Source organism: Callorhinus ursinus, unplaced genomic scaffold (genome assembly GCF_003265705.2).
Source record: "Callorhinus ursinus isolate GAN/ISIS: 27379988/994484 unplaced genomic scaffold, GSC_fseal_2.0 scaffold34, whole genome shotgun sequence".
Classification (NCBI taxonomy): Eukaryota; Metazoa; Chordata; class Mammalia; order Carnivora; family Otariidae; genus Callorhinus; species Callorhinus ursinus.
The window spans coordinates 5,039,149-5,110,824 of record NW_027397096.1 but is presented as its reverse complement, the minus strand read 5'-3'; the positions used below and the strand labels follow the sequence as shown (position 1 = coordinate 5,110,824).

The following is a 71,676-nucleotide window of genomic DNA, read 5'->3' as shown; positions in this document are numbered from 1 at the left end:
GTATTCCTTCTATCATTTGCCACAATGCCAGTGAGATTTATGCACTTGTTGCATCTATCAATAATTCATAAAACACCCAGCGTCAGTCACAAAGTAAGAGCCCATCAGTAGATACAGAAGAAGAAAGCCAAGATGCTGAGGGCAGTAGGAAGCCCACAGGGTCTAGGAGATACAGAGAGTGACATCAGAGCCCGGTCCTAAAACAAAATCTTTAAAAACAACCACCACCACCCAGGCATGTACAGTACCATCCCATTTATCAAAACAAAGGGAAGAAAAACAAGCCCATATATGAGTATATTTGTCTAGGCAAAAGCTGGAAAGATACACACCAAAGGGTTAATTGTGGTTATCTCTGGGTAGTGGGATTATGGATGTTTAAAAATATTATTTTTGCTTATCTAAATTTTTAATTTTCTACCATCCACAAGAATTAGTTTAAGGGGGGGAAAAAGCATTTTTATTTTCAAGTGTGTAGCTTTTAAAATCAGGCTGGGCAACTTCTCAAATGCTCCACATTTTTGCATGATGTGAAAACGTTCCCAGTTACATTTCAAACCTCTGATGTGGCAGTTAGAGTCTGCTGCAGATGTGTAGAGGCAGAACTTAGGAGATAGGGTCATTTCTGACGAATTATTCACTAAGCCCCATAATGCTGAAGGCCCTCTTAAGTCCTCTCAAATTCTAACAGTTCCACTGTGGGATAAAACCTTAATCCAGTTGTCCTCGTCATCCTTCAGCCTCCAACCAAGTGGAAAGGATTGTGCTGCCTGTCGGTCTCAAAGTGTGGGCCAACAGAATCACTTGGGATGGTTATAAAAATGCAGAATCCTGAGCTGCATCCCGGATATACTGACCCAGAAGCTCTAGCGGTGGAGTCCAGAATATGATTTTTAAACAACCCAATTAGGTGATTCTGGGATGCACTCATCTTGGAGCACCAGTATGTTGTTGTTTCTGGCCAAATATGCTTAGCTCCTGCCCTGGACAGGCCTCCTAGGACCCCCACGTCTAATCAGCTGACCTCCACCTCAGCTCCACCTCTGCTCCCAGGACTAGCCATAACCTTAGACACAAGAGAACCTAACGGGTATTTAGCTGGTATTAACCTTATTTTGTTTCAAATAACTACATGTCCTTTGTTTTTCAGGTGGAGTCTCTCTTGGGAATCTGATCACTGCCCCTGAATCTTGGGGCTTCATGGTGTCCCCACTATTTGGGGACTCCTTATGCCTACCCTGTTATGCCCTACACTGGAGTCCTATTGTGTTGCATTGCCTGTCTCCTCAGAGACTCTGCTAATTTCATGACTGTCCTCCAGACTAAACCTTCTTTATCTGTGCTCATATACAGAGCTCCCCCGCCATTGACCCCTATTCATGGACTTTGTTCTGTACTGGTGACTGGGTTTATTTCTAGATGCACATCCCCATTCTGCTGACTGGATCCCAAAAGACGGTGCGAAGGAGACTGGCTATATTGACTTAGGTTTCTTTGGGGCTTATTTCTCCAAGTTCAACAATGCAGGTTGAACTCATCGAGTCTTACTGAATCTCTTGAAGTTGTCTCTAATTAGTCTTAGAAGAGGATTTACTGGAAAAAAAAAAAAAAGGAAGAAGAAGAAGAGGATTTTCTGGGTGTTGCTTTATCTGTACTTATCCTATCCTCATCTCTTATAAAATTTTGACTATTACATTCATTGAATTTATCCTCCAGAACAGAAATGATCAGTAGAAAACCAATGATTTATTACTCTAATGTCTATATCATATTGAAAACCCAAACAGTGTTTGTTTTGTTTTAAAAGTCAACTCAATCAATGCCTACTACTTCGGAATCAACAGCTTCTTTGAAATCATGGTAACACTTAAATGTGGTTACAACTCGGGCGCCTGGGTGGCTCAGTTGTTAAGCGTCTGCCTTCGGCTCAGGTCATGGTCCCGGGGTCCTGGGATCGAGTCCCACATCAGGCTCCCTGCCCAGCAGGAAGCCTGCTTCTCCCTCCCCCACTCCCCCTGCCTGTGTTTCCTCTCTCACTGTGTGTCTCTCTCTCTGTCAAAAACAAAACAAAACAAAAATCCTAAAAAAAATATGGGTACAACTCAAACGCAGAAATTTTGTTGATTGGAAAGCTTCATACATCTCCAATTTGCCCAAACAAAAATTACCAAGAGCAAAATTTAGGGTTTTTTTCCTACAGAAATACAGCATACTAGAATTACCAATACTAGAAAATTGTTAGAAACTTTTGAGTCCTGAGACATGGTAGATTGGGCTTTTCAAAGATGGCCACACAATATCTACCCCCTTCCACACTCTTCTACAATGTGACCATGCCCCTCCCCCTTCAAGAGGTATTGTCAAATTACCCTCCCCTTAATTCTGGGCTGGCCTTCGAGAGACTTCTGGAACAGTAGAATTTAGCAGAAGTGAAATTCTGAAAACTTGCAAAGACAGGTCATAAGAAGCTTTGCACTTCCACCTGGGGTCTCTTGAAATGTTCCCTCTGGGGAAAGGCAGCCACCATGTAAGCAACTTAACTCCCCTGAGACAGCCATGTAGTGAGGAAGCCCAAGCTAGCCTCACAAAGAGAGATGGTGATTCTGCCCAGCCCCTGGCTGTCCCAGCCATCCCAGCCCAGGCACCAGACATGAGAGGAAAGTAACAATCTTGATCATGAGGTAACAAGAAATCTAAGTGTATTTCAGACAGGTTTCCTGTTGCTCTTCTTCCTAGTTAGAGATTTGTGTCAAATGACACCACCACTGGCAACTGTGGCCTGAGTGAGAGTCCTGAGTCTCTGTGCACAGCACATTTTTTTCACTTTAAGAGTTTCGATATGTTTCTGGCCCCTTCCAAAGGCTCTATGCTGAGTGACTCCTGGTTGGCTTGGCAGCAGCTGTTTCCACACATCGAAGGCTGGGGCTCAGGGAGTTTGAGATGCTGATGAACAAAACAGACTGAAAGCTACTAGCCAACTTTCTGCAACAGGAATCCACCTTTGTGTTGGCCCTTCTCGGGGCTTCCTCTTTTTTACCATTAGCTACTTTGAATTCTTTTTTTTTTTTTTTAAGATTTATTTATTTATTTATTTATTTGAGAGAGACGAGAGAGAGAGGGGAGGGGTAGAGGGAGAGGGAGACAAGCAGACCGCCCCTCCTGGAACCAATGTTGGGCTTGATCTCGAGATCTTGAGATCATGACCTGAGCTTAAACCAAGAGTCAGAAGCTTAACCAACTGCGCCACCTGGCACCCCGCCATTTTGAATTCTGCTGAGACTAAAACCACAAAGTGGAGAAAGAGCCAATCGAACACCCAGAGGAGATCCCACTGGACTAATAAGGTTCCTGATACTCTAATTGAGATCATGCAGAAGCTGCCCCCTGAAAAATGCAACTTAGGTGGGACAACCTCCTGGAGGACAGCTTTAAGAAGCATTTAACTCTTGGGCGCCTGGGTGGCTCAGTTGGTTAAGCGACTGCCTTCGGCTCAGGTCATGATCCTGGAGTCCTGGGATCGAGTCCCGCATCGGGCTCCCTGCTCAGCAGGGAGTCTGCTTCTCCCTCTGACCCTCCCCCGTCTCATGCTGTCTCTCTCTATCTCATTCTCTCTGTCAAATAAATAAATAAAATAAAAAAAAAAAAAAAAAAAAAAAAGAAGCATTTAACTCTTGTCTTGAGCGCCTGGGTGGCTGAGATGGTTGAGCGTTTGCCTTTGGCTCAGGTCATGATCCCAGGGTCCTGGGATGGAGTCCCGCATCGGGCTCCCTGCTCAGTGGGAAGCCTGCTTCTCCCTCTGCCTCTCTCTCTCTCTCTCTCTCTCTGACTCTTATGAATAAATAAATAAAACATTAAAAAAATAAAATAAAACAAAACATTAAAAAAAAGAAGCATTTAACTCTTGAGGCTGCACCTTGAGGACTCACTAGGCAATGAAATAAAAAGAAAAAGAATGAGTTCCTCATTCAGAAGTAACTACGGAGAGATCACCTGACACTTCTCTTCCCGCTGGTCTAACACAGACAACGTTGTAAAGTAATATCCTCTTGCTGCCTACACTGCTGTCAATGGGGGAGGCTGGACCATTAAATTTGCGGGAGAGCGGGTGCTGGGACTCCTGTTAGTAGCTTCATCCTTTTCCATTTCTTCAGTTTTAGCCTTTAGGGACTTTTTGAGGTAGTTGGTAGGGGTAAGGATTACCTCAGGGTTACTTTTTGCTCAGTGTGAGCTGTTGTTGGAAGACCATCCACACCCTTTTTAATGCTATGCCAGGGCAGCAGAGAACATAGAAGAAAGCTCTTATTCAGCTTGTTTCTAGCTCCTAACAGCGTCTACTGGGAAGACTGCAGCAGTAGAGGCAGTCTCTAGGCAGCCGCTTCTTGGCTTGGGGACTCGGCTGCTTGGTAAATAACGCAAAAATGGAGCGGGGAAAGGGGCCGCCTCCTACAACTGCCTAAATCCAAATGATTTACTTAAAATCAACACCAAAGTTTGCTCCCCTTGGTGACTCCTCCTTGCCGTATACACTGAAACTTCTGTTCATCGTGGCAAGAGGACACTAGTGAGTGAGAACAGTCGCTGTGTCGCCCGGATTTTCCAAGCCTCTGTTAACAAAGCCCCTAAAGCCAGTACCGCATTTTAAAGGTGCCAGGGTAAATATTTAAACAGAATTACACAGCGCAATCGGCTAAAGAAGCGCATCTTGCATTTGAAAAGAAAGGTCAGCTTAGAAAGTCCAAAGCTTCAGAGCAGAAAAACAGGTCCCTTGTACCAGGCTGAAACAGCAGGCATATAAGGCACTGCTTCTGCAAAAGCAAGTAAGACCACATATTAAAAAGAAAACAATTTGCTGATTCGTGACATCCTGGATAAGAATTTTAAACCGAGTTGGTTTTAGTGAGTACAATGAAACAACTGAGGAACACACGCAGAAAGTGTTTGCTACTCTTCTGCCTCCCCCACCCGCCCCTCCATCCCAAGTAGGGAAAAATGGAAATTTTGGTTATGGTAGAATTTGCAGGTTTTCCATAAATGCTTACCATTCTTCTTCCCTCTCCCCATCCCCAACTAACTGGGACTACCATTTTGGCTCTTAGGGCCTAAAGAAAGCAGGGCAGGCCAGCTAGCCTAGGAGACCAGTTCTGGCCATTCATCCCCAAGGTGATCTTGGCATCTTCCTACTGAGACCCCACCTGCAAAGTGCTCTGACCTTGGAGATGTCGTGGAGAGACACGCAAAGCTTCTGCAGAATATTTTTTAAGATTATATGTCAATATTTGTGGGACATTCAGAAATTTTATCCGTAATACATTTTCTAGTTCACAGTGAAATTGTACCCTTTGCTATTTAATAATGCAACTAATTTGTCTCTTAAGTTTGGCTTTTTAAAAATTCATCTGCACTCTTAGAGGCATTGCAAATTTTTAAAAAATCACAAAAACACTACTAATTTTCAACATAACAAATAGGGGCAAATCAGTGCCTTTGAAAGGTGAGCTCTTTAAATCTCTGAGTCTACTATCAGTCTGCAGTTCATGTTTCTCCTACTCCATAAGCTGCACAGTACGTGGATAAGTGAAAACACTGGTTCTTTTTCTTTTCAGGTTTTATTTACTTGACACACACAGAGAGAGAGAGAGCAAGCAGGGGGAGCAGAAGAGGGAGAAGCAGACCTCCCCGCTAAGCAGGGAGTTCAATGTGGGACTTGATCCCAGAACCCTGGGATCATGACCTGAGCCAAAGGCAGATGCTTAACCGACTGAGCCACCCAGGTGCCCAGAAGACACTGGTTCTTAAGGCAGATCTTGCTGAAGTTAGAAGAGCTACACAGTAAAGAAGTGGTGGAAGGAATCTCTCCCCACCCCCAACACAGATGAATCCCCTATGATATTCATTATAAAAAGCAGAAAAGACTCAGAGATGGGCGGTCTACAGAATTACCGAGACAATGCATTATCATGAAAGATGAACTCACTGATGGGCGCCTGGGTGGCTCAGAGGGTTAAGCATCTGCCTTCGCCTCGGGTCATGATCCTGGAGTCCTGGGATCGAGTCCCGCGCCGGGCTACCTGCTCAGCAGTGAGTCTGCTTCTCCCTCTGACCCTCCCCCCTCTCATGCTCTCTCTCATTCTCTCACTCAAATAAATAAATAAAATCTTTAAAAAAAGAAAAATGGGGCATATCTGAGGATCCAGAGAAAAGATCGGTGAAAAGGGTTTGATAGTTCTTGTTTGTCAGCAGCAGAAACATTTAAATGCTATTTTTAAAACTTCCTGTAATTTAAGCATCTGCCTCTGCCTTGATGACACAATTGCTATAATTCTTTGTTGTTCAATTTTGCTACAAAGTACCAGACTGGGAGAATACCGTTTGACCAGTGAGATTGGTTTCCTTTACACAGTTGACAGTTTTGCTTATTCTTCGATTGATACGATCAACTTTGGCCACGTTCATTTTTATAAAGACATAATTTATTTCTGAAGAGTTTTCCTTTAGTGGAGATTTTTATGACTATCACATGGAGAAGACTGGGGAGAAACAGATCGTTTTGTGGAAAGAATGATAAATTTCATCTATGAATAGCTTAGGAAAAAAATTATATATGTGTGTATATATATATACATATATAGGAAATATAAATAGGAAAAATATATTAAAATATATAAATATATAAAAATATATAATTATATATTTTAGGAATATATAATATATAATAAAATATATAAATAAAATATATAATATATAAAAATAGATAAAATATATAATATATAAATAAATAAAATACATAATAAAAATATATATAATTTTTTTTGAGAGGGATGGGGGCAGAGGGAGAGGGAGAGAGAGAATCTTTTTTTTTTTTTTAAGCATATTTTTTTATTGTTATGTTAATCACCATATATTACATCATTAGTTTTTGATGCAGTGTTCCATGATTCATTGTTTGTTCATAACACCCAGTGCACCATGCAAAACGTGCCCTCCTCACTACCCATCACCAGGCTAACCCATCCCCCCACCCCCCTACCCTCTAGAACCCTCAGTTTGTTTTTCAGAGTCCATCATCTCTCATGGTTCGTCTCCCCCTCTGACATACTCCCCTTTTCTTCCTCTCCTGTTATCTTCTTCTTTTCCTTTTTTCTTAAAATATGTTGCGTTATTTGTTTCAGAAGTACAGATCTGTGATTCAACAGTCTTGCACAATTCACAGCGCTCACCGTAGCACATACCCTCCCCAATGTCTATCACCCAGCCACCCCATCCCTCCCACCCCCAACCACTCCAGTAACACTCAGTTTGTTTCCTGAGATTAAGAATTCCTCATATCAGTGAGGTCATGTGATACATGTCTTTCTCTGATTGACTTATTTCACTCAGCATAACACCCTCCAGTTCCATCCACGTCGTTGCAAATGGCAAGATCTCATTCCTTTTGATGGCTGCATAATATTCCATTGTGTATATATACCACATCTTCTTTATCCATTCATCTGTCGATGGGCATCTTGGCTCTTTCCACAGTTTGGCTATTGTGGACATTGCTGCTATAAACATTGGGGTACATGTACCCCTTCGGGTCCCTACATTTGTATCTTTGTGGTAAATACCCAGTAGTGCAATTGCTGGATCGAACGGTAGCTCTAATTTCAACTGTTTGAGGAACCTCCATACTGTTTTCCAGAGGGGTTGCACCAGCTTGCACTCCCACCAACAGTGTAGGAGGGTTCCCCTTTGGGAGAGAGAGAATCTTAAGCAGGCTCCATGCCCAGCACAGAACCTGACGTGGGGCTCAATCTCATGACGCTGAGATCATGACCTGAGTTGAAATCAAGAGTCAGACACTTAAACTGACTGAGCCACCCAGATGCCCCCCCAATGATAATTTTTTATATTTATAATTTATAATTAAAGTTTATGTATTGCCCAACCCTTTATATAACGCTCCATGAAAAAAGACCTATACTAAATGGAAATGGTTTACTTGTCTAAAAACATTAAAATATTTGGCTCCATCAGAGCACTTTCCTTTACACTAAAAATTGACCCTCTACTGAACAGTATGCCTTGTTCTTGCTTGTTGAACAATATAAAGGGGAATTTTTAGATTCCACTGTGATGATGAGAAAGTTAAGCCTATCTACTTTTAAAAAAGGGAAAAAAACAAAATTCAAGTAAGTGCCAAGAGGTTAAGAAAATAAAGCAGAGGGGCGCCTGGGTGGCTCAGTCGTTAAGCGTCTGCCTTCAGCTCAGGTCATGATCCCAGGGTCCTGGGATCGAACCCAGCATCGGGCTCCCTGCTCCGCGGGAAGCCTGCTTCTCCCTCTCCCACTCCCCCTGCTTGTGTTCCCTCTCTCGCTGTGTCTGTCAAATAAATAAATAAAATCTACAAAAAAAAAAAAAGGAAAGAAAAGAAAGCGGACTACAGAGATGATTCATATGGAAGCCTTTTGTTTGTTTTCTTTTAACTAAGATGTTGATTAGAAATGAAAGGGCTCTGAATTACAAGCCTAGGTCTGCAATATTCTATTGCTTTACAGTCTAGGGAATATAATTTCAGAAACCCTGGATTATCCAGCAGTTACACTTGGGCAGTAGAAAAAGGAGCTGGCCAAATATCCCTGATGTTGGACTTCTAGGTAATTTCCAGGGATTAAACATCATTCTTCTGTTTTCTCTTACAAATAATTCTTCCCAAAGTACACATAACCCCAGAAATGTTAGGTGACTTTTCCATTGTTCTCTCGGTAAGGGGGCAGGATAGGCACTTGAATCCTTAACTATTTATTTGTAGGAGAAGAAAAACATGTATATATTGGGGCACCTGGGTAGCTCAGTTGGTTAAGCACCTGATTTCGGCTCAGGTCATGATCAGGTCCTGGGATTGAGCCCCATGTCCAGCTCCTGGCTCAGCGGGGAGCCTGCTTCTCCCTCTGCCTCTCCCCCTGCTCCTCCTTCTGCCTCTCCCCCTGCTCGTGCTCTCTCTCTCTCTCAAATAAATAAGTAAAATCTTTAAAATATGTATATATATATATATATATATATATATATATATATATATATATATACATATGCCAATTTGAGAAGGAGCCGATTGTGGTTGCTTTGTAATGTATATGGCAACTCCGCTACACTGAACTACGTTTCCCAGAATTCCCTCCTCCTATGTTTCTGGCTAAGATGGCCCACAAGAGACATTCTTACACAGATTTGGGGCTTGGAAGTGAAGCAGCAGCCATTTTGTAGCTCATGTTATTGATGAGGGAGCAGAAGGCTAGCTGAAGACAAAGCATAAGCTGACACCCTGCAACCTCCTCTCACCCCCCCTCCTTGGGACGTTCTTCCAGGAATCTCCCAACCTTAACTGGACAATGGCAAAGGCCTCTGGTATCTTGTACGTATCTTGTAGGTAGGTCCTCTTTAGCATATGAAAGTTCTTTTGAAACCTCCCCTTTCCCTACTTTCCCCCAACTCCGGTATATAATCAACACTCCTCAAGACCCCGGTGCAGCAGCTCTTTCTGCCTACAGGTCCTATCCCTGCGCTTTAATAAAACCACGATTTTGCACCAAAGATGTCTCAAGAATTATTTCTTGGTCATCGGCTATGGACCTCACCCTACGGAACCTCACCCATATTTCAAAACCACATCATTAGTGCTTATCAACTGGCTTACCTCCCTGGCAAGGGACAGCCAAGTGGCAAGGCGAGGAAGCTACAGCTGCTCCACCTTCCCCTGAATCCTTCTCTGGCTTTTCCAACTCCTGAGCTAGATACGTGATGAAGGGGGACAGCTTCTCCTATTGGATCTATACCATCAAGGTCAGAGGCAGTGAGAAGTGACAAGGTTTCAGTCTGTCCTCCTGGGTTCTAGCTCACACCTGTAGGTTCCAGTTTATAATTGCTTCTCCCTACTTTACAACTATCTTCCCTTCCAGGCTGCCTTCTCTGAAGTCTTTAAGCTCCAGGATTAGGTATGAAGACAATGACTTTACAGAGACTGTCTAAACAGTTCCCGCAACTGGGTGAGATTAGATATGATATACAGGATATGATATGCTCGCAGGCACACACACAGCTCCTAGTGGGTTCTGCTTCTGTGATTGAATCCTGACTGTATTATATTGATTTTTCTAGTTGAGTAAATGCATTATCTTCCTTGTGTTTGCTCTTCCAAAAACTTTACCATTCAGGATGATGTATTATAGCTTGGTTATGTAAATTTTGTACTTTGAAGGCTGACAAACTCAATACCTGAATATTGAAGAACAATAAACTTGATCAGATGAACAGCTTGTTCACATCTCTAAGCTGTTCATAATTGCCTAACTTATAAAAATTGCTATGTGACAAATGAAATGAGATAATATACACATACTTCTTGGAAATATGGAGGTAAGTCTGGTGCTTTTGGCATAAGCCTTTTTTTTTTTTTAAAGCATTATTTGTCTCCCTAAACTAGTTGCATGGAATGTTCCATTGGTAACCAACCAATAAATGTTGGTTACAAGAAAGTTTTAATAAAAAGCAAAATCCATGCCACCTATGTTTCATAGAAATATGATGTGAGAATATTTTGCTAATTTAAGTCAAGGCAATGCTGAGAAGAGGTAAGTAGTTAGTCCTTAAACAATGCCCCGCCCCAAAGAAGTAGATGGATGACAGGTTTTTAAAATAGAGAAAAAAGACAAGGTTTGGAGGAAAACAACAAGAAAGGCCTAAGGAAAAGTTCTGGGTGAGTGGTTTTCCTTTGGCAGAGGAAAAACAAATTGTTTATTCGGCAGTGTTGCTAGTCCTATTTCAAAGCAATAAAATAGGTGTTACCTCATTAGTTTACTTATAACCATTTTAGATCTGCCTCTTCCTCCATGATTTGTAGCTTGTTCCTCAAATCATTTGGTAATTCCAGCTACACAAATTTCTAATGAATCCAATGAAGCCTGAGAGCTAAATGAAAAGTTTAATACCCTACCTTCATACAGTTTTTCCTTCTAGAGACATAAAGCATTTCACAGATACTTTCTCTTTTATTCACAATTTTTTTCTTTTAATTAAAAAAAATTTTAAAGATTTTATTTGGGGCACCTGGGTGGCTCAGTCACTGGACGTCTGCGTTCGGCTCAGGTCATGACCTGGGACCGAGCCCTTCTCCCTCTCCCTCTGCCCCTGCTTGTACTCGCTCTCTGTCAAATAAATAAATAAAATGTTTATTTATTTACTTGACAGAGAGAGAGAGAGCACAAGCAGGGGGAGCAGCATGCAGAGGGAGAAGCAGGCTCCCCGCTGAGCAGGGAGCCCTGATGTGGGGCCCCATCCCAGGACCCTGGGATCATGACCTGAGCTGAAGGCAGACATCTAACTGACTGAGCCACCCAGGCGCCCTTCACAAAGCATTTCTAAGACTGCAACCGAAGCCTGTGTACCCTAAGCCATGCGGACCGTCAGGAAGAAAGACAGATTCCAGACTTCAAGTTCTGATGTTTCACCCTCAACTCTGCCATTCTCTAGACCTAATGATGTACTTTCCAGATTGTAATCCCTTCTTTTTTTTTTTTTAAGATTTATTTATTTGAGAGAGCGAGAATGAGAGAGAGAGTACACGAGAGGGGTAAGGGCCAGAGGGAGAAGCAGGCTCCTCGCCGAGCAGGGAGCCCGATGTGGGACTCGGCAGGGAGCCCGATGTGGGACTCGATCCCGGGACTCCGGGATCATGACCTGAGCCAAAGGCAGTTGCTTAACCAACTGAGCCACCCAGGTGCCCGATTGTAATCCCTTCTGATGACTGTTGGTCTTCCTGATTTCGAATTCCCCACGGGATCTCTCAGAGTTTCCTCTAGGTTGGTTTTATTCCAGTCATCCATCCATTTGGGTACAATTCCTCAACCAATTACAAATTCAGTTAACACCTGTTATTCTTGACATCTCTTCAAGGAGTTTCCACTCTGGTTTTATGATCACATTTGTAGGTTCTTTTAGGACACCGGGCTGGAAATTGTCTGGGCCAGAAGACAAGGTCATCTATGGGACTATATACTCTCTTAATTCCTTCGCACTTACCTTGACCTTTGTTTTTGTTTTTTTGTTTTTTTTTTTATTTAAGTATAGTTGACACGCAACGTTACATTAGTTTCAGGAGTACAATATAGTGATTCAACAAATCTATATATTAGGCTGTGCTCCCCACAAGTGTAGCTACCATCTGTCACCATACAATACAGTATCAATGACTATATTCCCTATGCTGGACCTTTCTTCCTTTTGACTGATTCGTTCCATAAGTGGAAGTCTGTATCTCTCACTCCCCTTCACCCATTTTGTCCACCCTCCCACCCCATTCCCTTCTGGCGACTATTGGTGTGTTCTCTCTGTTTATGGGCCTGTGTCTGCTTTTTGTTTCTTTGTTTATTTATTTATCTTGTTTTTTAGATTCCACATATAAGTGAAATCATATGGTATTTGTCTTTCTCTGACTTATTTCACTTGGCATTATACTCTTTAGGTCTATCCATGTTGTTGCAAATGGCAAGGTCTCATTCTTTTTTGTGGCTGAGTATCTTGAGCTTTAACTCCTGTTTACAGATGTTTGTTGGAAATCACCGTTTCCAAGACAGCAAGTCAAGAGCTTGGCCAAGAAGAGATTTTGACTGTTGTCTTTGTCGCTGACTCAAGGACTTCCACTATTCCTTGCTCTGTGACTCTGAAAATAATTTTTGTGCTTTCAAATGGCATGTCAATAAAACCAGAATCTCTCCAATGGCAGATGAATTACCACTTTAAAAATATTGTAAGACATCGATATGGCAGAGCCCTAGCTTCTTATATGCCACAATCCTTATGTTTATTGACCAAGAAAAAGAAAGAAAAGAAAAGAAAAAAGAAACAAAGTGATTAGAATTCTGTGTGTGTGCGTGTGTGTGTGTGTAATAGGTCGTGTTGGGGGTGAAATGAATGGTAGATGAATTATCCAAAATCAATGATTGCATCAGACAAGCCATTGAGAAATAAGAGGGATATGTCACTTGCTGGCTCCTCATGTGATATGCGTCCATTAACTTTTAACTATATTTCAGTAAATAAAGTTGAGAGGCAGAACCCTTTTTCCCCATTAGAAAGTACTCCCCAGATGCTCTACAAAACTTACGCATTAAAAAGCATGATGCAGTGGACCATGGAGACGGCAGGCCGTGGCTTCGACGGTGTGAGGACCGCAGGGCGAGGGCAACCGCGGAGGTTGAATGAGGCAGAGCCTATGGATGACCTGCTCAAATGTGAAATGAAGATGATGATGTCCTCCACGGTACCAGGCTGCTGAAGGAGCTGCTGCCCAAAGGGAGCAAAAAGGACAGTGGGGCTGTAGCTTCTACCTGGCTGAGGGCACGACCCGCCCAAGGAACGTGAAAAGGCTCTCAGAAATATGCAAGGGCTGCTGTGGGCAGAGCAGCCAGGCTAAGGAGCTGGAGAAAGGAGAAAACTGTTTCTGCCCTTCCTCCTTTGTCATCTCCTGTTCTCCTACTCCCCACCACCCCTATCTCTTTTTGTTGTTGTTGTTAAGATTTATTTTATTTTACTTTTAAGATTTTATTTATTTATTTGAGAAAGAGAGAGAGTGAGAGAGCGCACGAGCAGGGGGAGAGGCAGATGGAGAGGGAGAGGCAGACTTCCCCGCTGAGCAGGGAGGGAGCCCGATGCGGGACTCGATCCCAGGACCCCGGGGCCACGACCCGAACCGAAGGCAGACGCCCAACCAACCGAGCCACCCAGGCGCCCCCCGCCCTCCTTATCTCTATCTCCCCATACTTTGCTCCTGCTCGGCATCCCCAAGTCCCTCTGAATTCCTGGTTATTAAAACCCCTCCCCCATGGTTAGGCTCTTTTACTTTCCCTTTTAATGACCTCCCTCCCAGTATTCCCTGCTCAGCGTCCCCTCACCTGCTCACCAAAGCCTTGAATCTTGATGGGATTCAAGAGATAGCCACGTCTCATGATTTATAAATTCTCTCTCTGCGTGGATTATGTTGATATATGGGGAAAAATCCGTCCTGTTTATGTTGATTCTCCAACAGCATTAATTTTGGACTTTCAATTTTTAAACCAATTTCTCAAATGTTGCCTTTGCTCAAAGAACGTAACTGTAGAACACAATATAAAATAAGGGCCAAATGGCCCTTAGGCAGGCATTTGTGCAGGGAAGAGTGAGGGAGAAGCTTACTCCGTGAATCCACTCGTGCCCCTGGGTGAGGGGTCAAGAGTACCATGCCAGCCCATGACTGGGCGAAAAGATGTAGTGATGATAATGTCTCGGGATCCTCTGATCTTTTGATCAGTATTACGTTTGAATTTGGTGGCAAAAATCAGCCTAGAATCCAGGTCTCAAAATTTATAATCTCATGATCTCAAGGAAGCACAAGAGTTTAAGAAATCAGGAAGAGGAGGATCCTGGGTGGCTCAGCCTGTTGAGTGACCAGCGACCGACTCTTGCTTTCGGCTCAGGTTCTGACCACAGGGTTGTGAGATCGAGCCCAGTGTTGGAGCCCGGGTGTTGGAACCCTGCATTGGAGCCCCACCTCAGTGCAGAGTCTGCTTGAGATTCTCTCTCTCCCTTTCCCTCTGCCCCTCGCTATAGTCGCTTTCTCTAAATAAATAAATGAAATCTTAAACAAACAAACAAAATAGGAAGAGTAGTTCAAATCCTGGCTCAGCCTCTTACTGTAAGTGTGTGAATTTGCCAAAGTTATTTAACGTCTTTAAAACTGTTTCTCAATCTGTGGAATAGGGATACACTTACTGGGAGGATTAAATGAGCTAACCTGGCAAGGGCCAAAGTCTGATGAAAGTTAGCCTTCTCCCTACTCTCTTAGCCCTTTGCTTGACAGCTGGAGCAAACCTGGGTTACACAACCCTTAGATTCCCAGATCACTTCGCAGGGAGGAAGATGGCCAAATCCTATCAGGGATTTAAGCTCCTAACTTATTTGCCCCTGGCTCAGTCTTACTTATCATCATGCTGGGATAATTCTCGAAACCTCTTTGGAACTCAGAACATTCTTCTGTGGGATGAAGAAATAACAATCCTAAAGACACAGATTAGATAAGAGCCAGTTAACATTTGTAAAATACAATGTTACCCAGGGATGAAAGAGCAGAATCCAAACACGTTTTACAGTAAATGTTACTGTTGAATAAAGCGGTGTTTCCTCAAATGTGGGTGTGAAATGCTGGTGATACACAAAATGATTTCAGGTGGGAGTCAGCTGCAGCACCAAATGACAAAAAATAGAAGAAATCATTCCCTTTTCAATTGTCTTTGACTACATCAAGAATTCTCATTTTGGGTCTTTAACATTTGCTTATTCCTCTCTTGAAAAAGAGAATTAAAAAAGAGAGAGAGAATAAACCTCAGGCTCCATGCCTTCCGCAAAGGGGGTAATTAAGCGGGGTTTAGAAATATTTCCAAAGTTTTTATTTTTATGTTTATCTCCTAATCATAGCAAACAATACTGGTTTCCCATTTATGATAATGGCAAACAAAATTTCTTTTTAAAATAAATTGGAGTTTGAAAATATATTACACATTAGAAATTTTTTAATTAAAAAGAACAAGCTGACAAAAATACGAAGTACTAATACAGATGGTATGTGGATTCAAACAAATTGAAAATGTAGTTTGCAAATGACTGAAACGTAGGAAACACTAGCCTTGTGGATTGGGAATCAGGATACTGGGATTCTAGTCCCACCTCTGGTAGCAATTTACTGTGTGACCTTGGTGAAGTTACTTTAACTTTTCTGAGCCTCGGCTTCTTCATCTGGAAATTAACAGGGCTTGCTTAGGTGGGCTCTAAGCATCCTTGTGGTTCTAATAGCCTGTAATTTGAAGCACATAATTAGGGCATTGTCTGTTCTTTTGGCTAAGAATCAATTGCTCTGTCTTCCTCCTCTGTTTTCACTCCATACTCCTCCTTCAGGCATTTTGATATCTAATCCAGAAGAAATGTGGATCTCCGTTTGATTAACATTCATAAATTTAACTAATGCGTATTTTTTTTTTAAGATTTTATTTATTTATTTGACAGAGAGAGAGACAGCGAGAGCAGGAACACAAGCAGGGGGAGTGGGAGAGGGAGAAGCAGGCTTCCTGCGGAGCAAGGAGCCCGATGTGGGACTCGATCCCAGGACCCTGGGATCATGACCTGAGCCGAAGGCAGACGCTTAACGACTGAGCCACCCAGGCACCCTAACTAATGCGTATGTTATTCCACAAATGCAAAAGAAAGAAAGGAATTCTTTGCCATAGAAAAAATACTGGATTTTGAGGGAGATGACATTCATTCTGGTCCTTGCTTTGCCATTTCCTGACAATGTGATCTTAGGTAACCTTAAGTTCTCTTTAGCACTAAAATTCTATGAAATGCAAATGAGCCTATAAAAAGGAAACAGATCAGCTGAGAATTCACTTCCTTTCCTTTCCAACTGAGATATGTAACACCTCACAGTAATATATATTTTTTAATTTCACTTTTTTTTAAGATTTATTTATTTATTTATTTATTTATTTGACAGAGAGAGAATGAGAGATAGAGAGCACGAGAGGGAAGAGGGTCAGAGGGAGAAGCAGACTCCCTGCCGAGCGGGGAGCCCGATGCGGGACTCGATCCCAGGACCCCAGGATCATGACCTGAGCCGAAGGCAGTCGCTTAACCAACTGAGCCACCCAGGCGCCCCACGGTAATATTTTAATAGAGACAAAGCTAAATGGAGATCTTCATTTTAATTCTCATTTTGATATTACCGTGGTATTTGGTACATAGCAGGCAATCAACAAACATTTAATGAATAAATAAAGAGTGGCATCCATGAACATGAGGCCAAGAAGAATCACATTTCATCACGTAATAATTTAATTCAAAGGGAGTTAATTGAGCGGCCCCTGGGTGTCTCAGTCGGTTAAACAGTTAAACGGCTGCCTTTGGCTCAGGTCATGATCCCAGGATTCTGGGATCGAACCCCACCGTCAGGCTCCTTGCTCAGCTGGGAGCCTGCTCTTCCCTCTCCCTGGGCTCCTCTCCCCTGCTCGTGCTCTCCCTCCCTCTCTCTCTCTCAAATAAATAAAATCTTCAACAACAATAACAACAAAGGGTGTTAATTGAGCACCTACCATTTGGTAGCCACATTTGCCAGGCATTATATCTTGTATCTCCCATAAAGAGCAAGATGAAAAAGATATGACCCCTGTCTTCCATTAACCTAGGACCCTTTTGGGGGAGATGGCATCTATACAAATAACTACATTCTGCTAAAAGAGCTAAAGTGCAATAGAAAAAGGCGCTGGGTTCTTATGGGCATAACTATGTCTCACCCTCTTTCCACTATCTAGTTGTCTGAATGTGAGAAAATCATTCCTACAATCGGACGTCAGTTTCACCGCCAGTACAATGAAGTTACACCGCATGATCTCTTAAGGTCCCCTGCAGCTAAGAGTCTGAAAATTATTCTATGCCTCTGAAAAATGAGCTTTTTTTTTTTAAAGATTTATTTATTCATATATGAGAGAGTGCATGCACACACAAGCAGGGGGAGGGGCAAAAGCAGAGGGACAAGCCGACTCGGGGCTGAGCGGGGAGCCTGACGCAGGGCTCCATCTCATGACCCTGAGATCATGACCTGAGCAGACACCAAGAGTCAGATGTTCAACCGATTGAAGCACTCAGGCGCCCCAGTTCTTTTTTTTTCCTCCAATTTTATTTATTTAAGTAATCTCTACACCCAACATGGGGCTCGAACTCACAACCCCGAGATCAAGAGTCACATGCTCCACTGAATGAGCCATCCAGGTGCCCTGAAAAATTAGTTTAAATGCTTACTCTTGAAGACCCCTAACTATATATTGGAGATGATCTCTTCAATACACTTATTTTTTCCATGTAAAACTAATAAGCAAAGTCACACAATACGTTTTTTTACTGGTTTCCATCGACAATCGCTTCAACCTTTCATTTCACCTACTGGCAAACTTTCTAATTTGATTTCTCTTTATTTTTGTAAAGGCACTAATAGGAACATTTGCTTTCTAAATTAATCTCAAATAGGGGGCGCCTGGCTGGCTCAGTCGGTGGTGCATGTGAATCTCAATCTTGGGGTTGTGGGACTGGAGCCCCACTTTGGGTGTGGAGATTACTCAAAAAATAAATAAAGTATTTTTAAAAATTAATCAATCTCGAATAATCTATGAGGCAGGTAGATGAAAGATACAACGTGATTCCATTCAACAAACATTTATTGAATATCAACTATGTGCCAAGTCCTAAAAATGATTCTAAGATACAGAGAGAGGTCATGCCCTAAGGAACTTACAAGCAAATAGAGAAAATGAAACATTTCCACTATATCACGAGTATTCATTTCATAGAAAGGAAAAAACAAATTTGGAAAGTAAAACAGTGTGGCAGATAAAAAGCAGCGATGTGGCAGTGTGTTGGAAATCAGTCAGAAGTTCTTCTGCCTACAAAACGCTCTGACCTATTAACCAGCAAGTCAAGGCATCAATAGGAAGGTCATTCAAATCCATTACACGAGGGCAAGACTGGCAGCCAGGGGCCTGAAGCTCCAGGGGAGATAGCCTGTGAGCTGTCCGCAGGACTCTCTGGGGCCCATGGAAAAAGACACATACATCCCAGCTGATGCCAGGAGAAACAGCTGACTAAAAATTAGGCTGCTCCGAAAGCCAGGCAACTGGAGATAGGAAGACTCAGGAAGAATTTCCCAAGTAAGAAACAAAAGAACAGAGAGGAGGGCAAGTAAGAGAAACCCTTGCATTTTGTGCAGTTGGTGAAGGATGATTTTCTTCCCCGTCATAATCTTTAGAGGATGGTCACAGGCAGAAACAATCAGAAATATGAAAATGCAAAGCTCTATTAGAGGAAGAGAAAAATGACTGATATGGGGAAAATCTCCATCCTAGCATGGAATATTCCATTTTATACAGATTTCTCCTGACGGTCAAGGACTGAGCTAAAAGGACACACAGCTTGCGTGCTAAGTGTCGGGTGCCGGGTTGGCTCAGCAACAAGAAGCAGGGAATCCTACAGAACACTGGAGCCAGGGGCCTCCTGCTTGTTCTTTTAGATATAATACAATAATTTCCTATAAGCTGCCAGGAGCTTTCTGGCTCAGACACAGATGTAGAAACATCTAGATGGCTGTACATTTTCCACACCTTTGAGCCATTCTGAGTATAGCCGTAAACTAAGATCAAATTATTCATCTTTGAAAACCTGATGCTAATGTTCTGTGCATACCACACTGTCAAACAGCCCGCAAAAAAATGTGAAATCAGGAAGAAAAGTGAAAAATAAGATAGCAGGGTAGAACTGGGAACACCAAGAGACATTTCATCCCCACCAACACTACCACAGCCAAAAGGAATTGCCTCCAGGACTTTCCCCTGGGTCCTATTATTTTTCCAGCATGTTCCACAGTTACGGAGGTATCTATTACTGTTTATTAATGTACATGTTTATGTGTATAAATTATGCTTGTCTAGCTAAATCCAGAGTAAATTCCATACTCTCAGTCTAGAATCCCAGATTTAACTCCACAGATCCCATGATGTGAAACTCCTAACCTAGCACCCAAGCCCTAAATAAACTTGGATGAATTCTTAGGCTTAGCCTGGGAGAGTTGTAGTAACCATAGTAGTAGAGAGGTCCAAAAAGCAAAAACAAGCAAATGAGCAACTTGCCTATTACTTAAACAACGCTGGCTTTCCAAACTGCTATTAATTTTTTTTGTTTGTTTGGTCTTGATCATTACAGAGTCAAAAAACTATGGTAATCTTTTTTATCTTTGAGATTTAACCACACTAGGGAACAATAAATATTTGGCATTTTGATTTTTTTTTTCCTGGTGGTCGTGGTAAGCTTCAAACCCCTGTTGTACAATTTATTAGTTCATTTTTTTTTTAATCTTAGTTATGTTCGGTTGTTGCTTTAAGTAAATATTGCTTCCTTTTAGTTATAGGAAGGGGACACTTACTTTTACTCTCACCAAGATATAGGTTCTGAAATAAGATCCTGCAGGAATCCTTCCCAATTTAAGAGGTTTACCTGTAACTGGAGATCTTTTTTTTTTAATTTTATTTATTTATTTGACAGAGAGAGACACAGTGAGAGAGGGAACACAAGCAGGGGGAATGGGAGAGGGAGAAGCAGGCTCTCCGCTGAGCAGGGAGCCTGATGTGGGGCTCGATCCCAGGACCCTGGGATCAGGACCTGAGCGAAAAGCAGACGCTTAATGACTGAGCCACCCAGGTGCCCCCGGAGATCTTTGTAGATGCATAGCAGCAATCCATTTGAATTACTCCAACTTGGGATGACTATGTGTTCTCCAAAAACAGTTCACAATTGTGAACTCGACGCATTCATGACATCAAGGGAAATATACCTACAATGACCATATGAGTAATGAAAAGTTAATCACAGAAGAAGGCCACCTTTCTGTGCTATTATGTATTCTGGCAGAGGAAGGGTAAAAGTTCACCTCCCAGAAGTTAAGTTTACCTACAATGACATGGTGAAAAGTTTTGTTTTGTTTTTTAAAGATTTTATTTTTAAGTAATCTCTACACCCAACATGGGACTCGAATTCACAACCCTGAGATCAAAAGTCACACACGCCACAGACTAAGCCAGACAGGTGCTCCTGGTGAAAAGTTTTTTTTATTAATATGGAAAAATATCTTATAATAGGAAATAAAAAGGGGCGCCGGGGTGGCTCAGTCGTTAAGTGTCTGCCTTCGGCTCAGGTCGTGATCCCAGGGTCCTGAGATGGAGCCTACGTCAGGCTTGTGTTCCCTCCCTCGCTGTCTCTCTATCAAATAGGTAAATAAAATCTTAAAAAAAAAATAGGAAAGAAAAAAGGCAAGACACAAAATTTTATATTTATCTACTCCTCAATTCTAATTATTTACATATTCATGTAAAAAATAAATACATATTTATTCTCTTTGACTATAATAATTATTGCTCCCCATCTCTATGCTTATGTATCTGCCTTTCAGTATAAGAAGGTGGTATAGAAAAAACACACCCTTGAAGATGTAAAACTACATGAAAATAACAGACTGTTAATACAACTTTTTGCTGAGGGGCAGCTGGGTGGCTCAGTCGTTAAGCATCTGCCTTCAGCTCAGTTCATGATCCCGGGGTCCTGGGATCGAGCCCCACATCGGGCTCCCTGCTCGGCAGGAAGCCTGCTTCTCCCTCTCCCACTCCCCCTGCTTGTGTTCCCTCTCTCACTGTGTCTCTCTCTGTCAAATAAACAAATAAAATGTTAAAAAAAAAATACAACCCTTTGCTGAGATGTGAGAAAATGGAATAAGGGAGGCTACAAAATTTTTAAAAATTATATGTCGAGATAGTAAATGCTGGTTCAAAAATTTCAAAAAGAAATAATATCCACATAGCAAAAAATACGAGTCAATCAGCCTCAGTAGATAACCACATAGCAGCAATACTTTCTAAATAACTCAAGAATAAGATTCAGGAGAATGGGCTTTTAGTGGTTGGGTCAGCTTTGTTTTGGAAACGAATCCTTTCCAGAACTTCCATTTATTATTTTGATTACACATATATTTAATGCCATTTTAATGGCTCTTTGCCAATCCCTTATTTTTTCAGAGATTTTGATCTTTCAATTTTGCAGTTAGCTGGGATTACTATACACAAAAACAGTATCTAACACATATCTCACACTTAGTATCTGACACTGTGTCAGATACATTCACTTAATCCTCAAAACTGTGAAGTAGATATTATTATTATCCCCATCTTATAGATGAGAAGACTAAGGCATAGGGAGGCTAAATAATTTGCCCAAGGATGCACAGCTAGTAAAATTTTTAAAGGACTAGAAGGAAATACACCAAGCTATTGATGGTGGTTTCTCAGGGGATAGGTTTGTAAAGGATTGTTAAGAGAGATGACACGACGAGATAAAATCTTGAGCTCAGACAGAGACAGCTGAGCTCGAACAGAGAGGACAGATTCCGGATCAGTTTGAGAAAATATGGGCAGAATTTGTGGATTGAGTCCAGGTAGGATTGAGGGAGAGGTGAAGGAGTCTAAGTAAGAATGGTTCCGCCTCTGGTTTGGTGACTGGGTGGACATGTTTACTAGGATAAGGAATATAGAGGAAAGAGCAACTTTGGGAGAGAAGATAATGTGCTGTTTTGATGTGTTGAGCTTTTTTTTTTCTTTTCTTTTTTTTTTTTTTTTTAAAGATTTTATTTATTTATTCATGAGAGACAGAGAGAGAGAGAGAAGCAGAGGGAGAAGCAGGCTCCCCACTGAGCAGGGAGCCCGATGCGGGACTCGATCCCAGGACCCTGGGATCATGACCTGAGCCGAAGGCAGACACTTAACCATCTGAGCCACCCAGGCGCCCGATGTGTTGAGCTTTATTGTAAGTATCGGAATAATCCCATTTTAAGCTCAAGAGAGAGGTCAGGTAGGTCTGCATTTAGTTGGTAGTTAAACCCAAAAGAGAAGTTGCCATAACCCAGGGAGAGTGTGGAAGAAGAAAAAGGCTGTGGGCCAAGGACAGTACTCGGAAGAACCTTCAACTATACGGGATATGCAGGGGATAAGATGGCCATTCAGATTTGACATTAAAATAACAAAGATATGAAATGCCAGATACGGATTTGCTTTTCAAGCTTGGTTTCATTTATGAGGTAGCATGGAAGTAGGGCAGGGCAGTCAGACAAGTTTGGGTTCAAATCTAGCACTTGGCCTCTAAGTAGCTCCGTGACTGTTGTCAAGTTCCTAAGTCTAAAATGTGAATGATTAATATGCTACTCATACTGTTGTGGGTATTAAATGAGTTAATCCACAAAAGCACTTATATGGAACGGTGCCTAGCATGTAGCGTGGATCCAATAAATATTAGATATTATCACCGAGTACACAAATCATAAAATTGTTTTTCATTCCACTGTTGTAGTTCGGTTGAGAAAATGGGTCAGGAAGTTTGCTGGAGAGCAGGAATAACTACAGTGGAATTAAACAATTGTGTTTAAACAATTAAACAAAAGCCACCATAGGAATTCAGGCACTCAAGAACTGGTATTTTCCATGAATTTGTAGGGTATAGTATAAGTGGACAGAGGTAATAAAGGTTGGTTAAAACAATGAAAAGGGACTGATAGAAATGTTGATACATGAGCTACAAGACCGCATTAAAATTGTTTTGTTCTATTCTAAATACTCAACAACTAGCACCCCCCGTGCTTGGCACAGAGTAAGCCGTCAAAAAATATGTTGACTGAAAATAAAAGAGAGGGGTTGATTTCTTTTACCTGCTATTAAACATTTCACTATTGGAATAATTAACATGCAAAGAAAAGGAGACATGCCCGACGTGTTGTCATTTGAGAACTCTCAGAAGAGTTTGACTAATGCAACTCCTCTCCCAGCAGTACCTGCCACATACTTGAAATTCCCAGCCTTGGATGTCCTCCACTGGAACACGGATTAGGGTCCACAGAAGGGCCCCTTAAAATGCAAGTATGTCATCTGTGATCGGGAACCAACGTGGCTCTGGCAGACAGACACTTTCATCAGCCCTGTGTGAACCCGGAGGCCTCGGTCTGAGCTGATCCCGCGGAGTCGGCCTCGGCAGACGCCCGGGCAGCGCCGACCACCCGGCTTGCGGGGCGGCCCGGAGGCAGGAGCAGCCAGCACAAAGGCAGCGCAGGGAGGATCTCCGGCGGGGTGGGCCGCCCGCACGCCCGGGCACCTCGAGCCTTGCAAACACCCGCAGCCCAGGTCAGGATGACCGCCGCCATAAGGCTGGGGCATAGCGACCGGTGTTCATTCTCAACTCATTTTTTGCATCAAGCACGTAAGGGCTGGGGAGGTGGCCAAATCGGGGTAAAATCTGAAATGTCTTTTTTGTTCTTTTTGGTTCAGCCAGTTTAAATTCCACGCCATCTTTTAAGCGGTGGGCCAATATGTATTATACAATTCTCCGTCTGCCTTTTCGAAGGCACCTGAACTTAGAAATACAGACCACGCTGCGGTCCCGGGGGGTGGGGACGGGGGGCGGGCGGGGACAAGTCCGAGCTAGGAGCACACTTCGTACTCAACGTTCCGTCCTCGGCTGGGTTGGGGAGGCAGCCCCGGTTCCGCCTCCGCCTCGGCACTCTTCCTGCCCCAGCGGGTCCTGTACTCGCAGAAACGCCCGCGCGCACCCGGCGGGGGGCGGGGGGGGCGGGGCGCCAAGCCCAGGCCGTCACGTCCCGAGCGTCGAGGGGGCGGGGCCTCGGGCGATGGCGTCACGAGACCCCGCCCGCGCCGCCCTGCTCTCTCCCGCGCCGCCCGCCATTTTGTCTCCAGTGTCTGGTTTGCGGTCGTCGGCGTTGGAGGAAGCGTCGTGGTCCGTAGGCTTGAGGCAGGGAACGGGGTCTATTGTCTGTGTTTGACTCCGTAGTTTGGTCCGAGGCCTTCCGCGTCTTTCCCGGGGCAGTCGGCAGAGGCTCCCGCCACCGCCCCCGCCCCTCCCCTCCTTCCCCCGGTCCGGGAGGGACCGAACCCGCGTCACGCCCCTCAGCGCTCGCCGATCCCTTCTCTGTCGTTGCGTCCGCATCGCGTCCCCGGAATCAGACGGTGCCCCATAGATGGCCAGCTTTCCCCCGAGGGTCAACGAGAAAGAGATCGGTGAGGAATGGGACGGTGGGTGAGGGGTGCTGGTGAGCTCGCCGGGGCTGCGGAGAGGCAGGGAGTCCCCGGAGGAGGAAGCGTCTGAGTCTTAAGTGAAGAAGGGTGAGCCGGGGCCAAGCCCTGGAGGGAAGAGGAAGGAAGCGGCCCCTCCGGGGGGTGTCGCCCAGGGCTAAATGGGGTCGACATTGATGCAGCACCTACTGCGCGCCCGGCTCGGCGGGAGGCAGTGGGCAGATACTCGGGTCCAGGGGAACCTGGGCGCCCAGGGCCGTCCTCATCGTGCGGCCGGGGGTGGACACCCACCCTCGGGGGACCCCAATTTCCTCTAAAGAGGCCCGTGCACGGCCGTCCTGGGATTCTCTGGGGCGTCGAGTGGATAGGCGAGTGCTGGGCAAGTCCTGGGCTCTCTGATTTTACGACGGGAAAAGTAAACTTAAGTGTTCGGAGTGTAATGAAAGGGGAGGGGGTCCTCATGTATATCAACCAGTCTTAAAGGAGAAATGCGACCGAAGAGGTGCCATCAGCCTGGAAAAAGCAAAAAATGGTGTGGCGTTAAGGCAGCGGTTCAGGGGAGGAGGCTCAATTATCTTTTCTACACAGAGGAGCGGGGAGGAGCAGAATGGTTGGGTGGGGTGATAGAAGAAAAGCTTTTGTATGAAAGAGCACTCTTGGAAAAGGCTGTCTAGAAGCTGGTCTAGAGGCTAGCCCCTGCTACAACGAAGTCAGGGCAGTAGATCCGGGAGGTTTGCGTGAAGACCGCCTCGGGGGCTCCGTTGAGAGCACCTCACATTTAAATTCCCTCTTACGGGAAAATAACCGGAACAGTTCCGGGGAAGTTAGAGCTGTGCATTGATGGGTAGGCTTAGTAAACATTGAACTTAAGTCATATTATACATCTTATATATGTACAGTTTCCATTTAAAAAATAAAACAGTTTTAGCACCCCTCCAACAAAAAGTCCAACGCTAAACTTACTGTGTTAATTAAATGAAAATTGGAGGTGGCTTCTGAGCAAAGACCCTCTGCATTTCCCCGTTCTTTATGTATGCCTTTAAATACATGGAGGAGGTATTTCTAGAGAGAGGGAGAAGCTGAAGTAGCCTAAAGGCCCTCCATCCTATATGTGGGTTCAGTTTTTATATCTAGAGACAGCTCTCAGAATTCTGGACTTTTGTTCTGAAGGATAAGGTTGAATGACAGGTTAGGAGGGGACTTTAACCCTGGTTCTAATAACTATTTTAAGTATACAGAGAAAACAAAATTCATGCCTAATTTTATTTTGGTATTTTAAGACTATTAAGTAGGTCCTAAAGTGGAACATGGAACCCAAAAGTTCTTATTCCTAGTCCAGTGGGCTTTTTTCCTCCTCTCCTATACAATAGTATCACAGATAAGTGATCTGCCTTTCATTTATCTGTTTTACTTCATCTTGATGAACTATTCTGAAAACTTTCCAGTCCTGTCTTCTAAGGGCTGGATAGAGCTACTGAGCACACCTGCATAAGGTAGAAGAACCATCCACTAAGTAGTAGCCTTTTCAGTTTAAAAAAAAAATTGTTTTTTAAGATTTTATTTATTTATTTGACAGAGACAGAGATAGCAAGAGCAGGAACACAAGCAGCGGGAGTGGGAGAGGGAGAGCAGGCTTCCCTCCGAGGAGGGAGCCCGATGTGGGACTCGATCCCAGGACCCTGGGATCATGACCTGAGCGGAAGGCAGACGCTTGACTGAGCCACCCAGGCGCCCTTCAGTTAAAATTTTTCATATTTAGTTAGGTGTCAGTGTTATTTCCTGGCTGTAGTATAAAATTATTAGCCAAGTCCCAAATATCTAAATTTTGTCCTTTCCTAAGCTTTAGGAAAAAACAAAACAAAAAACCCAAAACCCAGTTTTTGTTTCTTTGTTTCTTTCTTTACTTTGGAAGTACCATTTGGATACAGAGCGAAACAGTAACATCTCTATGTAGCTTTTTATCTTTCAGTAAGGACTTAACTTTTCCCCTCTTTTCTTGGGTATTAATTACAGCTCTCTCTTTCTCCAGTACTGAAAGAGGAGAGGCAAGATTCTTTGACTGATTAAAGAAGTCCTGTGAGACAGGGAGTACTGCCTGGAGCCACGGCCCTCTTTCACAAGGCACTATACCAGATCCTCCCTTTCTCGTTATGAAATTGCGGAGAGGAATGTGAAGAAGGAGCTAAATCTGGTTCACTTGGTTCAGCCGTTAACTCAGTGTGTTACTACTGTACAGATAATGTAGTGTATTTTATGGCCGAGTTCCCATGGCAGGCAGCTTTTCCCTTATACAAGGTCATTAAATCATATATTAAACAGCTGCAGGTAATAAAGGTTTAACTTAAAAAAAATTTTTTTTAAGGGGCGCCTGAGTGGCTCAGTTGGTTAAGCGACTGCTTTCGGCTCAGGTCATGATCCCGGCGTCCTGGGATTGAGTCCCACGTGGGGCTCCCCCTGTTCTGCGGGGAGCCTGCTTCTCTGCCTGCCATTCCTCCTGCTTGTGCTCTCTCTCTGTCAAATAAATAAATGAAATCTTTAAAAAAATAAAATTAAAAAAATTTTTTTTCAAAACACTTCATTATAACCTTGCGCTACTTGATAATACTGTACCAGTAAGTATCAAAATGAGTGTTTGAATCATTTGATGCAAAGATCATTTGGGAAAATAGAATCATTTGATAGACCTGTTAACAAGGAAACACCAAGCTAATTATTAATAACTTGAGACAGCATAGCATCTATTTGGTCATTTTAAAATACTGACCCCAGGGGCGCCTGGGTGGCTCAGTCGTTAAGCGTCTGCCTTGGGGTCCGGTCATGATCCTGGGGTCTTAGGATCAAGCCGCGAGTCAGGCTCCCTGCTCGCCGGGAAGCCTGTTTCTCCCTCTCCCACTCCTTCTGCTTGTGCTCCTGCTCTTGTTGTCTCTCTCTCTCAAAATCTTTTAAAAAGGGCGCCTGGGTGGCTCAGTCGGTTAAGCGACTGCCTTCAGCTCAGGTCATGATCCCAGGGTCCTGGCATCGAGTCCCACATCGGGCTCACTGCTTAGCAGGAAGCTTGCTTCTCCCTCTCCCACTCCTCCTGCTTGTGCTCTCTATCTCTCTGACAAATAAATAAATAAAATCTTTAAAAAAAACTTTTAAAAAATAAAATAATGACCCCATTTGTTGAATTTCTGTATGTTTAAGAATAAATTAGCTTAGGGGCGCCTGAGTGGCTCAGTCATTAAGCACCTGCTTTCGGCTCAGGTCATGATCCCAGGATTCTGGGGTCGAGCCCCTGGGCTCCCTGCTCAGCCGGAAGCCTGCTTCTCCTCCCACTCCCCCTGCTTGTGTTCCCTCTCTCACTGTCTCTCTCTCTGTCAAATAAATAAATAAATAAAAATCTTAAAAAAAAATCATTCTGTAGGCATATGAGGGTCACTGGTTTGTGGATTTTAAGAAAGGCATGTAACTGCTGATGAAAGTAATGTCATCTTAATTGGGGTGAGTAGGTGGGGGCTCTGCTGCTTTGATCAAACCACACCTGAGGTATTGTTTAGTTCTGGGTGCCACTTTTATGAAGACCATTACCAACTGGAGTTTCTCCAGAAAAGTGATGAAGGCGAAGTTGGAGAATGGACTTGAAACCATGTAATCTAAGGAATGATTGAAAGGCCTATGGAGTTTAGCCTGATGAAAAGATTTAGTTGCTGATGTCATGGCTGTCTTCAATATATGACTATCATGTGAGAGCAGGATTAAGCTTACTCTCTTAGGTCAGAATCGGGAATGAGTGGGTGGAGTGACAAGGAGAAGATTTTTGATAATGTCAGCTGCACAAAAATAGAATAAGCCTTATTAGGTATTCATATTTATGAATGTCAGAAATACGGGTCTCAATTTTTCTTTTTTTTTTTTAGATTTTTAATCTCTACACCCAACGTGGGGTTCAGACCTACAGCCCCAAGATCAGCAGTCACATGTTTTACCGACTGAGCCAGCCAGGCACCCCTCTTTTGCTTTTAAACCATAGCTCATTTGTTAATGTATCAAAAACTTGGACGAGGAAATGGTTGAAATCATTTAAGAATGGGAACTTACATATGTGCTTTATGTTTATTCAATAAATATTTACTGATCACCCGTCATATGCCAGGTGTTCCACTGGCTATTGTCAGAGCACACATTGAGACTTGAAGTGTCACCTGAATGAGTACATGGTGGGGGAGGGGGCGTTGTATGTATATGGTCTAGCAGTAAGAGTATAAGTGGTTCTTATATGAACTGCAATATTTAGGATATATGTAGTTTAGTTGTTGGGAGGTTTAAGTCAAAAACCTAAAAATACACTGTAAGAGTTAGCCAGACAACTAATCACAAAATAGTAGGGAAATTAAAGTGATACTAATTTATACCTAAGGAAGAGTAGCAAAATGTAAATCAAGACCAATCCAAGAAAGCAAGGGTGATACACTGACTGATAAAGATTCTTTCCCCAAATTGAGGAAATTCTGGCCAAGTTTGCATGCACACATCTACAGTAGGAGCTTGTTGATCATACTTCATGTTAAATGCAAAACAAAAAGTCTCTATATACTCCGGTAATATGACAGTTTTTGTTTTGAATGATTAAGTACTCTTTTTTTTTTAAGATTTTATTTATTTGAGAGAGAGTGAGAGAGAGAGTACAAGCAGGGGGAGCAGCAGAGGGAGAGGGAGAAGCAGACTTCCCATTGAGCAGGGAGCCCAATGTGGGGCTTGGTCCCAGGACCATGAGATCATGACCCGCACCGGAGGCAGATGCTTAACTGACTGAACCACCCAGGTGCCCGTAAATTGAAGGACTCTTAACTAAATTAAAAATCTATGAGATTGTTTAGTCTCTGTCCTTAAAAACCAAAAGAATCACTTCCATTTTGGGGTCAGTTTATGGCCCATCATTAAGACACTTAAGGACCACTATTTGAGGATCACAAATGTGTAATGCATTTTAAAGCACTAGTTGGGAGATGGTACTAAATAACGTTTAAGTCCCTTCTAGTTCTAGGAGTTTTGTGATTTTTTTTTTTTTTTTTGGTGACCTGGGCCTCAAAAAATACTCATGTGGGGGCGCCTGGCTGGCTCAGTTAGTGGAGCATGTGACTCTTGGTGTCGGGATTGTGAGTTCAAGCCCCTCATTGGGTGTGGAGATAACTTAAAAAGTAAAATCTTAAAAAAAAAGAATATTCATGTTTAAATAGACCATTTAATAGTGCTTTCCTTTGAATAATGATACAATGTATTTTATAGTGGTTTGTGGTTTTTGAAAACTACAAACTTACTGGAGGATTCGTTTCTTACAAAGTTAGCCTGTTGCACTTTAAGTGTTAGTAATTTGATGAAAACATAAGGCAATGCAAAAGTCAGGACTTTAGTAATTGCTAACCCTGACATCATTACATTATTATCGCTTAACCAGTTTTTTTTTTTTTAAAATTTTTTTTTTTTTTTTTGTGAGAGAGGGAATGAGATAGACAGAGAGCACTAGAGGGAAGAGGGTCAGAGGGAGAAGCAGACTCCCCACTGAGCAGGGAGCCCGATGCGGGACTCGATCCCGGAACTCCAGGATCATGACCCGAGCCGAAGGCAGCCGCCTAACCAACCGAGCCACCCAGGCGCCCTATCACTTAACCGGTTTTTTATTGAAGCTTTCTAAACAAGCTCTTGGGTGGGAGATGTTAAAAATCACTTTATCAAAACTGGAAGATAGTTATTATCATTAAAGGGTCTTCACAGCACATTATCTCCCTTCAGAGGGTAGAAATCAGAACTCCTTATGCCTTGTCTGCGTGGAAACTCAATGGAGTTGAGAGTCCCAAATTAATAAGGAGGCAGTCTCAAATTTATTATTGGTTATATGTGACATCCTATATATTTTTTTCTTTTAGTGAGATCACGTACTATAGGTGAACTTTTAGCTCCAGTAGCTCCTTTTGACAAGAAATGTGGTCGTGAAAATTGGACTGTTGCTTTTGCTCCAGATGGTTCGTACTTTGCTTGGTCACAAGGACATCGTACAGTAAAGCTTGTTCCGTGGTCCCAGTGCCTTAAGAACTTGTAAGACTCTCCTCTTTTTCTGTATTTTGTATCTCTTTGTAGAATTTACTATTTTCTGTGTGGAGTAATGAAAAGATTTTGATATTTAAGTTTTTCCTTTGTAGGCTATCGTAAATGTATTTTAATCATAAGCTGAACATATTGGAAAATTTGTGGGAAGAATTGTTTGGCCTTATACATTATAGAATACTTTCTCAGATGCTTTTGTGTCTTTGTATTAAAAAGCAGATTACTGGTTCCTTGGTAGTATATATATTGCATTGTGCCAGGGCAGGTGACCTTTGTTATGTGATGCTTTTTGGATTTCACAACATTTTATTAGATAACAGTGTTATGGTGATCGTGTACTTATTTTTTATGTACTTACAGTTCCTCCGGTGGATTTATTTGTTGAAAGTTTTTCTAAAATATATATTAAATTTAATGTCTCCCTCCTTTTTGTGTCTAGTTGACCTTTATATAAATATCTTAAGTTATTAGGTTTTTTGTTTTGTTTTTTGCTTGTTTATACTTATTTTAGGTTAGCTAAAGGAGTCCTAATTGATATAGTGGTTTTGAGGAAAATTTTGACACAAAGAAATTACACATTGCTTTATTGTTGAACTTAATCTCTTAGCAACTGAAAATGTCTTTTGATTTGAGTTTATTTGGTCATACGCTCATAGCTAATAGCAACTTTTCGCCTTCCCATCTGTAGAATTTGATTGTTATTCAGTATCACTATGATAATACTGAGGTTATTTTAACAAACATTTATCATTTAGTATCTGTAGGAGTACAGAGTAAATAATAACTAGATGTCAATATGACCTTTTTCCCTTCAGTCTCTTGCATGGCACCAAGAATATCACCAATTCAAGCAGTTTGAGATTGTCAAGACAAAACAGTGATGGTGGTCAGAAAAATAAGCCTCGTGAACATATTATAGACTGTGGTGACATAGTCTGGAGTCTTGCTTTTGGATCTTCAGTTCCAGAAAAACAGAGTCGCTGTGTCAATATAGAATGGCATCGATTCAGATTTGGACAGGATCAGCTGCTCCTTGCCACAGGGTTAAACAATGGACGTATCAAAATATGGGATGTATATACAGGTATGGGGCCATAGTTTGAAAAGCAAACCTGTTTATTTTATGATGCAGGGCATCTCTCCTAGGCACTAGAAGATGTGATTTGAGGATTTTAACTTACTGAAAAGCAAGAATTGGTTCTATGAATGTGTCTTTATGATTGGCCTGCATAGCATCTTCAGCTCATGGTTTTATTTTAAGAAAATAGAGTTCTCACTGCTTGGTCACTCTTCAGAGAATGTTACAGCAAGAAGGACATGTCTAAGGAATGTTTAGTTAATTATTTATAAATTAGTAACTTAGTTGATGGCTCAAATGGCAAGGTGTTGTCTTACATACTTTTTCAGTGAAAGCTTGGAGGCTTTCAAGGCAAATCTGGTTTTCAACAATCATTGTCTAACCTTTGGAAGTTTTAGTGACATTGTATCTAAAGTTTAACTAGATAGGTTGAGAAGTTAAATTCTTTGTGCAATTAAAAGTGAACGTGTTATTCACTGACTAAAACAGTTTCTGGCTGATAGTATATACCAAAAATGTGAAGGCATTTTTTTTTTTTTTAATGAGCATTAAAACTATGTAGAGTAGAATACAGCAGGTGATATTAATATTGAATGAGGATAATGAGTCAGTAAATTTGATTGGATTCTTAAAAAAACTTAGGGAAAGCACATAGATTTTCATAGAAAACAACTCTCACAATATTAGATGAATAAAGTATATTTTTTCACTGATTATTTTTGAAAATTTAGGTGGTTGTGAGATAACATGAATCTTCTGGGGAGTTTGACAGTCTTTTAGTAATTCAAGAAAAAGAAAAGGGAAAATTGGATTTTATATTTAAAATCATACTATACAAAGATTAAAAAGTTGTGAGGTAGGTTTTCCAGATGGTAAATTAACTTGTTTATATTTCAGGAATTCTCTTTAAGCTGATCTAATAAATTTAGGCTTTGTTATCCTGGAAATAATACATTTTACAACTGTGCAAATAGAGAATCTTTAAAGGTGATAGTAAAAGCACTATTAAGTCAGTTTACACTTGGGAAGCTAAGGAGGTGACAAGTATTTCTATATTATATGTTTTATGGTGAAGAACCCTATTTTAAAGAAAGAAGCTGATAAAAATTAACAACATTGTCTTTTTTCCCTCTTCCACTGCATTTAGGAAAACTCCTCCTTAACTTGGTAGATCATACTGAAGTGGTCAGAGATTTAACTTTTGCTCCAGATGGGAGCTTGATCCTAGTATCAGCTTCAAGAGACAAAACTCTGAGAGTGTGGGACCTGAAAGATGATGGTATGTCTTTTTTGCAGGCTGTGAAACAGAATGGGTTTCTTAACATGACGACTGAGAGATGTCAAGAAGTGTCGATCATTTGGGGCATTTGACTTTAAAAGTGGCCTGTGATCAAAGTTTCCTATTCTCTGCTTAATCGTTTGGTCCCTTTCCTTGTGCAGATCAAACGTAACCATAAATGTGACCCAGAACAGGAACCAGCAGTTATTCTAAACAATCTGATATTATTTAGAAACTAACCACACAGATCTGTATCAACTATATGAGGACAAAATCAATTTTAGCGTTTTATAAATGTGTTACTTTATTTTCTTCATCTTAGGGAAGGTTATTAACTTCATTTGATTAGCAAAAATTTAGATCTCGAAGTAACAAACACAATTTAGTAATCTAATAAAACTTAGATTAAGACGTTTACATACCAGGATTTATAGCTTCTAAAAGTTAATAAGCATACTAATAAGTTGGATAGGTTAAGTAAGAAATTATCAAAAAACTTGCTATCTGGTATAATAAAAGATATGTTAGGGATCCCTGGGTGGCTCAGTCAGTTAGGCAGCTGCCTTTGGCTCAGGTCATGATGCCAGGGCCCTGGGATCGAGGCCAACCTTGGGCTCCCTGCTAGGCGGGGAGCCTGCTTCTCCCTCTGTCCACTGCTCCCCCTGTTTGTGCACTCACTCACTCTCTGACAAATAAATAAATAGCTTTAATAAATAAATAAAAGTATTTTAGTGTTAAGTACTCAGGTTTTTCTGAAACTTTGTTAATTGCAGTGCATAGAAAGTTTCGGAGAGAGTACCTTATTTGAGAGGACCAGAGATGAGCATCTCTTTCCGCCTCTTAGCCACTAATAAGAAAGTTTACAGTTTTGGCTAACACCTTACATTTAAATAAGATCTGCTAGTCCTCTAACAGCCTCAGGCTCAAGGTTGAGGGCTTGCTTTGGAAGCATTGTGACTTAAATTGAATGTAGTAGGAAACAAAACTCTGAGGTTTGGAAACTTGTTCCAGCTGATGGGTAATAACCATTGCCTACTAAAATAATACGCTCATCTTACCAGACCACGATGGACCTCCTCTGCATTTTAGCATTCTTTGAATGCTCGGCTTTGAGGGATGGATGGAGAGATCCCAACAGTTATAACAGTTCGGTTATTAAATTTTTATTTTCTTTTGCATATCAAAAGCTGCTTGCTTTCTCAACACATTTTCAGTTGTGTGCATATGTTTTAAGAATATAGACTCAGGGCACCTGGGTGGCTCATTTGGTTAAGCGTCTCTTGATTTCAGCTCAGGTCATGATCTCAGGGTCGTGAGATCAAGCCACTTGTCGGGCTCCGTGCTGGGCATGGAGTCTGCTTGGGATTCTCTCTCTCCCTCTCCCCCTCCCCACCCCTCAAAAAAAAAAAAAAACCACAAAATATGGCCTCAGTAAAATGTAAACTCAAGAGAGTTGGGACTTAGTCTTACTCACAGCTGTCTCCTCAGTGCCTGACATACAGTAGACATTGAGTAAGTATTTGTAAAAATTAAGAGTTAAAATATACAGACATAATTGCTATAATACACAGGGGCTTTGGAGTGGAATATAGGTTATCAGAAAGGAAAAAGGATGAAAGGCATTTTGAAGGTGTTCTCAGATCTCAGCCTTGAAGTGTTACAGGTCCTTCATTTGTAGAATAAGTGGATCAGACTAAAAGAATTCTGTCTTCTGTAGGTGAAGGGTCAGCAGGTTTTTCCTAAAGGGCCAGATGATAAATATTTTAGGCTCGTGGACCATGCTATCTCTGCCTTAGTCACCTCTGCCATTGTAGCACAACAAACAAATGGGCGTGATTGTGTTCCAGTAGAACTTTATGAAATAATCAACTGGTTTATAGCTAACCCTTGTTACAGATAAATCACTGCTGCTCTTGAAGTGTGTGATTCTCCGATTCTGCCATTTTTGAAATGCTGCTCATTTGAAGTGAACTCTAGGGTTAATACAGGTTATTTCTTTTTGTTCAGGAAACATGATGAAAGTATTGAGGGGCCATCAGAACTGGGTGTATAGCTGTGCGTTCTCTCCTCACTCTTCTATGCTGTGTTCAGTGGGAGCCAGTAAAGCAGTATGTATCAAAGTTCTTGTACATTCCATGTGAGCTGGATTATAATGTGTGCATAATCGTTTTAAATCTAAGTAACTTACTAAGTCTGTGCTCGGTGTCATGAATGTCTTAAATATTTTATTTCACGATGGGGGAGAATTTGCATGAGGGAAATACAGTTATTGATTGTGGAGTGAGAAATTGGATTGCTTTTAGTCAGAGAATATTCGTAAAGTAAGGGGTATGTCAAATTTACTTCTTCTAAGATCTAGGAAAGTTTATGTGCTATAGAAGAGATCTAGTCCAAATGTTAAGACATTCCCGCTAATTATTTTCTTCTCTGTTGTTCTATTTTTTTTGTCCAGTTTGCTGTTTAAAAAGTTTTGATTCCCAGCTGGTCCTGGACATTTAACTGAAAAAAAGTAATTTAAAAATCTAATAATAAAAAGAGCACTCATGTATGTCTAGAGTGAATTATAGACGCAATCAACACGGTCTGTCTTGCATAGCATACCTGTGGACAGATGAAGTATAAAGTGACTCTTGAGAGGGTTATGCTTAGTCAGGAACTCTCTTTTAGTTGTCTACCAGCTCTTAGAATAATTAAAGAGATCTTATTAGCTTCAGATGTTTATGAAAAATGTCGAAGTCCAAATACATGGGATATTCAGAATACACTCTGAATTACTGGGGGTGGGAGGCTGGTTTTAAGTGCATTTTATTTAGCCAAGAAGTGTGTTAAAACAATAGTTGCAAATGTTAGAAGTTTAGAAAAAAAAGTATTCAGTTCTTTAAAAATCATAAGAAGAACAAAGCTAGATATTGACATTGCTATTTTAGGCTGTGTGTTTTCCATATGCTTCTTGCTTTCCCTGTCACAGGTGGTGGCAGCAATATTGGTGTGATTGAGGTTATGCTGGCACCACTCGCACACAGGCGCACAATGGTGTTAGCTGGGCAGAAAGAGTGGCATCTCTGGCTACCGGGCTGGGGGCGACCTTTACCATAGGATGAAGTAACCTTGCATTCCGCTGCAAGGTGTACTGTACGTACACAGGTGCTGGTCGATGTCCACTTTCTGCTTTTCTTTCTTTCTTTTTTTCTTTTTTAAAGTAATTTCCCCCCGCAGTGAAACCCACTGACTCCTCCAAGTAAATTGATCTTCCAGTCTCATGGAATTGGGAGTCTTGACATGTGAAACCAATTTAATGTAATGTAATTGGCTTTCAAATGGTTTCTCTGTGCTATTTTTTTGGAGTTCTTTGAGATGTTAAAGATACCTTAAGACTTTGATCCCACTTAAAATTTGTATGTATTTTTCTTTGGAAGTAATAATATTGTGTCTGTGCAGAAAAAAAGTAGCAAAAAGGATTGCTTTACTCCAAGAGGAGAGATTGTCTTACTAGGATTGTTGTAAACCTCCAAGCTCATATTTCCTATAACTAGACTGAAGTAAACATTTGAATCCTATTCAGAACTATTCTGCACAGTCTAAGTACTGATCTTACAGAGTTGAAAACTGTAAACTTGTACTAAAGTAATTTAAATGTTTTATGCTTAAAATGACTATAATGATTGTGGTCGGTTTGGGAAGATTAAGATTGGCAAATCTTGATTCACAGACATGTTAATTGTAATATTTTCATAAATTAGTATTTTCATTTTGTAATGTGGTTTAACGTCCTTGTTGTTTGCCAAAGAAATTTCATTTGGCTGTGAAAATTCTCTTTGCTTGCAGTATCTGTTTCTCTTCCTAGGCTCACGTTGGTGACCCAAGCCTATTGTAAACAAGTGATTATCTCAAAGGGAGATGCCAATGGAGTAACAATTTGTTAACATTACGTTTTCTGTCTGTATATTTTTTAAAAATTTGGTAGTTTCTGGAAAAAGAAAAAGAAGGGGGTTTGTAGTACTTAACCCTATTTATTTCTGTATATATTTTAGTTAATTAGTTTTTGGAATAAATGGATTTCAGTATAACTTTGTGGTTAAATTGCATTGCCTTTTTTATGTTTAGGCTTATTTTTAAATTAACATTTAACAGAAACATTTGAAATAGAATTTGCATGTCTACTTTAATTAACTTAAAGACTTGATTTTAATCTGACTATGACACTGAGCATACATATTCTTTTAATTATTCATAATTTATAATGTTTAATATAATGTTAATTAAATGTAGCAGTTTTAGATTAAGTTGTGCCATTTTGTCCTCTGTGTGTCTGAATGAAGCTATAACATTTGCCTTTTTATTGCAGGTTTTCCTTTGGAATATGGATAAGTATACCATGATACGGAAACTAGAAGGACACCACCATGATGTTGTAGCTTGTGACTTTTCTCCTGATGGAGCATTACTGGCTACTGCATCTTATGATACTCGAGTATATATCTGGGATCCACATACTGGAGACATTCTGATGGAATTTGGGTGGGTACAGCATGAATTAATTGTAGTCTGTGGTTCATCCCTGGCTATTAGTATAGCTTTTAAGAAACTACATGAAAAGAATCATTAACATGTAGGATTAAAATTGTAGTCTATCATTGGCTTTCTTGATAACAGATCATGTAGTTATCATTCGACAGTATACGACTCTGTAGAAGTGGTTAATTATATTTAGAATTTCATGTCAGGGTTTTTGAAAAACAATTGAAACTGACATTGGAGTTAATCTTAGTCTGTTGAACCACATTGTAAAAAGGAGATTAGTAATTCTTTTAAGGTTCCTTTCATTTGATTTGGATCAGCTCTACTCACTCTCCTCAGTTGTGGTCATTAAGGCCAATTTAAACATAATTCAAAGACAGATGTGCTTTGTACCTGGATAGTTTCGCTTCTTGAAGTGACTCATTTTCACTGAAAACGTTTATTTGACCTCAGGCACCTGTTTCCCCCACCTACTCCAATATTTGCTGGAGGAGCAAATGACCGATGGGTACGATCTGTGTCTTTTAGTCACGACGGACTGCATGTTGCAAGCCTTGCTGATGATAAGTAAGTGTGTGAATTATAGTTTGACCTATTACTGTCTTTTAAAGATTTCCTTTCATCTTTCTACTTACTGGAAACATTTTCAAGCCTTAAAAAAGCCTTTCTGCAGTGCGGGTTTTAATGTCTCTTTCTCTAGACAAGACTTTGGGAGATGTGTGTCTTGAAGAATATTGGCCTGAAGAAGAGTATCTGCAAACCAGAGATAATCCGTGCCTTTCCCTGTTTCTTGTGTGTTAACTAGTGTAGGCAGACTGGGTGGATTTTTAACTAGCTTTTAGCTCACAGATTTATTTTTCAGTAATAGCTTGTAAAGATTGAAGCAGAAGGGCATTTTCAAAGTGAAATAAATAGTAAAAGCTGAGTCACCGTGTCCACTGCATTTGCGGCTACAAGATGAAATGTCACCCGAGTAAGATGTACTGGTACGATTATTGGTATGAAGCAGAACCTAGGTATCACCATTCCTTTTTCTCATGCTTTTATTATACCATGTGCATGGCACACAGTATTAAGTAGTTTGGTCACATTAATTCAGAAAGTGAGTCACTATCGTTTTTCCAGAACAGAGAGAGTTTTGTTTTGTTTTGTTTTGCCAGCAATCACTGTTTTCTGTTTGTTCAGATTTTGCATATCCAGTCTCTATTTCTAGACACATTCTACCTATGTGAAAAGGCTTTTTAAATGTGTCGGAAAGAGAGTAAAACCTTTTTGCCTTTTGGGGAAATAAGATTGGCAAATCTTGATTCACAGACATGTTATTAATTGTAATATTTTCCTAGATTAGTCTTTTTCATTTTGTAATGTGGTTACATTACATAATGTTAATGTTAACATCCTTGTTTGCCAAAGAAATTTCATTTGGCTGTGAAAATTCTCAGAGCAGATATTAATTGAGTATAAGGAGAAAGATTCTGGTTGTGACCATTATGGATCCGAACACTGGGAAGGGAAGGCAGCCGTACATTATAGTCTCTTAAGTGTGAGTTGATCCAAATTACTGATTGGTATGGGCTAGAAAATATTTTATAAAGCAAGTTAGAGTAATTGAGTTAGCGTAATTGCTTGCTGCAGTGATGTGTGTGTGTATCTATGTGTGGTTGTGACTCAGAGTGGCATTTTTTATCTGAAGTATAGATGTTGCTTTTACCTTAAATATTCTGATGCTCACTGGATAACTTATTTCCTTTCCAGAATGGTGAGGTTCTGGAGAATTGATGAGGATTATCCAGTTCAAGTTGCACCTTTGAGCAATGGTCTTTGCTGTGCCTTTTCTACTGATGGCAGTGTTTTAGCTGCTGGGTAATTTGATTTTTCTGTTTTCTTTTAGAGGCAATTTAAGGTGGCTTTTATTTATTTATTTGACAGAAAGAGAGGAAGAGCACAAGCAGGGGGAGTGGCAGGCAGAGGGAGGAGAAGTAGCAGGCCGCAGGGAGCCCAATGGGAGACTCAATCCCAGGCCCCTGGGATCATGACCTGAGCCAGAGGCAGATGCTTAACCGACTGAGCCACCCAGGCGCCCTAAGGTGGCTTTTAATCAAAGCAGCCAGTATTTTATTATCACTAAATCTTCCATAAGGGCTCTTTATAATACTGTTACTTTGTCATAGAGGAGATCATTGGTTAGGCCTCCTTAATTAGGTTTTAATGTTTAGTTTGTGACTCTCATACATGGCCTTGGATGTTAGTTGTTCGAGCGGTAGGATGTTGAAATACATGTACGTAGGTGACTGAGCTTGTGTTTTTTTTTGTTGTTGTTTCTGTTTAGGACACATGATGGAAGTGTATATTTCTGGGCCACTCCGAGGCAAGTCCCTAGCCTTCAACATTTGTGTCGCATGTCGATCCGGAGAGTGATGCCCACCCAGGAGGTCCAGGAGCTGCCAATACCTTCCAAAGTTTTGGAGTTTCTCTCCTATCGTATCTAGAGGGCTCACGCTTCCCTGGTTGTAGGGTCTGATGGAGCTCACTTGACACAAACCTCAAGCTTGACTGACTTCAAGTATCTGTTTGTCAAGGTTTAGAAAATTTATTTAATTTGATACATTCTTGTAGTGCATTTTGATCATTTGAGCATATTAAAATATTATTTATAGACTATAGGAGAAATATTTCTGGACATATCAAATGTAAATTTTTTTTTAAATTTGACTGTGAAACCATATACATACATGTATATATTTAGATATAAGCTGCTATGTGTTGAATGGACCCTTTTGCTTTTTTCACTTTTAGTTCCAACATGTATATATTGCTTCAGTAGAGGCACAATATCTAGCTTGCTGTAAAGTGGAAGGAATTTCCACCACCACCACCCCCCCCCGGGCCCCTGCGTTAGACGGTAAATACTGGCTGAAGAAAGCAATTGGGGGTGGGGGTCAGGCATCTGAACTGCAAGTAAAACCCAAGGGGAAAGATTTTGTTTTCTTTAGGAATGGCATCCAAGAGGTAGAATTTGAATGTGACATTATTAAATAAAAACAGAGCCAGGGTATAACTAGGAAAAGGGTGTGTGTGTGTGTGTGTGTGGTGTGTGCGCGCGCGTGCGTGTGTGTGTGTCCTGCGTCATCTCCCCCCGCCCCCGTAACTATATAACCATTGCTGCGGGCCTTAATTTTGGAAAGCAGCTTGCTACTTTAACCCCGTGGTATAAAGTATTATCAATTTTAGTCAATTTGAAAAATCCCATCTACTGTATTATTGCTAAGTATTTTGTTTGTACTAAGGGACAATTTTAAGACCATGGTTTTGCTTGTTTTTTTTTTTTTTTTTTTTTTTTTTTTTTACATGTATCGTATGTTTCTGCAGGGGGTAATGTTGGTGATTTGCCAAAGAGAAGCAATACAGTAGATCTGCTTTTGCCTTCTGTTATTTATCTTACCTGCAGATATTAAGAATGTATGCATTATGTAAAATGCTTGATTATATATTTTTGAGTTTTTTAATTAAAGACTTGTAAAAAACCACTATCACAAACGTTTCTTAAGTATGTTGCAAAGTTTAGTGCTTTTTTGTGTGTCCAGTGTAAGACTGATGCAGTACCGCAGCATATTAAGCAAGAAGGGTAATGAATAACACAAGTACTACTTTAGAGTTAATGCTTCATGAATGCGGCCACTTTTATGTTGATTTGTTCTAGGAGAACTGTTGTAGTAATTATTACTTTAAAGGCACAGAAAAGCTCTGGAACGGGAAAATAACTGTTGAGCAAAAGAAAAAGATAATCTTTTAGGGGAACCAACAGGCTTATAGTAAGTCTATCTGGTTAAAGTAACCAAAGGAAAGTCTAGTGATGTGGGCCTTTTGAGGAGGCAGAATAAGCAAAACTTATTCAGTCACATGTGCTCTTTTTTAAAAGATTTTATTTATTTGACAGAGACACACACAGCGAGAGAGGGAACACAAGCAGGGGGAGCGGGAGAGGGAGAAACAGGCTTCCCGCTGAGCAGGGAGCCCGATGCGGGGCTCGATTCCCGGCTCGATCCCAGGACTCTGGGATCATGACCTGAGCTGAAGGCAGACGCTTAACGACTGAGCCACCCAGGTGCCCCCAGTCATGTGTGCTCTTGAAGACTTGGTCGTTGCCACTGAAATTATCTGGAAGTTCTTACAGTTGGCTCTGTGAAGGGTGCAAGTTACAAATTTGAAAACCAATACAAAATGTGCCCAAGTTACTACTTGAGAATCCTGTTTTACAAAAACCACAAAAGCATCTTAATCTTTAAACCTGTTGCGATTTTTTTTTTTTGCATTTTACTTTGTAATACATCTGCTTCATAATTTGAAAATAAGATACCATTACTTATTCTTCACACTATGATATTATTTACTCTCCAACCGACATATCTGATCAGGTAAAAATTGCATTTCTGGAGGATGCATTCTCTGAGAAGGCCAGATTGCTTGCTACCTTTTCATGTGAAAATCATAGTGCCAAGGTGAAAGGGAGATTGCAGAATATAAGTGAAGTAGAAACACTCTTAAATTTCCCGTTTGTGGAGAAGATAATAACAGGATGATCCTACTTTAGAGTTGAGTGACCGAGGAAGGTAGGAGAGATGTGGTCGGGTCAGATTCTAGCTCTAGGATTTTACCAAAATGATACTGCTTTCTCTTGCCAAAAGCATGCCATTTGGAGAACTGGCAAGAGATCATTTATATTCAGATTTGATTTCCTATTTTAGTGCCACACAGGGTGCCTCACGCTCAGCAGTCACGCTGTCCTTCACAATTTCAGATGATTTAAATAACTTCAAATGACATTAAGACCTGTAATTTGACCTTGGGTTGGCATACCTTAACTTTATGATCCTTGAAGTCCCCTGCCTACTTGTGACAGAGTAAAGTTGGATTCAGCTGGTTTGTACTGCCCTCAGGGCAAGACCAAAAAAGGCTGGACTTGGCTGTAGCATGTTTGTGGGTTGAGGCAGTGGCTGATGGGTGCAGAGGACTTGGCTATCAGCCAGCCCTCGGAGGAGAAAGTCCCAAGTATGAGAAGACGGCATCGTCTCCTAAGCCAGAAACCTGGGAGTGAATCCAACCGTCAGGTGAATCAAGCGAAGGTTTGTGGGTGAAATTTTTATCCAAGTAATTCTGACCAGGTTTGGGCCTAAGAATGCATTTTAACTATAGAATGTATAGATTATTAAACACAAGTAATTCCTACAGTAGAGTTAAATACCAGTTTCTTGTATGTCAGTTTCAAAATCCAGCCAAGCATCAATTTGGAGTATACTGGTTTTTTGTTTTTAAATCCCCTTGGAAGTAAAAGCTGTTCAAATGCAACCTGGAGAAATGGCCATCATAACCTTGGCTTACATTAATGGTAAGATGTTTGGGAGGAATAAAGATCAGTAGACAATTTCACCCTGCCCTTTGCTCTGAAAAGCTTGCTTTTAGCCAAAGCAAAATATCTGGTTTGAATAAGGTGTAAATTTATTTATTTATATTATGGGTGGTTGGGTAGCTTTGTGTGGTTGTGATTTGGCATTTATTATATATGTTTAACAGTTGAGTCAGGAAAAAAGATTGAGGCTGGGACTGGGAAGGGAAGAGCAATTTCATTCAATTTTTTTTTTAAGATTTTATTTATTTATTTATTGAGAGAGAGAATGGTAGAGAGCACGAGAGGGAAGAGGGTCAGAGGGAGAAGCAGACTCCCCGCTGAGCAGGGAGCCCAATGCGGGACTCGATCCCGGGACTCCGGGATCATGATCTGAGCCGAAGGCAGTCGCTTAACCAACTGAGCCACCCAGGAGCCCTCATTCAATTTTTATTAACTGGCATTTTCCCTTCTGGAGACGACAACTATGATTATCCTTGTGGTTTCTCTTTCAGAGGTGATAGAAATCTAGGAACTGTCTCTACCTGTAATACTGCAGGGAATCACTCTTCTGGTCTGAAAATAAACCCTAGACTTTGTTTAGGAAAACGTATAATACAGTGATGATGGTGATCATTTTTTTGTTTTGTTTTGCTTTAAATGAGGCTGAAGCACTAATAACTCTCTTATTCCAAAAATAAAGTGTGAACCATAGAAATGAACCTCTAGTATAGGTCAGGAAATAGAGTTAAAATGAGTTGGTAATGAAGACAGATGAAGTGGTGACTCCAATAAGTGGTTTTGTATATGTTTCCCAATTGCTCTTTAATAATGAAATGTTCTTGCAGGAAAAAAAGATGACTATTAAAAGCAAGTTGAGAAAGCTAGTGAGAATGGTAATAAAACAGGCTGGGATGAGGCTGATAGAAAACGGAAACCAGGGCACCTGAGCATCTGCCTTCGACTCAGCTCATGATCCCAGGGTCTTAGAATCAAGTCCCTCATTGGGCTCCTTTTTGGGGAGTCTGCTTCTCCGTCTGCTGCTGCCCCTTCCCTCTGCTCGTACTCTCTCTCTCGCCAAATAAATGAATAAAATCTTTAAAAAAAAAAAAAACAACGGAAACCATAAAGACCCAAGTTTGCACTCAGCCTAATCAGCTCTAAGGCAAAATGGGAAGCTCCCCCAGTAAGTCACATGATTCACTGAGTCTGTCTCATACCATCCTTTGATCCTGAATTGAGGAGAGCACAGTTAAAGCGTTCTTAGGACCAGCAGGAATACCTCCTTAGCCCTCCCATAGGCGGCAACTCTGCTAGAGCGCACAGGTATCCATCTCTGTTTTCCTGAACTGTCTCCCGCCTCTAAGGCCCCTGAGATCATTTGGCAGGAATGGCAGGTTTCAAGCTTGAGTTTAGGAGAGAAGCCGCAAACATTCCTGTGGGCCTGTGGTCCAAGGGTCTGGAGCCCTGGGTCGGGTTGTGTCCACCATCACCTCCTGTGGCATAAGCCTGTTTTCACTTGTTCTACTGAATTTCATGGCATTCCAGTTCTTGCAGATATTTGAGTTTATGACCCATTACATAGATGGCCTCTCTTTGGTGGTGGCAGATACTCTGCCCCAGCCCAAAGCGCTCTTGCCCCTTTTCCTCGATTCCATCAGTCTTAATTTCTACACTTCTTCCTTGGCCTTTTCAAATATGCCCTGTTACTTGTTACTGCTCCTTAGGTATTGGTGCCTCAGTGAGAAGACAAATGTCTTCAGCCCTGAGGGGTCCTGTGGCCTCCTAAGGGTTCTGCTGCCCATGGCTGGCCTTTGGGTCCCAGTGAGAGACAAAGACTAGCCCTGGTCCACAGGCATGGAAGTACCCCGGTGCTGGGGCGTTTGGATGAGAGGCCCTGAGCCAACCCACCCAGCTGCTGCTAGGTGGAGAGAGCAGCTCCCTCGGAACGTCTGGGTCACGTTGCTCAGCACCCGGCAAAGATGCAGTCTTCTCGGCTTGGCCCCCTCAGTCAGAAGGGTGTTTGTACAGCAGGTTGGCCCAGTTCCTCCACCCTGGGGCCTGCTGCCCGGAGGACTTTGCAGAAGCGCCGGCTGAGGCCTCCAGCCCAAGGTTGATTGCAGCCTTGGCTGCTGAACAGCTTATAACTTTGGGAGCTTTGTAATAAGTAATAATGCCTCCCGAGCAGTGTTTAGCTTTTATTTTGTATCTGCACAGTGTCAGGTATGTGGTAGGCATTCAACGTCTGTTACTACCATTTGTTGAGCACTGGCCAAGCCAGTGCTCATTACTATTGCTGCCTGGTGCTTGGCAACAACTCAAGTATCACTATTCCCGTTTTACAGCTATGGAGGGCCAGGGAGACCAACTTACTTGTCAGGGTCCTACAACTGAGAAATGACACCCAGGATTTGAATTCCTGTCTCCAGGGCCCCGTTTCTCTCCATGATGGCCACAGATGGGCACAATACTTTAGGTAAGGCATTCAGTCAACACAGATGACTAAGCTAGTCCCTGCCTGTGTCTGCCAACCCCCCTGGGGTCAGCATGCTGTCAGACTTAACCTTTCCCCAACACATCTAGCTTTTCACTGAATCATGGAAAAAATGAGCATAGAAGGAGTGACTCCATATTTAATTTGGAGATGGAAACCCACACAGACGAGAAAATGACTGTTGAGCTCTGTCCTTTGCCCACTGCCTGGGGGAAATTGCACTGGATGTGGGTCAGTTTCATCCTCCCACTGTTTGTCTTAGGAACCTATCTCGGGTGCCTGGGTGGCTCAGTCGTTGAGCGTCTGTCTTCGGCTCAAGTCATGGTCCCAGGGTCCTGGGTTCGAGCCCTGCTTCAGGCTCCCTGCTCAGCGGGAAGCCTGCTTGTCCCTCTCCCACTCCCCCTGCTTGTGTTCCCTCTCTTGCTGTCTGTCTCTCTCTGTCAAATAAATAAAATCTTTAAAAAAAAAGGAACTTCTCGCAAACAAATCATTTTTATTACCCACGTGAACAATCAAACACACAGGCTGAAACAGGAAGCAGCAGAGCAGTCACTGGAGATGAGAAAGTCAGCTGACCTCACAGCCACTGGCTTGAAAGATCAACACCAGGGCTGGTTACAAGCTGCCAAGTCCAGGGGAAACCTGAGCCCCTTGCACCAGCTGTGCCCACAGGTTAGACTCCCTTGCCTGGAGCTGACCCAACGGGAATGCCAACCACTAGAGTGGCACTGCGCCAGGTGGGAGACTCATCCAGGTCAATGCTCCAGATGCCATCGAAGGAGCGGGGACAGTTCATAGCCAGGAAGGGCCCAAGTCAGAAATAAAGGATCAGAACATCCTTAACATGTTCATGGATTAAAAACTACACTTTTATCCCTATGCATTTGAACAACTCTGAAATTGGGATATATTTTAGAATTGATGGTGTCTTTAAATTTCCTTCTTTCTGTCTTTTTTTTTTTTTAAGATTTTATTTATTTGTCAGAGAGACAGAGAGAGCACAAGCAAGGGGAGCGGCAGGCAGAGGGAGAAGCAGGCTCCCGGCCGAGCAAGGAGCCCGAGGCGGGACTCGATCCCAGGACCCTGGGATCATGACCCGAGCCGAAGGCGGACGCTCAACCAATGGAGTCACCCAGGAGCCCCCAAATTTTTTTCTTTCTTTTTTTTTTTTAAAGTTTTTATTTATTTATTTGAGAGAGAGAGAATGAGAGATAGAGAGCACGAGAGGGAAGAGGGTCAGAGGGAGAAGCAGACTCCCTGCTGAGCAGGGAGCCCGATGTGGGACTCGATCCCGGGACTCCAGGATCATGACCTGAGCCAAAGGCAGTCGCTTAACCAACTGAGCCACCCAGGTGCCCAATTTTTTTCTTTCTTAAGTGGTACACCCTCGTGGTACAGATTATAATCAGTGGCATCTAGGATTTGATGAGCTACAAAGTGGAATTTATACAGAATTATAAGGTCAATGGGATGTTATAGATAATGCCAAGAATAGAAGACATCGGGGACATATCAGGGACAGATGATGCATGAAGGGTGAATTAAGATGGTGCAAGTGAAAGGGGAGACCGTCTGTGAGCCCTTCCTGAAAAACGGTTTGACAATGAAAATCCAGCCAATGAAAATCTATTTAAAATTGAAAAACGGCTAAAACAAATACTAGGATGGAGCCCCTGCCCTAAGCATTTCACCTGTATAATCTCCTCCTCCCAGCAACCTTATGAAGCAGGTATTGTTATCCCCATTTTATAAATGAGGAAGGAGGCCTAGAGGCTTAACTAACTTGCCAAAAAGCCGATCCCCGCCGCCCCCCCCATACGAAAGGGTGGAGTCGGGAGTCAGGATGACAAGACAGTTGCTCGATCTGCTGCTGTGCACAGAGTTCAACCTGGAGCTTCCTGGCAGGCAGAGCAAAGTAACTTGGATCTAAACGTAAATACGTGCTCAAGAAATGCAAATCTCCACATGGATGTTTAAAGTACTGTCTTCATGATTGTTGTTTTTAAAGGTAAATGCTGATGACTTTTTAAAAAGTCAAGCTACATGGAGAAGTACCAAGAACAGCATACTATTCCCCCTCCCAGAAACAACATAGGGGATCTCTGGTATCTTCCTCTGCAAATGAGGGGGGAGAAAGAGGGAGAGAATGCGGGAGAGAGAGAGAGTCCCTAGCTGGAACTTTTCTGGGGAAAGTGGGTCCCTTTGGCCTGTTTTCTCGGCACCAAATAAAATACTGAGAGGCCATCGACACAACCCCAGACAAGGCCAAGACACTTCTAAGACCATTGGCTTCAGAATCAAGAAACGTTTGTTTGTTTGTTTGTTTGTTTTTAAGATTTTATTTATTTGACAGAGAGAGACACAGCGAGAGAGGGAACACAAGCAGGGGGAGTGGGAGAGGGAGAAGCAGGCTTCCCGCTGAGCAGGAAGCCCGATGCGGGGCTCGATCCCAGGACCCCAGGATCATGACCTGAGCCAAAGGCAGGCGCCTAACGACTGAGCCACCCAGGCGCCCCAAGAAACACTTGGTTTAACACTATTTGTAGCTGCGTGACCTTGAACAAGTCCCTTCACCTCCAGAACCTCCTCTTCCTCACTTGTGAAATTAGATATCAACCTAGTACCTAAACTCCAGGGTTATCAGGATGAAAGGAGATCAAGCCCTAGAAGTACTTAGCAGTTAGCACTTAGGGCCTAGCCTAAAGTAGGGAACCATTATGATGACGCCTATGGGAGCACATCTCCATAGCAACAGGGGCCTTGGCTGTTTATCATTATCCCCTTCCTCAAACAAATTTGAGGCAAACCAGATACTTTTTTTTTTTAAGCATATCAGCCATTGTTTAAAATGTTTTGTTGTTTCGGAAATATATGCCAAAGGCCTGAAAAACAGCCACACCCCACTCTGGGCCTGCTGTGAGCAGGCAGATGATGGGGGAGTGATGGACAGGGAGGTAGAGAAGTGGATGGAATTGAGCACAGCTTCATTCATTCATTCATTCATTCCTGCCTGCCTTTCTGCATTCATTCTGTTAGCTAGGAGGCCAGGGGAAGTTACTCCAATCAGAGGGCTGAAAGCTGTCAGTAGAAGGGAGGAGGGGAAAATAACACACCAGGGCAGGACCAGCAGTTTCCATCAAGGACACAACACTCAGCTAGGGGTTGTGTTGGTGTTTCACCTGATAGCCCCTTATGGGAGCCAGTTTCAGGGGGTTTGGAGCTGAGGACCTGAGCAGAGCCATCCTGAAGTTACCTTAAGCTCATCTGAATACGAAGATCACCTCCCACGGGCGGGGTTTGCGGCCATTTTTTTGAACATACCACGTATGCACTAGCATGTTGACACGCTGGGCATGCGCAATGGAACCACAGTGCCTAAGTAACAGAGTATGTGTAAGTCCCTTAATGTATATGCAAGCTCCCTGCCCCGCCCCCTACTACCCTGCCTCAAAGCTTCCTGCACTCACCCCGCGGGGAGACAGAGCTCTGAGAGCTCCCTCCCTGTCTCCTTCCTTGTAGCAGGTAATAAAAGTCTTTGCTTTCAACACTTCCTTGGGTCGTGTTCGGTTGAATGCACCCCATGCAGGGAGCCCCTTGAGTTCAGTGGCAGTTCGTCCACTCAGCAGCACCCGAGCACTTGCCACATGCCAGACCACACCCTGTGCTAGGGACAGAGGACGCAGTTCCTGCCCTCGAAGAACCCCAGGCCAGGAAGCAGATGGAAGCAAACCCGCAAACCGCTAAAAAGCTAAGGAAAAGCCACCTTCCTGATCGCTCTAATGGGCTCCGTGCAGGATCACTTCTCACCCCCTGTTTGCTGGGCTAACACAGGAGCAACCGAAAAAGTGGGTTGACGGCAGCCAAACCGCCAGGTGGACACCCCGGCTCTGTGCCAACTAGCTGTGGGACCTCAGGCAGGTTGGGAGCTTCTCTGGGCCACTGTTTGCCTGGCTGTAAAACGGGGCTAATTATTAGCTACATCCTCACGGGGTTGTTATCAGGATTAAAGGACTTGCTAGTTATAAGACCGGAGTAGGACCTGGCCTACAGCACAAAATGAGTGGTTAAGTTGTTTTTCTTTACAAAGCTGCCAGTTCTTGGGATGGCACTGGGGTTCTATACCGACCCCACCAAAGCTCCCAGCGAGTGTGCCCCATGGCCCTTGCCAGAGAACAGATAAGTTAAGGCCAGTGTTGACCGTAAGAGTTACTTGTGGAATTTCTGAAGACATACCTGCCCGGCTCTGTCCCTGGAGATCTGGGTCTGAACCACAACCCAGGCCACACACAACAGATACCCTGTTGAAAACCACTGATCTGGTTCAAACATCATCATTTTCCTGAAGTCAATCAACTGGATCAAGACGAGGTGAAATTCACAGCGGAGCCCAGACTGGGAAACCAAGGTGCTGTTTCCTTCCAGTCTTCTTGTTGGTACCAATGCTCCCCAGTCTCCACAGCAATGGGACCTTCAAAGGGAGGTGCCAGGGGAGAGCACCGGAAACCAGGGAGAACCCTGGGGGAACTTCCGGTGGCCTCCCTACCTGGCTGCCTGTGCCGTTTCAAAGCATCCTCATACCCCGCCCCCGCAGCTCATGCCTCCCCAGCTCATTCCTTAGACAGCAGTGGTACCTGCCCTTGGGCAGAGCAAGGCCTCAGAGATCAGGAGCTGCACACTCTTCCGACTGAGCCAGCCAGGCGCCCCTAGTTACCATTTTTTTTCCCTAGTTACCATTTATAATTGCCACGTGACATTTCAGAATGTTTTGTTCAGTGATAACGATAGCTCATATTTGTATATACATCTGCTTCACATATTTCACCTTCTTCATACTTACAACAGTCCCGTGAGATTGGTCCTGCTCTAATCAGCATCCTCGTTCTACGGAAGAAGCTGAGCCACAGAGAGGTGACACATCTTTTTAGGCCCCACAGCTACTGAGTGGGACTCGAATCAGGCAGGCTGGCTCTCGGAGCTGCACCTCTGACCGCCATACCACACTGCCGCTCTCGGCACCCTGGCTCCTGAGCATTTGCGGACAGCCCGCTCTTGCTGCTCCAGCCTCTGGCAGCCCATATGCACCAAAAAAAGGACCCTGGATCCAAGGAGCTTTCCATCTACAAGCTGCCTCTGGTTAGACATTGAAAGTTGCTCCTTCTTAGGTTCCTCAAACAGTTGAAAATAGAGCTACCCTACAACCCAGCAATTGCACTACTGGGTATTTACCCCAAAGATACAAATGTAAGGATCCAAAGGGGTACGTGCACCCCAATGTTTATAGCAGCAGTGTCCACAGTAGCCAAACTATGGAAAGAGCCTAGATGTCCATCGACAGATGAATGGATAAAGAAGATGTATATATATACAATGGAATATTATGCAGCCATCAGAAAAGGAAATCTTGCCATTTGCAACGACGTGGGAACTAGAGGGTATTGTGCTAAGTGAAATAAGTCCATCAGAGAAAGACAATTATCATATGCTCTCACTGATATGTGGAATTTGAGAAACAAGACAGAGGATCATAGGGGAAGAGAGGGAAAAATGAAACAAGAGGAAACCAGAGAGGGAGACAGACCATAAGAGATTCGTAATCTCAGGAAACAAACTGAGGGTTGCTGGAGGGGTGGGGTGTGGGGGATGGGGTGGCTGGGTGATGGACCCTGGGGAGTGTACGTGCTACGGTGAGTGCTATGAATTGTGTAAGACTGATGAATCACACACCTCTACCCCTGAAACAAATAATACATTATATGTTAATTAAATAAAATAAAAATAAAAAGATGGGGGGAAAAGTTGCTCCCTCTTTTCTCCTATTAAAAATAGCTCCCCAGGGGCACCCGGGTGACTCAGTTGGTTAAGCGTCTGCCTTGGTCTCAGGTCACGATCTCCAGGTCGAGCCCCGTGTCGGGCTCCCTGCTCAGAGGGGAGTCTGCTTCTCCCTCTTCCTCTAGCCCCCCACTGTGCTCTCTGTTTCTCAAATAAAGAAATAAAATCTTTAAAAAAAATAATAAAAATAGCTCCCCAAAGAAGGAAGCTTTTGTAATGCCAAAGATGGGCTAGTGGGTCAAAAGTTACAGCTTGTATGAGCACCCTGCCTGATTGCTTTCGTGACATGCAGTCCGTCTAAACCACAGGCGGCAGCACGGGCGGGTGTAACCATTTCCCCACAGCCTCGCCAGCACCGGGTGTTATCTTAACCAAAAGAGGTTCAGCACCCAGCTTGTAAAACGGTCAGCTGCTTCTTCTTTGGGGGTTCACAGCCCCAACCCAGTGCATGAATGAAGGAAAAACTCATGAAAGGTGGGTGAAATATGAGGGTATGGAAAGGACAGAGGACTCATGCAGGCGTGTAAAGCGGGCTGGAGTCGGGGGTTTTTACGTTTACACGGGGAAGGTTATTGTCTTTCTGCTGCCCGATATAAAAACGTTTCCTTGAAGGAAAGGAGGTCGGCTGGGCACCCCCGGTGCCTGGCTCGATGCTGAGCATGTAGAGTAGTTCCATGAAACCCTCCTGCTCGACTGGCCCACACCACTCACCCGACACCCCCGGAGTGGACCCCAGACCCCCTATCAAGACAATAAGCAGACACACTACAAGCAGATCTAAGCCCAGCACTGTGGTAGTGGAGATGGCCTGATTTGCTTTTGGAGACAAACAGTTTCTCTGTCTTTGTCACTGCCTTAAAAGGAGGGGAAAGGGGGTTTGTTACCAAAGCTAGCAGGCTGCAAAGGAAAGGCTTTGGGAGTCCATGGCTGAATGGTGGTGCCCCTGATGGGACCGTTGCGGGTGCTGACAGCCCTAGGGTCATGGAAGTGTTTGATGGCAAATAAGGAGGTTGTGCAGTGGGGGTCAGGGGCGACAGAAGGACCCCAGGGACTGGTGCGCAAAGGTAGAAGCTTTAGACTGAGCTGCTTCCCGGGCAGAGAGGGAGGAAGCAGGTGGTGAGGGAGGGATCCCTGGAGGCTGACATCTGGAACTGTTCGGCTCCATACAGCCCGCCCTGCACCTGTCAGCCCCTTGCAACCACGAGCTTTTAAAGAGACTAACAGACACGTGAATTTCCTTTGTCTCACAAGTCCACTTTTAGTAAGTTTCACCCCAGAGCGGTTCCCACAGTGCACCAAGGTTATGTACCTGTAAAGATACAACCAAGAAACTACCTGATTGTCCATCGGAGAGGGCCAGCTTAACCCCAGGGGTGCTATTAGGAGCCTTTATAAGAGAAAGCTACAGGAAGAGAACAGAGCAAGTTCTAGACTGCTATGCTCAATTAGATTTATTTGTTTGCCTGTTTGTTTGTTTGTTATTGGAAAAGCTTGGAAGGATTTATATACCAAGACATTAACAGTGAGATATGAATGGGGGGGGACTAGACTTTCGCTGGGATTCTATTTTTAGACACTTCTGTATTGCTGGGAAATTCTACAGCAAACATTAAAAAAGTAATTTAAAAAAAAGCTGGAGACCAATGGACCCCTTCAAACCTATGAACAACATCATCCAGCAAAGGCACAGTGCACCTGCTGCCGACTTGTTCTGGTCTCTGGAGTGGGGAGCTTGGGGCCTGGAGGTAACCCCCTCGCACCTCACAGTGTTTACTGGCAAGTCATTTAGCCTGTCTGAGCCTCAGTGTGTCCGCCCACGATGCAGGCAGAGCCATCTCTGATGCTCAGGAGCTGCCGGGAAGCTGGGTGGGGGATGGTGGGAGCTGATGAGATGGCATGGTCAGCGCAACTCAGTGTTCGAGAGACCCAGCCGAAGCGGTGTCAGACCCAACCTCAAGTGGGGGCTGGGGGCTGGAGGAAAGAGGAAGGAAAAAACAGGAGAGGAACAGCTAGTTTCTTCTGGACTCAGCTCCTCCTCCATTTGACTCTCGCTGACCTCCCTCTTGGCACAGAAGGTCTTTGTGCTAGTCCGGCCCACGGCTTCTTCCTTCCTGGGTCTCCCCAGCCATCTCCAGCGGCAAACCCCCCCCCACCCCAGCCTCCCACTGAACAGACCTTGTCTGTACAGGTTGCTCCTAGCTTCACTGAGGTCCAGCAGCTCGCATTTTAGGACCAGGTGACCAAAGTGTCCTCTTTATGAGCAAAAAGTGAAAATTTTGGAAAGTGTTAAAAAAAAAAAAAAGCCACAGGCCCAGAATGGTGTCAGGTGTCACTTAGGCTGAGTCCCCAAACAGGCTTAGTATGGAATCTGATTGCAGTTTCAACCTCCCTGAGAAAGGCAGTCATAACCAGTCAGCCAGGAATTTTCCTACCAGCCAAGGAGTCTGCCACAGGGGCTCCCGTCCTCCAAAGGAAGTGAGGTCAGGGGCTGGTAAGACCCCCTGCGCTTCCCCGTAAGGGAAAGAGACCTTGCCTGGACAATCCTTTTTTTTTTTTTTTTTTTGGTTGATAACTTTCTTGCCCCACCCTCCTTCTTATAAAAACCTTCCATTCTGTACAACTGCTCAGAGCTCCCCTCTACTTGCTAGATGGGGTGCTGCCCAATTCATGAATCATTTAATAAGGCGAACTGGATTTTCAAATTTACTCAGTTGAATGTTTTTTTTTTAAGATTTTATTTATTTATTTGAGAGAGAGAGAGAGAGAGAGAGGACAAGCAGGGGGAGGGGCAGAGGGCAAAGCTGACTCCTAGCAGAGCAGGGAGCCCTAGTGCGGGCTGGATCCCAGGACCCTGGATCATGACCTCAGCCGAAGGCTTAACTGACGGAGCCCCCAGGCACCCCTGAATTTTGTTTTTTAACAAGAGAAAAGGAAATGCAGTCCTGGGACATCCCAGGGCAGGATCAGAAGCAGAGGGAAGACAGGGTGGGCTTGGGTAGGCATGGGAGGCAGAAGGCCACCTGGGCTGGAATACAAGCACCCAGGCCCCGGACCCAAATGAGCAGAGATGGGGGGGGGAGCGGTTCAGGACACAAGTGAGGACATCCTGTGGAGCCGGTGTAGATCCCAGGGGAATCCAATGCCAGGATGAGCCATTCCAATTTGAGCCCTGAACTTGCTATGGGACAGGGAGCCCAGGGATCTGGGGACCTGCCCAGGCAAGCCCAGCCTCCAGGGTCCTGAGATCGACCCACTGTGAACTCACATGGCCCTGGCTTTCAGAAGTTCACTAGCAACTGGCCGTCAGCGTGGCTCCTGACGTGCCTGGCACTTAGTAGGGACTCTTCAGATATCTGTCCCATGAATGAGCCAGGGAGGCAATCGAGATGCCCTGCCCACTCACCTCCTGCCAACACAAACTAACACAAACTAGGCCACGGGCCTGACCCAGTTTCTCAGCGGCGCGCGCCAAGCCCCGGGAGCGGAGGATGCGCGGGAAGCCGGAGAGCAAGGGGACCCGGCGCCCGCCGCCGCCGCCCCGCGCCCGGGATCTGCAGAAGCACCGGATCCGAGGCCGTTTCTGACATTTGCCTGGGCCGTGACTCATCTCCCCGCAGAGAAGAAAGGGGCCTTTGTGGGCTCCCCGCGCGGGCCGCGGCCGGCCGTGTCCTGGGCAGCACTGCCCCCCGGTGGCCGGGAGCGCGGTGGAGGGCGCAGGAGGCGGCCCCGGGGGCCCACGCCCGACCCCCGAGTGCAGGCCCCCGGCCTGGGGCCCCAGGACGTCCGGGAACGCACGGGGAGGACTCACCACCTCCCCGAGGGCCCGTGGGCTTCGCCCCGGGGGGAAGCTTCCACAAAGGAGGGAATTGGTTCTCCCGCCCCTGGGAAGGGCGAGCTCGGGCACCCCAGACGCCGGCTCCCCGGAGGCCTGCCCCCCGCCCCGCGCTGGAAAGAGGGAGTGCCTTCTCTGCCCAAAGCCTGGGCTTTGTTCCTCTTCAGCCGCTGCTCAACCACGTGCCTGCCGCATTTTAAAAATAGATGCAAACATCTACCCTGCCCCTTTTGTGAGTTGCCTATTCTTATCTTTTGTCCATTTTCCTATTTTTAATTTTTTTTCCTCTTGTTGGTTTTTAGAAGCACTTCAAAACGTCAAGTCTCTCACATGTGTTGCAAGTGTTATCCCAAGCTTAGAAGTTACCTCTTGTTACCTTTTGTTTTTGGTGATTTTGAACACATATGCTTTACATTTTTATGTGGTCCGACCCTTTGATGTTTTCTTGTATTCTTTTTCCCTTTGCTTTTTGCTTGTAGGACTGTTCCCATCTGAGTACCAGACAAAGATTTCCCTAATTTTCTTCCACCCCCCCCCCCCCCCCCCCACCCCCCCGCCTTGTCCTGGTCCTGCTCCTCCTCCTTCCTCTACTTCTTCAGGTTTTTAATCCCCTTTGGAATTTATTTTGATGTAAGGTATGAGGTAGGGGCGCCTGGGCGGCTCAGTCCGTTGGGCGTCTGCCTTGGGCTCGGGTTGTGATCCCAGGGTCCTGGGATGGAGCCCCGCGTCGGGCTCCTGGCTGGGTGGGGAGCCTGCTGGTCCCTCTGTCTCTCTCACGCACTTGTGCTCTCTCTCTCTCCCAAATAAATAAATAAAATCTTTAAAAAAAAAAAAAAAGGTATGAGATAAAGATCTAAACTTACTTTTTTCCAGAGTGTTAGCCGACTGCCCAAATGCCATTATTCAGCCTTTCTCTTTTATGAGAATATTCCTCACTGATTTGAAATACCACCTCAGTTATAGACTAAGTGCATGGGCCTGTTTCTGGCCAGGACCCTGACATTATACACTAAGTCAAAGGGTATAGATTTTTTCTTAAAAAAATAAAAATAAAAAATTTAGGGACTTCTGGGTGGCTCAGTTGGTTAGGTGTCTGCCTTCAGCTCAGGTCATGATCCCCGGGTCCTCGGATGGAGCCCCACATCGAACTCCCTGCTCAGTGCAGAGCCTGCTTCTCCCTCTCCCTCTGCTGCTCCCCCTGCTCATGTGCTCACTCGTTCTCTCTCTGTGTGTCAAATAAATAAATAAATAAATAAATAAATAAATAAATAAATAAATCTTTAAAAGATTAAAAGGACCTGAACGATTTAAACTCTTATAATACAAAATGGCAAACCTACCTCCAGAATGGCCAGGCTCATTTTTATCCCACCAGTGTACGAGAATGCCCTTTTTACCGTTCTCATGCCAAATCGGAGTACTATTTGGGAAAACATGTCCCAGTTTGAAAGACAAAAAAATACCACTTCATTGTTCTCTCTTAGTTTGCGGTTGACCCTGGGGATCCCTTTGGCAGGACTTCCTGGGCAGGGGAGGTCACTTTCCTGCTTCCTGTGCGGCTCACCTGACACCTGCTTTTCACTTCTCTCTACTTCTTATGGACAATGTGAACATGAGATCATTTTTTAATTTGAGCAAAATTCACATAACATACAATTAACCCTTTAAAGCAAAAAATCCACTGGCACTTAGTATCTTCACAATGTGGTGATACCATCACCGCTGTCTGGTTTCAAAGCATTTTCATCACCTCCAAAGGAGACCCCATAGCCACGAAGCAATCACTCTCCATTCCTTTCTCCCCAGAGCCTGGCAACCACGAATCTGCTTTCTGTGATTTAACTGTTCAGAGCATTTCACAGAAATGGAATCATATGTTATGTGGCCATTCGTGTCTGGCTTCGAAAGAATAGCATAATGTTTTGAGATCCATCCATGTTGCAGACTGTATCAATACTTCAATCCATTTTATGACTGAATAATATTCCACCGTATGGATATAGCACAATGTTTAACCCATTGATCCGTTGACGGACATTTGGGTTGCTTCCACCTTTTGGCTCTCGTGAGTAGTGCTCCTATGAACAGTCATGGAGACTATGATTTTTGTGAAGGCATAAGTGGGTAGTGATCTGATAAAGCAAGTTTTCTAACCTGTGAATATGTTTAATATAGGAATTTCATGATGTTACAAAGGCAAATCCCATCTTGACAGACACTTAATGAAATCAATTTTATTGATTTTTCAGGAATGTCTGGGTAAACACATATACACACACACCAAAAAAGGTACCTGTAGTGAGTAGGGAAGAAGTGAGCATTTGTTGAGCACCCATATATTAGGTCTAATTCCGGATAGCAGATGCTGCCATGCCTGTGTCCCCCGGGGGCCACATGAAGTCAACTGCTGGGAGTACCTTATGAGGGTGACTTCTTGCATCTCTGCCTCAGGACATTCCCTGGATGCGAAGCCCACACAGGGGCAGCTCAGAAGTGCCAAGGATTAGCCAGGACCCCGGGTGCGACCCTCAACCGATGAGGAGTGTTCTCACCCCTCTGCTGAAGCCTGATGTGTATCCTCTGCAGGCTCTCAGCCGGTCCCTGGTGGGGACGAACCCCAGCTGCCCACCGTGCTAACCCTGCTCCCCTCCCTTCCCTGTCTCGCTTCTCCCCTCCCTCACTGAGTGTTGGATTTCTGACTCCTCTCCTTACTTTTTTTGTTTGTTTGTTTTTTTAAATCTTAGTGAATTACCTAAATCCTGTGCCTTAGGGACCTCATTTATAACATGCTCATCATAGTACCTCCGCCACTAGGACAAAATGAGCTAACGCCTGTGCAATGTTTAGAACAGTGTCTGGCACACAACATGTGCTCAGAAATGTCAAGTTTCCTCATCTGTGAAGTACAGATTAAAATGCCCCTTTGAGGGCATCTGGGTGGCTCAGTCGGTTAAGCAAGCGTCTGACTCTTGGGTTCCACTCAGGTCATGCTCTTGGGGTTGTGGGACTGAGCCCCACATCAGGCTCTGTGCTCAGCGCACAGTCTGAGATTCTCTCTCTCCCTCTGCCCTCCCCCCCACCCACCTCTCTGAAGCATGCTCTCTCTCTCTCTCTCCCTAATAAATAAGTAAATCTTAAAAGAAAAGAAGAAAAGAAAATGCCCCCTTGAAAGATGACTGTGAGGCGTAAAGGGAATGACATCATCTGGGGAAACTACAGAGCATGGGGCCTGCCTGAGGTGAGGGCCAGTGCTGGGCATGCCAACTGGGCCATCATCATCCAGCAGCTGTGACCGCCATCAAGCAAGAGGGGCCAGTGCCGGGGTGCAGGTGACACCACTTCAGAGTCCCGGGCCACCTCCTCCTTTATCTCTGGAAAAGGCCATGTCCCTCGGGCCTCGGTCTCCACATCCCTGGAAAGAAGTGGTGGGGTTTAGGGGGTTGCTAAATGCCCTACGGGCTCCAGAGTTCTAGGGAGAGGCCTTGTCCTGGGACGGACACACACCCACATACACACTCACCTCTCCTCCCTCACATACGTGCATACATACACACACACAATACACCTCCAGACGTACACACCCGCTGCAGAGTGGAAGTAGCTGCATATCTGCTCGGGCCACTTGAGTCACCTCCTCCTCCCTCACATACGTGCATACATACACACACACAATACACATCCAGACGTACACACCCGCTGCAGAGTGGAAGTAGCTGCATATCTTGGGATCAAGCCACATGGCCCTCTTGAGGACTGGGTTGGGGGGAGGCATGGGGAGCCTTGAAAGACCAGCCTGTACCATCCTTTCTAGCACCTACAACAGTCTAACCGAGCCAGAAAAAGAAGTAAACAGCCCCACGATGTTTCACAGAGGTCATAGAATGTGGCTCCACCCTCCAGAGGAAGCCAAGGCTGGATGTCACCGCAGAGCAGCTGGGGCCTAAGGAAGAGGCAGCATGGTGTACGGAGTCTCTGAGGAAAGACCAGGAGGGACGGACAGTGTACGTGCAGCCCCTCCTTTGGATCCAGGCCTTCCATCTACAGGCTGGGATCTTCTCTCCGTGCCCAGACACCCCAGGGGGGCAAGAAATGGAACTTTCTTTGGTTTCTATAACTGCGCCTCATTTTTGACTTCCGGTCCCTTTTCCATCAGGTTCGTGGGAAAAATATATAACCTCTTCCAGGAGTTATGTCGTAGTTCTGAGGTCTTAATGCAATGCTGTGTGGTAGGAGCGTGGTGTTGTGATCCTCATACAACCATCCCTAGGTCACTTCTGAGGCTGTCCTTGCGTGCAGCACAGGGCCTCCAAAGGTCCCATGTTTGCCTGTTTGTCATGGTCACAGAACCGGCTTAGCTGCATCCCCAACCCATTTGCCCCAGGCTTCTGCTGCCTCCCTAAGAGCCGCTCTGGGGCTCACAGATCTCTTGCCCTCTGTCATTCTTCTTCAGACCAGGGGACCCCCACTCCTGGTTCTGGAAGGGGGTTCCTGCCCTGAACCCTTGCTTGAGTCCTCTTTTCTCCCTTTATCACCTCCAGAAACCATCTCAGTTCTTCTGAGGGCTTAGGCTCTTCAAAAGCTTCATTTATTAAACATTTTTAATTAGGGGCGTCTGGGTGGCTCAGTCGTTCAGCGTCTGCCTTCGGCTCAGGTCATGATCCCAGGGTCCTGGGATCGAGCCCTGCATCGGGCTCCCTGCTCCGCGGGAAGCCTGCTTCTCCCTCTCCCACTCCCCCTGCTTGTGTTCCTTCTCTCGCTGTCTCTGTCTCTCTCTCTCTCAAATAAGTAAAATCTAAAAAAAATTTTTTGCTATTGATTGATTAAAGTATAGTTGATACTTAAAAGAGCTTTAGGTGACTTCTGCTTCCTTCCTCTTCCTCGACCCTCTGCTTCAAGCCTCAAAACTGCCTGAATGACGGAAAGGGAATGGAACAGACAGGAAAATGAATGTTGGTGAGTAGACCAAAATAATGCCTAGCCACAGGCACTGGCCCATTTAATCTCACCACAATCTCCCGATGTTACCCTCCTTTTATGGACAGGGAAACTAAGGCTTAATAATATCACATAACTGGGGAGCCTGGGTGGCTCAGTCCATTTAAGTGTCTGACTCTTCATTTCAGCTGGGGTAATGATCTCAGGGTTGTGAGATGGAGCCCTGCGTCGGGCTCTGTGCTCAGTGGGGAGTCTGCTTGAGATTCTCTCTCCCTTTGCCCCCCCCCCCCGCCCCGTTCTCTCTCTCTAAAATAAATAAATAAATCTTAAAAAAAATAATAACATCACATAACTAACAAGTGTCCTTCCCACATGCAAAACCAAACCACTGTATAAAATGGGTGTGCCCTGGGTGGGTGAACTAGACTCCCCACTTTTTCTTGTTACTATGAAAGAATGCTGTATTCAGACAGAATCTTCCACGAGAAACCTGGAAGTGTGTTTCTGCTCCAGTTGCGGGCGCCCCTGGGCACTTCTGTGAGGTCCCAGGCCCAGGAGCACATTCAAAGGCCCCTGGTCTGCCCGTGGACCTCCAGGCCCGCTCTAAGCCAACCCCCCCCCCCCCCCCCCCCCACCTCCCTCAGACCTGGATGTGGCACTTCTTGGTGCCCCGTCTTGTGGATTGCCTTGGAAGATACTGGCTTCACATCACACACAGTGCGGCTCATCTTGTGAGGCTGCAGGGCCCCACTCCTGGATGCCCTGTCACGGCCAGATCCCTGGCTTCCGATAGGGTTTGGAGGCCAGCCCACCCCCTGCTGCCCAACCTCTCCCCTGCATCCAACGCAATCAGCCTGGCTGCATGGGGCCAATTGCTTTAAATAAATGTTAATCCTGCTCTGAGCTAGATTGGCAGGGCCTTTGGGAAGGGCTAGAAGGATCAGGGCTACCATTTTCACACACCCCCCACCCAGAGACATATTTTTTTTTTTTCTCTTGGGCCAATCTTTTCATTGAGACTGCTGCCGTTTCATCCCCTTTTATTCATAAAAGTGATGTTTCAGGAGACGTTGCTGGCCCTTGGGCTTCCGTGGCCGGTCAGTCTGTCCTTCATTTATGTTTACACATATATAATATTATGTTTACATAATATAATAATTAATATTATATTAATAATATTGTACATTTTGATATATAGCCATGTAGTAAAATCATATATGGGCAGACAAGAAGGATCTACAGTAACTTGAGAGCAGTGGTTATCTAAACAGGGGAAGAGGAGAAGAGCTTTCGATTTATCAGAGTTTTTTCCTGTTTGTCTTTTTTAAAAGAAATACGGAAATTGCAAAAAAAAAAAAAAAGGAATTGGAGCAAACATGGCATGATGTTAATATTCGTTAAATCTTTGTAGGCAAGTACGTGGGTGTCTGTCATAGTATTTTTTGGTACCTTTTTATTGAAAATATTTCATCATTAACTTTGATTAAAACTGATTGAAGAGAGCACCTGAGTGACCACTCACCCTTTTCTTTGACTCTCATCTCCCACCCACTCACGGGCCAAACCTTTCCCGAGGGCTCACCCTACTTGACTATGTGCAGAGGGCACAGAATGACAGAACTGAGTGGTTTCCCACCCTCGAGGAGCCCACTGTCCATGAGAGCAATAAACGTGTGAATTAAAAGAAACAAATGACCAAACCCCCACAGTACGGCAAATGTTTTCCTGGAGGTATGAGGTACAGCGGGAGCAAATGTAAGGAAGCCTGACCTACTCTAGAGGAGGAGAGGGAACAGGCAGTCAGAAGCTGCCACGGGGAATTTTTTAAAAATTTTAATTTAAAGATTTTATTTATTTATCTGAGAGAGAGAGCGCGTGCGCGCGCATGAGCAGGGGGGAGGGGCAGAGGGAGAAGCAGGCTCCCTGCTGAGCAGGGAGCCCCATGCAGGACTCAATCCCAGGACCCTGGGATCATGACCCAAGCCGAAGGCAGAGGCTTAACTGTCTGAGCCACCCAGGCGCCCCCTTTTAAAAAAATTTTAATTGTGGTTAAATATACAACCTAAAATTTATCATCTCAAACATTTTTAACTGTACAGTTCAGGGAGTTAAGTACATCCACACTGTTTTGCAGCTATCACCCCCAACCGTCCGTAGAACTCTTCATCTTGAAAAACTGAAACTCTATACCCATTGAGTAATAACTCCCATGCCCCCCCTTCCCCGCTTCAACCCTGGCAACTCTTCTGTCTCTGTGAGTTTACTACTCTAGGTACCTCATGTAAGTGGAAATGTATCGTATTTGTCCTTTGGTAACTGATTTATTTCACTTAGCACAATCTTTTCAAGGTTCATCCATGTAGTAGCCCATGTCAGAATTTCCTTCCTTTTTAAGGCTGAATAATATTCCAGTGTATGGTTACCCATTCATCTGTTGATGGGCACCAGAAACACTTGTTTCCACATTTTGGCTACTGCGGAAAATGATGCTATGAACATGGGCGTACAAGCATCTCTTTGAGTTTCTGCTTTCGATTCTTTCTGGTCTATTGCTGGATAATATGGTAATTCTATTTTTAATTTTTTGAGGAACTGCCATACTGTTTTTGAGGGCTGCCACGCCATTTTACACTCCCACCAATGGTGCACAAGGGTTCCAATTTCTCCACATCCTTATCAACAGTTGTTTTTTTCATTCTTTTTAATATTACTTATTTAAGCAATCTCTACACCCAATGTGAGGCTGAGATCAAGAGTTGCCTGCTCATGGGGCGCCTGGGTGGCTCAGATGTTAAGCATCTGTCTTCGGTTCAGGTCATGATCCCAGGGTCCTGGGATCGAGCCCCGCATCAGGCTCCTGCCTCGGCGAGGAGCCTGCTTCTCCCTCTCCCTCTGCCTCCCTCCCTGCTTGTGCTCTCTCTCTCTCTCTCTCTCTGTATCTCTGCGTCTCAGATGAATAAATAAAATCTTAAAAAAAAAAAAAAAGAGTTGCCTGCTCTTCCGATAGAGCCAGCCAGGCGCCCCTGGCTTTTGTTTTCATTTTTTTGACAGTAGCCATCCAAAGGGGTGAGGTGGTATCTCATTGTGGTTTTGATTTGTATTCCCTTAATGAGTAGTGATAGTGAGCATATTTTTACGTGCTTATTGGCCATTCATAGATCTTCTTTGGAGAAATGCCTATTCAAGTTCTTTGCTCATTTTTAAATCGTGTTGTGTGTGGGTTTTTTTGCTGAGTTGTAGGAGTTCTTTACCTATTCTGGATATTAACCCCTTATCAGATATATGATTTCAAAATATCTACTCCTTTTATGTGGGCTGCTTTTTCTGTTGATTGTGCCCTTTGATGCACACCACGGAGATTTTAAAGGGTGGTGGAAGTCAGCCTGTTAGGGCAGCAGTGGAGTGAGGGGAAGGTGTTCCAGGCACAGGAAACAGCCTGTGCAAACACACAGGGGAAAGAAAATGTAAGCAAAATGCAAGTAGTCGAGTCTTGCTAGAACATGTGTGGAGCGGGTAAGAAGCGGGGAGAGGTGAGGCTGGAGCATGCCCGATCACAGTAGGCCAGCTAAGCAGCTAGGACTGTGTTCTACCGTACTGCTAGGTTCAAGGAGTGCTCCCAGGACCCCTGCCTCAACAGCACCCAGGGGGAGCTTGTTAAATATGCACATTCATGTTGCCCCAGCTCTGACCTACCTCTGGAGTGGGGCCCGCACAAGGCCCTGGGATTTTTCTGACATTCAGTCAAGTTTGAGCACTGGGCAGAGGGCAATGGGGAGCCCCCGAGGGGTCGGGCTAGGGCGCTGGGAAGGCTGTTCTTCAGGTTGGGGCGCCCCGCCCCGTCCTCCCGCCAGGCCCCGCCCCGTCCCGTCTGCGCCTGCGCCGGCCGGCTGCGCTCCCTCGCCCACCTCCGTGGAGCCGGGGTCGCTGAGGGGTAGCGTTGCAGTAGCCAGTCCCGCATTCCTCTCACTTCCCGCCATTGTCCCTGGTTCCTGTGGCCGCGTCTCCGCACTCGCCCCGGCCGCCCCTTGGCCCCGAGGAGTGGTGACTCATATCCGTTCTCCGCGGTGACATAAGCCTCCGCGCTGCGTGGCCCGCCCTCCCCGGCCGGCTCGGGGTGCGGGCGCCGCGCGGCCCTTCTCGGCCTGCAGGGGGCGCCAGAGCCCGCAGCGCCTTCCCCCGGCGCCCGCGCGCGTAGCCAGCACCCTGCCGGCGCGGAGGCAGGGCGCCCGGGGAAGGCCTCTGACCCTGCTCTTCCCCACCACCTCTCCGGCTCGCGGGAGCCAGACGCTGACGGTCACGGACGGGGAAACGGAGACCTGGGGCAGGGGTGTGCCTTGAGCAAGCGGCGCAGCCGGCACTGTCCGCCCCCCAGGCTCCTGGGTTTCCCACAGACCCGCAGGTGTTACTTTTATTCCCCTCGCCTCACCAGGTGCCCCTCACCCCGACCTGCGCTCCCCAGCTCCTCTGCACACGGTGCTGGCAACCCTGGACCCGTATGCTCCCCTCTGCTTTCCCTTCCAGGTTCCAGAGAGGCAGGGAAACTCACTCCAGTCCGGGTATTTGAGGTTATTTCACAAGACCCAAGGCCATCCAAGGGCGCCTTCCTTTGGGAAACACAGAAGGAGTCATGCGAAGGCCACACAGTCAGCTGGGGCGCGCATCACACCCGTCCCACCTCACACCGCTTCACTCCCTTCCATGCGGAATGCGACCTGCCGGGCCCAGCGTCTGTCATGGTGAAAGGACTCAGTAAGTGGTGGTTCTTGCTGTTACTCAGCAAGTTGCCTACCTCTTGGTGCCTCAGTTTCCTGGAATTAGATGAGCTCATACATGGAATGTGCTCGTAGCAGTGCGTGGGGGCCTGATAAGCACCTACAGCCTTCCAGAACGTGGGCTCCAGGAAGGCAGGGACTCCTCCATTCTTTCTTTGTGCACTGCTGTATCTCTAGCACCTAGAGCAGTATCTGGTACAAAGTAGGAGCCCAGTAAACACTTGTCGAATGAATGAATGAATGAATGAATGTTAGCTATTATTACTGCCTAAGCTGATTTTACTTTAGGATTTAGACCTGTAAGGGCAGGTCTGGAGGAACCGAGGCGAAGACTCTTGAGAGTCTATTTGCACAAGGGATAGAAGGCTCGCTGGGAAGAAGTCATCCTAAGGAAAGAGAGTTGAAGGGGATGAGAGAGGTTTGTAGACAGGGCGAGAAAAGGGTGATTCAGAGGAGAAGATCCTTGGTGCTCACACCTGAGTCCCAGGAGCACTGCATAAAGGAGTGGACGGTTTCATGCACATGCCAGAAGGAACATCAGCACTGTCAATGGTGGCTTCTTGAAAGTTTGGCTTTATACTTCCTATGGACACTGAGGATTTGGTTTTTTAAAGAAGTCAGCATTTTTGATGTGGGTGGTTTAGTTCTGGGAAGCATACCTCCCAAGGCAGAGCACCTGTGAGACACCTGCAGGGCATTCCCAGGAACATCTGCAGGAACTGTTGGGGCCAGAGCCAGAGAAAGCTGATTACTGTTACATGTGGCCAAATTTCTGTCAATAGACTGATGGGGGTTTGGAGGGCTTGGGCCAGCACAGCTTGGAAGGGTAGCCCTGTCAGGGCTGTCTTAGTGGGGAGTGGGCGTGCTGTCTGTGGAAGTGTTCAAGCAGGGGTTGAACTACCTCTCTGGGGGTTAACATAATGGGCATCCACCATCGGATGAGAGCTTAGACTAGGTGGACCTTAAGGTTGCTGCTCTGAAGCAGAAATAGTGAAGCAGAGGGGTGCCTGGATAGATCAGCATGAGACTCTTGATCTCAGGGTTGTGAGTTCAAGCCCTATGTTGGGCGTGAAGCCCATGTTGGGCGTGAAGCCCATGTTGGGCATGGAGCATACTTAAAAAAAAAAAGAGGAAGGAAAGAAAGAGAAAAAAAGAAAGAGAGAGAAAAGAAAAGAAAAGAAAAGAAGCAGAGGGCATTTCTGAGACCACCCAGTACTGGTTCTGCCACCATGATGCCTTGGGAATAGATGCTCATGGGGAATGGCGTTTGCCATGAATTATTCCTGGCTGATTTACGTCCTGAGGAGCAGGATTGCTCTGACCTAAGCTTGCCCTTCCACCTCGTGACCTGGCTGCCCTTGATGAGACAGTGAAGTGTAGTGGAGGGAGCCTCCAAGAGTCTGGAGTCGCCAGATCTGGGTTCAAATCCCACCTCCACCACTTCCTCAGCAAATCCTCTTACTTCTCTGAAACTCAATTTCTTCAGCTATAAACTGAGAATGAAAATATTTACTACTCAGAGTTGCTGCAAGATGATGTGTTCACAATGTCTAGCACGTAGTAAGAGCTTAAAGAACCTCCATTCTCTGTCTTGCTTCAGCCCAGGGGCCAGGCTTTGCCCTCTTGGAGAGAGATGAGATCTTTCTTGAAAAGAATGTTGAATGTTGAAAGGGTCAAGTGGGATCTTGGGCAACTCCCTTAACTTGCCCAGTCCCAGTCGATTCCCTTTTAAAATGGGGAAAGTGGGAAGGGGTTTCTTCAACTACAGCTGGCAAGTCCTGTAGCCTTTCCTGGATGTGGAAGAACATTGCAAACCGCGAACGCTGAAGGTCACATCTTAGCTTTTGCTCTCCAAACCAGTTGAGTGTTTCCACCCCTGAGCCCCACCCCTATTTCTAGCACGCCAGCGGTGGTGGGAGGTGGTGGGCTCTGACATCTCCCCAAACTCATCAGAACCCCTGCTCCCTCTCCCATTGGCTTGTTTTGTGACACTGAGAAGTCTCTGAGTCACAGTTTTCTAACCTCGGAACGAGGACAATGACAGTGGCTTTGCAGGGCTGCTGGGAGAGTTGAATAGTGAGCGCTATGTAAATGTTTACTAAATCACTAGAAATGTGGATGGATTAAAACAGACCCGTGTAAACAGATAGATGCATAAACATATGGAGACTGCAGCTAGATCAAGCCTTCCCTTCCTAAACCTCCTGAAAACTTCTCTGCCAAACTCCGCCCCTCCCAGTTCTGGCCCCCACTTCCTCTGACCACACCAGTGAATTCAAGGCTTGGGGACTATGAAGGATGGTTCTCCTTCACAGAGAAGTGGAAGACATTGAAAACCACCCATCCAACTGTCATCACTGCAGACCCCTCCTTTGTGGTAGCATCTTTTAAGACGTTTACATGCAAAAACTCCTATTTGTGTTCTTTTTTTTTTAAGATTTTATTTACTTATTTGAGAGAGAGAGAGCACACGAGAGGGGGGAGGGTCAGAGAGAGAAGCAGACTCCCCGCCGAGAAGGGAGCCCGATGCGGGACTCGATCCCGGGACTCCAGGATCATGACCCGAGCCGAAGGCAGTCGCCCAACCAACTGAGCCACCCAGGTGCCCTATTTGTGTTCTTTTAACAGCCCGGAAGAGGTGATAGGAATAAATATCAGTCACTTAATTTCATGAAAGGGAACCAGAGAGACATGGAAAGTGCTGGAGTTTCCCCTTTGAAGCCCCAGTCAGCCAGCCTGGAGCCGCGAGGTCCCATCATAATAATCACCACTACTTAATGGGTGGCCCCTAAGTGCCAAGGACTCACACAGCTTATCCAGGGTCAGGGGTCCCCTTAGGTCAGTGTGAAACCACCATGTGACAGCTGAGGAAACGGGAGTCAGCCAGTGAAGTGACTCAGGGACACAGAGCCAGAACTGCTGAACGGGGATTCCAGACCCAGGTCTAAGGATGCCAAAGCCATTGCCAGTGGACTCTGGTGCCCTGACACTCTCCACTGGGGGAGCGAGGCCTGGTGCTTCTCCTGGGCAGGGTTCAGGCCAGACACCATGACCAGATGGGGAGCAAGGGCCACCGGGACCCGCGTGCTCATCTTCACCAAACCTGACTGTGCCTGAGCTCTGCCTCTTGCACCCTCCGAGGCTCGCAGACTTGTACCAAAGGAGCAGAACCACTCTCTATAAAGGGATTTGCAAGGGACACCTGGGGCGCTCAGTCAGTTAAGCATCTGCCTTCAGCTCAGGTCATGATTCCAGGGTCCTGGGATCGAGCCCCGCATCGGCCTCCCCGCTCGGCGGGGAGTCTGCTTTTTTCTCTGCCTTTTTTGTGGAGATGCTGAGCATACAGCCTCCCCGGGAGTCTGAGAAGCTGCAGGAGGATCCCAAGAAGTGAGAACGGTGGCAGGCTGGGCAGCTGCCCTCCCCCAACCCCCAATCAGGGTCAGTCAGCAAATAAGAGATGATAGCTACAGAAGGACCTGCCCTGCCTTCCTGGGCATTAAAAAAAAAAAAAAAAAAAAAAAAAGTTTGTATTAGGTATCTATTGCTGTGTAACAAATTACCCCCAAACCTAGCAGGTTAAAACAACATAAATTTATTATGTCACACAGTTTCTGTGGGTCAGGAATGTGGCAGTGAGTCCACTGGGTGATGCTGGCTCCGTCTCTCATGAGGTTACAGGCAAGGTGTCAGCTGGGACTGCAGTCAGCTGAAGGCTTGGCCGGGGCTGGAAGACCGACTTCCACGGTGGGCCACTCTCATGGCGGTCCCCTGGAGCCCTCAGCTCCTTGCCCCGTGGACCTCTCCATTGGGCTGCTTGAGTGACCTCATGACATGTCAGCGTACAGCTCCCAGGGCAGGCGACCCAAGAGAAAGTGAGGCCGAAGCCATGGTCATCAGGAACCAGTATGTTTGCAATCTCTTAGTTGTCGCTCAGCTCCATCCTGTGTGAGAGAGGCCCTTGTAAGTGCGTGAATACCAGGAAGTGGGGGGCGTTGGGGGTCTCTTGGAAGCTGGCTACCACGAGGGACGCCAGGGTGCTACTGGATTCAAGAGGTCGCAGGAGCTTTACCAGGGTGCCCTGCCTTCCCAACCAGTTGGAGACCTCTTCAAGTTCACAGACAGCCTTCCACCTCCTGACTCTTCCCCAGAGTCCCAACAACACGCTGCCTCAGCATCCCCACTTGGAAACCCAAGCGGCATCCCCACCTACTCCGCCCAACGCGGAACTTCCGAATTTCCCCAGACCTTCTCGCATCCTTCTTCCCATCTCAGAAGTGGCAGCTCTGTCCTTCTGGTACTCAGTCCCGAACTCGGATGTCATGACTCCTCTTCCCTTTGTCTCATTTGCCACGGCCCATCCACCAGCAAATCCTGCTGGCTCTGCTTGCTAACAGATGTGGGGTCCACCTGCGTCTCACCACCTCTGCTGCTGCCCCCTGGGCTGCACCCCATTCTCTCCTGCCCAGGTTACTGTCATTGCCTCCCAACCAGTGAGCCTGCCCCTGCCTCGTAGAGTCTGTCTCGCTGCACGGCAGCCAGAGCGATCCTGTTAAAAGCAGGTAAGGTCACGTCCCTCCTTTGCTCAGACTCCTGCAATGGTCCCCACTGACTCAGAGTAAAAGCCAGTCTCTGCAGTGGCCTGCAAGGCCCTGCACCACCTGACCCCCAGCTCTCCCACCTTCATGCCCTCGCCAACCTCGCCTGTCCCCTCCGCCCCTCACCCCTGTGCTCCAGCCACACTGGCCTCTGCCGCACATCAGACCCACTCCCCTTTAGCGCCTCTGCTGTTCCCTTCATCTGGGACCCTTCCCTCAGAAGCGGCCAGGACTGGTTCTTCAGGTGTCACCTTCTCAGTGGGGTCTTGCCTCATGCCTCCCATTTAACCCAGAAACCCTCACACCTCCTACACGCCTCACCTGATTTATGTTCTTCCGCTGTACTCCACATTTCCCCATCTGTTGCCTGACTGAGTTGTTTATCTGTTCACTGTCTGTTTCCCCCTTTGGAATGTCAGCTGGATAAGGGCTGAGACTGCTGTCTGTTTTGATCACTGTTGTGTCCACAGAGCCTACAGCAGTGGCTGGCAGGTTTTCAGAAAGTACCTGAATAAATAGCAGATCCTCAAGGATATGGTTGTCTTAGACCATTCTCCAGTTGCTTAGCGTTCCGGCTACAGTGGTTCTGACACTTGCCATGGTGAAACCTTGGGCAAGTCACTTCTCTGCCCCTTGGTTTTCCCCTCTGTAAAAGAGGGATAATAAAAACAAATATCCCAAGATACCGTTATGTGAATGCCATGAGCTTAGGGACCAGCCCAATGCTTGGCATATAGTAGGTCTTCCCAGAGAAGAAGGTGCCTTGTTCTGCATACTCTAAAAGTCTTCCTGTCCTGGTCATGGGACATCTGGGCCTCCAGGGCTCTTGGCCTCTGGGATTTTCCAGAACCGGATCAAGATCTCTTATGATTGCCAGTATTTTTCCACTGTGAAAAACCAATCTCTCTGAATTCTGCCCCTGAGAGTCACGGGAAGTTGTGAAAAGGCTCACGGCGCAGCCCTGTCCACTGAGAGATCCTGTCAGGAGAGAGAGGAACTCAGAGGACACTTCACCTCATGGGACCGCAGATCTTGAGCAATGCCCTCATCACCCACACACTAAATTACAGAAGTCACTCATTATATCTGGAGATACCTTGGAGGAAAGTTTGTCCAGAGTCCGCAGACTGGCAGCCAAGTGCTAGAGGGGACTCAGGGACCAGATTGTTCTGTCAGGCCTGCACCACATTTTGAACACAACAAAATCTGAATACCTGTGGGCAGGTCAGGAGAGTCAATGTCTGCAGACCCTGCCGCTCCCTACTGCCTCACACCCAGCCAGATTTGCAGATTTGCTTTGTTTGCCTGGATCCCCCGAGCAGGCCACCTGTGCACTTCACAGGCAAGACTGTAAGACACTGACTCCTTGGAAAATCATCTCAGCCTCTTGCTACTAGGATCGTTTCGGATTCCTATTTAGCCAGCAGTTAAGAGCACAGTCGTCCGTATCACCCAAAACCGTGGAGTCCTTTCCAGGCCCTTCCTTTTTGATTCTTGACCTGCCCGCCCCCCACCATTTTTCCTACTCACCTCCTAATCCTATCTACTTAGCTCTAAGAGGAGGGGAGCCAGGCTGGCTGCGCTCTTGTCCAGGACACCCTCCCTCTGTAATCTGCCCCATTGGCACTTGCTGATGTCCCTTGTCCTGCATCACCTCCATTGAGAGTTCCCTGTCCTGAGCCCCAACCATCCTAATCTGGCCTCGCTGTCTGGATGGACACCTATCAGGGCACCTTTCCCTCTGGGTTGCACTGATTTCTTTTAGGATCTGCTTCCTCCACTGGACCATGAACTCCTTGAGGGCAGGGATTGTAAATTACTTAGCTTTGTGTACTTAGGGCTCGGCTGATGTGGGTACTCCATAAATGGGTCCTGAAACTGTAATAGAAGAAAGAATGAATAAATGAAGGAAGGCAGGAAGGCGGGAGAGAAAGTAGGAAGGAAGAGACTGATTCATTAATTTGCTCTTCGCCTTCCACACATTTGCTGAGCAGGGTTCTGCCGCTGGAAACGCCAAGCCCTGTCCGCTTGGATGTGTCCACCACACTTAAGAGGAATCCTGGGGGCATCTGGCTGGCTCACTCGGTAGAGCACGCGACTCTTGATTTCAGCCTTGTGAGTTCAAGCCCCACATTGGGCATAGAGCTTACTTTGG

The 71,676-nt window shown here is 44.9% G+C and overlaps 1 protein-coding gene across 1 annotated transcript; it reads left to right on the top strand.

The window, feature by feature from the left end:
- Positions 1–24,371: 24,371 nt before the first annotated feature.
- WSB1 (WD repeat and SOCS box containing 1) lies at positions 24,372–41,208 on the top strand. The gene is made up of 9 exons (XM_025851228.2): positions 24,372–24,707; positions 30,629–30,797; positions 31,622–31,890; positions 33,032–33,163; positions 35,171–35,271; positions 37,509–37,681; positions 38,135–38,248; positions 39,437–39,544; positions 40,011–41,208. The coding sequence occupies exons 1-9, from the start codon at positions 24,668–24,670 to the stop codon at positions 40,168–40,170; spliced, it is 1,266 nt and encodes a 421-aa protein (XP_025707013.1). The 5' UTR covers positions 24,372–24,667; the 3' UTR covers positions 40,171–41,208.
- Positions 41,209–71,676: the final 30,468 nt, after the last annotated feature.

What these genes read in the sequence shown, in the direction of transcription:
- WSB1 (XM_025851228.2), top strand. Translation starts at nt 24,668, where the DNA reads ATGGCCAGCTTTCCCCCGAGGGTCAACGAGAAAGAGATCG. An exon ending in TCCCAGTGCCTTAAGAACTT is followed by an intron (nt 30,798 to 31,621) that starts GTAAGACTCTCC and finishes TTTTCCCTTCAG; the next exon opens with TCTCTTGCATGGCACCAAGA. An exon ending in GACATTCTGATGGAATTTGG is followed by an intron (nt 37,682 to 38,134) that starts GTGGGTACAGCA and finishes ATTTGACCTCAG; the next exon opens with GCACCTGTTTCCCCCACCTA.